The sequence below is a fragment of the Fulmarus glacialis genome, unplaced genomic scaffold (genome assembly GCF_000690835.1).
Source record: "Fulmarus glacialis isolate BGI_N327 unplaced genomic scaffold, ASM69083v1 scaffold6557, whole genome shotgun sequence".
NCBI classification, from domain to species: domain Eukaryota; kingdom Metazoa; phylum Chordata; class Aves; order Procellariiformes; family Procellariidae; genus Fulmarus; species Fulmarus glacialis.
Genome location: NW_009224995.1, coordinates 965 through 73,053, shown reverse-complemented (window position 1 = coordinate 73,053; position 72,089 = coordinate 965). Strand labels below are relative to the sequence as shown.

Genomic DNA, 72,089 nt, shown 5'->3' with positions numbered 1-72,089 from the left:
CAGTACCTCCAGCTTTACTGTCTCAAAGCTTTCCACCTGTAGCTCAGTGTTATTCCATTTACAGTGTTTCATTGGGACTATGGTTTGTCTGTGTCTGTATAAACTGGCAAAACTTATTTTAGTGATAGTGTGGGTTGTAGCACGACATAGTTATTCCACCCCAAACATTAAGGCAGAAGAATAAGGTAAGTGAAAGTATTTCTTTATGTCTTTTTTTGAGTGTCAGTAACGTGATGTTAATGCCATTAGGCTTTCATTTCTGCCTCTGAGCGGCATCGAAACTAGCACGTACCTCACCTACAGTAGAGTTAGGGCAGGGCCTGAGCAGTTTCCTTGTACCTGTGTGTCTAAATCGTAGTATTTGAAAGTCATAGGTAACGTTCTTGGGCAATTAGTGCTTTTAAATTTGCACAGGTAACCTTTGTATTTCCATGTGATCTTCTCAACTCCAGCCCTAAAACTGCATCATATCTATCACTGTATTAGGCGTTCAGGGTTTCTGGTGTGCCTAACACAACACGAAAGATCCCTCATTGCGTATGGATGAGCTAAGGCAGGAGATCTCCAGGCTTCGCAGCTGCTCTCACACGGGTGTGCTGGGGTGAAACGGGCCTTTGTCTTCCAACCAGTCAGTCCATATTCAGAAAAATGACCTCTCTGTGTTCACATCCCTCCTCTCAAGCAGTTTTCTGTTCTTCTGAGACTTTATAGCAGCCTGAGCCTTAATTCAGGCAAGTACTTAAGTAGGTGCTCGAGTGCCGCGTCCCTGGCAGTGTGGTGGTGACGAGGTGGCAGTTGGTGGTCCCGCTCCTGCCAGGCTCTGCCGCCATGGTGGCTGTGCACGTATGTGCTAAAACAAACCACCCCGTCCCTGACATTGAAGTGAAAAACCCTCATGGCTCTGCTAAAAATCCTTAGCAAGTGTGCTAGCAGGGACATTTGTAATGCACGTGAGCAGCTAGATTTTATTATCTGATACTTGGAATCAGCAGGACAAATCCATTGTGGAAATCAAGTTTTCCTTCAGAAAGCCAGTTTCAATGTAAACAAAGCTCTTGCCACCTTCCATGAGAGCAGGGGTAAGCAGGGGAACAGCCTGACTGGATAGAGGTTTTTCTTCATCCCATCGGGGCTGAACAAGGTGAGACGGGAGCTGCAGAGGCTGGGCTGGGCTCCGCGCTCCCCTTCTACCCCCTCGCCCTTGCAGAGCTCTGGACCTGCTTCAGTTCCCCCTCCAAACCACCTACTCTGAAAGCACCAGTGCTGAAACAAACACAAGTATTTTTGGTGTAAAACCAGCACAGGCAAGATCTGAAGAAGAGTGTTTCAGAAAAATAACAGGCTAAAACTATTGATTAGGTACGTGGTTGCTTATACAGTTAGTGATGGCTGTCATACCTTACTCATCCGTGAGGCCGCATACATCGGCTTGTCCTGCTTGCACCAGCAACTGGCTGTATGTTTCATACATAGGGGTAAAATGAACATGTGTTTTTTGGTGGCAGATTAAAGAAAAGACCAGATCCTCGTTGAACTGTCTCTATGCATTGAGAACTTTTAAGTAGGAAAAACACATTCTGGAAATATTTTGCTTGTATAACTGACTCCTGAGAGAGCTATTTATGATTTTTCTACCTGCTCTTGGCACAGGCCTTTTTTCTGTTAGAGGAGGTTTGACAGTTGCATGAGATCACACTTGGATTCGTGCCCTGCGAGCTAAAAACGCAGAGTCACTGCTTGTGAGGACAAGACTTCGCTGGAAAAAATAGAAACGTTGCCCTTGTGTTCATTGCTAATACTGCATCAAAAAGTGGAGCTTCGTCAAGCTTTAGTGTGCCTTAATATTCATACAGTCATTCCTTGCTTTTAAATAGAGCACTGCTTTAAAAAAACCAACAAACCAACAGATTTAGTAATAATCGCTTAATGCCCGAGACGTTCCTTTAAGATTAATAAATGACCGACTGAGATGAGCCGATAGCCTGAATTGGTGCCTCTGGCTGTTTACTGCTGCTGCTCATTAACTCAGAGTTGAAATAATTAATGTTATTATCAAATGACGCTAAACAAATAGACGAATCGCATTTTTTGTGTGTGTTCATTCTCACCGAAGTGGGAGATGGCAGCGCGCGTGCGCCTGGGAGAGGTGACCGTGTCCGCATGATGCGGCACCCCGGGCTGCACCGAAATCTCTTGTGCACAGCCCAGCAGTTCAGGGTGCCGTGGGTACCCATTTCCAGCTTCAGCTTCAAAATGTGGAAGAAATCACAGAAATCCCCCCATCGGTTGTCCAGGACCTGGTGGAATGGAGGAGCCGTTGGCTGGGTGGATGGTGGGATGTCCTGGCCAAGCCGGCATGCCACCGCCGGCGACACCCGGGACAGCTGCGCACAGGGACTCGTACTGCGTTTGAGGTGCCCTAATATATGGCAGGTGTATGTGCGGCTTCATCTGTATGTGTGGCTTTCTAGCAGGCTAGTGCAGAAACATGCTTAAAAGCTGTGGTTAGGCTGTTGCAAAACACAGCATTGATTGTATCCTTTAATTGGCCTCAGAAAGCCTCCTGGCCGCCTCTGTGCAGCCCAGTCCCCTGCTGCTCTGCCTAGGCTGAGGCTTCAAGTCACATACCTGGATCTTAGGGGCATCCACTTCATGTTAGAAACTCAGATGCCGTTAAGAAAATAAAAAGGCCTGTGGATCTGAGTGTACCATCAAACTGCCAAGGTGTGGCAGCTTCCTGCTTGAGCAAGCATTTGTAATTGAGGATGTTTTTTTTTAAAAAGGCAATTAAAATATTTCAAATTGAGAACAAAGTTATGATCAAGTGAAGTGTAACACAGATTCCTGAGTTTTGAAACAAACCCTGCTGTCTTGGGCTGCTTCACTGACACGGTCTAAAGGCAGGTGCCCCATGCCAGCAGTCTCTCTGCTTCATTTTTTTTTTTGCTTCGTGGTTACACAGCCCCAGCTCGTCACCAGCCCCATCTGCTTTTTGAAGCTGTTCTGCAATAGGACGTGGACTGTTACCGCTTTTCTCCCCCAAGTCGTTTATCCTTAGTAGAGCAATCTGTTTTCTCTCCTTTCTCTATGATTTGGCAGGGGTTTGCACTGTGTGAGAGTCCCGCTCTGCTGAGTCCCTGTTTGCTGCAGGCCTGATGGAAAATTCTCCATCAGGTTTTCTGCTTGGCTTACCTTGCTGGGGGCAGCCCATTGCTAGCCCACCTTCCTGGGCTAGCGCAGCTTGGCTGCCGTGCTCTGCCTCATCAGTCATTCTTCACCTGCTCCCTGGTCAAGGGGAAGGTCCCTGTCAAGGTTTGCAGGTCTCCTGTGTTGCCTCTTCTGTGTTTTTTTTGTTGAGTAACAGACTGGATCTCTCTAAAAAGAACTACTGTGTCCTGTTTCAAACCTCTGTTTTGGTGCTTGCTTGCAGCTGAGTGGCTACAGAAAAGTATTTCGCGTCGTCACGTAGGATAATACATCAGGGGGTAGATGATCTGAGATAGCTGTTGTTGATCTGCCTGTTTGTTTTTGTTATCTGTGTTACCTCTTATCTGAGGCTAAATTGACACCTCCCAGAAGACGGTCCAAGGGGGTGATGTTCTTGTTCCAGCTGGGGCTGTGTTTAAGTCCTGTTTTAGGAACTTGGTGTATGAGGACTTGCATTCGATACGGTGGTTTTAGATGTGTTGAAACTTGCTTTAGGCAAGGCTGTTAAATTGCATCCTGGGTAGCCCTCTTTGCCCAAGGAGGATGCCTGCCGTGTCGTTGAGTGATAACACCATACGCTGAGCCTAGAGATGAGATTTGTCACTTGATTTCACTGATCCTTTGATATCCTACTCGCTGTATACTTTTTCTAAAATAGACTCCTAGTTATGCATAGTATTTCTCTGCTATATGTTATTATGTTATTAGTTCAGACTAGTACATCTAAATATACTTATACACATCTTCTATTTACACACGGAAGTACAGCCTGTATTTATACTTCAGCAGTCCTCCCCGATGGATTGCTTGTGTCTTTAGTTTATGTGCATTTTCGTGTTTACTCCCTGTTTTGGCTTTTTGTCCCCAGCCTTTCCTTTTGGCTAATTAGGGACGATTTCTGTAATTTTGCTACCTTGTTCCTGAAGTACTCAGAAGGGCTGTTTTGTTCTTAGAATTGCTTTCAAGCTGACCTAATTCTTGCCAAAATATAAATTTTAGCACTCTTGCTATTTTTTAAGTGTTTGGAGTCAGGATTTCACAATTGGCTGAAGTCCCTGACAGGGGCACTCCTACATTTTCCTCTTGGTGCCTGTTCCCAGCTTCTTCAGTGGCTATAGCGATCGCACAGTCGATGGTAATGGCTTGTTTGCTTTTCGTGAGGTGAAGAGTCAGTCGGATCAGTGTCCTCACAGCCAGCAGCTAGAGCCAGCGCAAGGGAAGTGGCAGGACCCGTGTTGCAGAGGCAGTGCTGTTTTAGACCAGTTGAAGTCAGCTGCACCCTATCCCCAGATTCCCCGAAACGGCACCAGGAGGTAAGCAGGGCCTGCCTGTGCTTAGCTCGGCTACGCTGAGGCTGGGGGCTCAGTAGCTAGTTCAAGGCGTAATGCACGCTGTTACTTAGTGCATTGCATTGCCCACCTGAAGTCACCTATATGCCTATACTCTTCGTAGGGTGCCTGCCTGTCCAGTAATCCGTGTCAAGCCCTTCATGTAAGGGACTTGGATGAACTTGTCTGAGCAATGCAATGCTTTGGGGGTTATAGGATAGTAGATTTGGGGCCAAGCTTATGTCTCAGGAGGCAGGAGCACATGTGAGCTTAAGCTTTTTTGTCTGCTGTATCCTGAGGTGAGTCAAAGCCTCCGAGTGAGTGGTTTGGGTGGGTGTGCGTGGGGGACGGTGTCCGGGACAAACCACACGTGTCTGAGATCACGGGATGAGCAGGGCAGGTTGTGAGCGAGCCTGTTCGCTGCACTGCGTACGGGACCTGGCATAATGAGAGTCCAGGCTGGCTGCAGACTTTACGTGTTACCCAGGATGATCAATACTAGCGCTTTTAGCTGTTATCCCTTTGATTTATACTTTAAGCAAGTTGCACTGATTGATGTTTACCCTTCCCAGAAAGTAAATATGTGTCTGAAGGAAGTGTGAACAATTCTCCTATTTCTGCGCAGACCGTTAGTGTTCTGTCAGCTTTTCCATCGTTGCTCCAGAGTGCTTCCCCCGTCTCTTGTGCTGAATGCAGCCTCCAAAAAACATGTTAACAGGATTTGTTTGTTTGGGGTGTTCTTTTTTTATTTTTGCTTCCTGCTAGCCAGCAGTTCCACAGCAATGGGACATAGTAGGTTCACTCTGTACCTTTCAACAGAGGAGACAGTCCAAGAGATTTATTTGTTTTCAGTCTCTTCCTCTGCGGGACCATTTTCTTCTTCCCAAAAGTTCAGGTTTTTATTTGTTGTTAAATCTGTTCCTCATTTCTCCAACAACCATCTTGCTTGAACCATAAGTGCTGTGTTTAACATAGCTATGGCACTATAATAACTGTCTGCGCTTGCCAGGCGTAAGAAGGGGTTTCTGCAAAGATAACCACTTGGCCTAAGTAGGAGAGAACATGTACCAATAATGCAGATGTTGTGGTTTGCTTATGGGGTAGGATGATCCGCATACATGTGCTGTTCTACCACCAGCTGCAGAAATGACTGCTGGCCCCTTCTGCTAGACTTTCTCCTTACCCAGCTGCTTTGCTTTGTAGTCCTTGGGGTGTGCAAGTCTCAGGAGGCTGCATTTTGTGCCTGAGTGTCCTTAATTTAATGTTTTAGGGCAACTGTTGTTTCCTGGCTTTGCTCACTGTAGCAACTTGACTGAAAAGCATGAATTTTTGTAAATTGCTTATGGATCTTTTCCCTCCCTATATAAAAAAAACCCTATTAAAGTAAACATGCTAGGAGCTGTAATAAGAGGACTCTTATCTCTCAGAAGCTGTGGCCTGATGCTGTAAGTGGAGCTGTCGGTGGGGCTGTCTGGAGAGATGGAGTCAGTTCTCTGGTGAGCAGTTTGATGGTCTGGGATTTGTTGGTGTATATGTTACCCACTTTCCTGAAGAAATTCACACCCTGATGTTTGCTGGGATCACTGGAGAAAGGAACAAGGACAGCTAAAACCAACATGAAGCTGGTGAACAAGAACTCAGTCAGTGGAACCGTACCCAGGGATACGGCCCTTGAGCCAGAGAAACCTGCTGTGCAGCCTGGAAATGTGAAAACTGTCTGGTTGTGTCAGGAGATTGTGCTTCCAGGGATTAATTACTGCTTTTTAATCACTGCTTTTCCCTCCAACTCCTTCTTGCTAATCTTTTGTATTTAGGTTTGCATTGATGGTTAATCAGATTTCAGAGCAGGTGACCCTACAGAGCAGCAGGTGATGTCCATCTGCCAGGTGAGGCTGGGTCTGGCCAAGCTGAAAAGGGCACCGTCAGCTATTTATCTTGGCAGTAGGTAGCCTTGTTGGGTTTGTGTGACAACAGAGGTAAGAAGCTTGAAAACGAAGTCCCTCTCTCTAACAGCCCTTGTCACTGCCTAGGAAAGCAGCAGGCAGGATGCATCTAGTTTGTATCTCCTCCCTCTCCGCCCCAGCCCTGTTTTTGGTAGCAAAGCCAAATGGGGACAGATGATATTTTAAGAGTCAGCAGCCAGGACTCACTTTCTTTCCTGGTTGCTTATCTTTTGCAACTCTTCAAATACATTTATTTTTCAGTAATTTCAATGGAATAATTGTGAAAAATGCAAAGGACAATTTTAGGAATACAAAAACACCTCCCTCTGAAACGATACGTGCCTCAAACCGGGTGTTGCTTCTTAATTGGTGTTAGCAGCCGGAGAAACACCGTGCAGATTCTGCAGGTTCCTCTCCTCTGTTGCAGACTGTTAGTCCTTAGTCTGTTGTATTAATTACTGACCGTATCCTATTACAATGCCAGAATTTTTATTAATCTTCCCGTAAGAGCGCCCTGGTGGGAAGCATGTACGAACCTGAACACGTGCCAGGTGCAGGAGGGCCCTTGCTGGGTTTTGGAGCGTTGCTCTCCTACTCGCTATGGCCCAGTAAGATGCTAGTTCACGCGTTTATTTAAATGATAATTGTGATACTAATAAAACTTCAAAGGAAAAACTGAGATGTAAAAATTTTTATGTTGTGTGGTGGTGTGGGGTTTTTTTTTTGTTTGTTTATGTTGTTGGTTTTTTTTTTTTTTTGTGTCCTTCAATGCTGTCAAACTTATCAAGGAATATATCAAACAAAGGAAAGTAAAAGTAAAGTGGTTTTGTTTAAAATGGTCACGAACAGTTAAACTCTCTCCAGCAAGCAGTGGTAGCAGAACAATCCCTTAATAAATATCAAAAATGAAGTATACATTTATTGACCTTAAAGCTCCAGATAAATCAAGTATACCTTCAAAATTTAAATTGTGTGATTGGGGAGGAATGTGGGAATTCTGAGAAGTGCAAGGACTCAGAACTGTATTTTAAAGGTGAGCGTGTATTTAGTAGAGCGGTGCAATGAATCCATTTTGAAACATATTATTATTTGTTGAGAGAGAACTACCTGGATCTTCACACTTCTCACATAAACAGAGGGAATCAGTCTTTGGCATGTTTGAAAATTTGGTGAAGGATTGGTTACAGTTTTGCTTAATACGGTGTTAATTTAATGTTTAATCTTTCTTCTGACTATATTACTGTTAAGTGAATGGGGTCCGCTAGAGAAACCTGTGCTTTAGATTCCAGCTTGTGCCAGAACGGCTCCTCTTGTGCACACATGTGTGTCTGATCTGGTGTCTGTCCCAGGTGTCTCCTCCAAGTGGGAGACGTGAGAGGAGGGGATTATTTTTCTTTCAAAAGAACTTTTTAGCCTAAGTGTTCAGCTATTGCAGTTATTTATACTGACTGGTGAATAGAAAAGATTGGGTAACGATTTCATTACATGGTATTTTATAGCAGCTGGTATTCAGCTTTATAAATGAACTGTTCTCTTCTGTATGGCAGAAAAAGGTTTTTATAGTTGGCAGGCTGCTTGTAATATTCTAAGGATTATTAAAGTAAGCTGTAGTTGTCATATAATGCACAGTATAATGGCGAGTGGTTTTACAGTAATATGTCTTGGGGGAGGATATTATTTCAAAACGTATATTCACATACGGATGGAGTTTGAGTCTTTTCACCCAGATCAGAATGGCATTCACAGAAAAGGCCCCTGGACCATCATCCCAGCGAGTTCCTTATGAGCAATAAAGTAGAGAGAAGAGAAAACTTCATAAAATTCAGCGGGGATTTTGCAAAAAACCACCAAAAGCTCCATTTTTTTTCCTCACCTCCTGACTTTACATTTATAAACTGAAGTTGTTCTTGTCTAGATTAGTTATTTAGACTTCCTGCTAAGCATCTCACCTTAGAGGTGAGAAAACTGGGAAGCAGCAAGGCTGAAAGATTGTATGGTGACGATGGGCATTGTAATAGGCAGCGATGTTGCAAGGCTGTTAGAGCTGCAGAAAGGCCGGGCTGCGTTTCAGATCCGTTTGAGGGCTGGTGAGCAGTAAAGCGTATGTGGCCCTGATGCAGCTGCATGTGAACCAGCGCAGCTGCTTTCAGACAACACGTTTCAAGAAAGACATTTGCATATCGAAGGGATTTCAAAAAAGAGCTGTGGGAACGGCTGGGGAAATTCAAATTGAACTGTTATATTTGCATTAATTAATTAGGCAGCAACTGCAAGGAGTATAAGCGCTGTACCTACTGGTATTTAAAAAAAAAGTAAAAAAGACTTAGGATAAACATAGCTAGGAAGACGTTTGTCTCCTTTGTTGGACTGAATTAACAGATACGCTGTTGATCTGGTGTTAAAATGCAAATAAATATCCCAGAGTGAGAAACACTGGGAGCATTGGATTAGATGAGGAAGAAAATTTAGAGGTGGAAACCGAGCAAAGGAGTCAATAGTGGAAAGCAGGTGGCTGTAGAGAGGATCTCAGGGACAGCAGTGAAGCTTTAACCTCTGGAACTATTAGTTGTTATGAATTATTCATCTCACCTTTGACCTTCCTGAAAGGATAATTTGTGCATGTTGGTGCAATTATTAAAAACAACAAACAAACAAAAGCCCTGATAACATACTGCTGATACGTGGCGTGAGGGATCTTAAAATAATCTTTATCCAAGGATTAAGAGTTTCTGACCTACCACTGACCTGTTTTCAGAGTGTTACAAATTCATTGCACTTGCAAAAACAAGATGAAAATGCTGTAAACCAAGAGAAAAGCAGATTTACAGCATCATAAGTAACCAAGGTAGGTTGCATTGATGAGAAAACTTCGAACTAAAAATTGTGTTCGATGAAACCTCCTTTTTCTAGGTGAGAGCCCAAAGCCTGCTTGGGAATCTGCATGCAGAAACACAGTGTCTGGGCCTTTTAAGCCATGTGTGAAAATGTTTGTTTTCATTAGAACTGAAAAATGCAGGCGTCCAAATGCCCTCTATGATTTTATTTCCCCCCAAAGGAGGAGGAGCCAGGGTGAGATGGAGACACAAACCCTGCTGTAGTCCTCGAGTCTAAATTAGTGCTGTTAAGGGCTGAATAAACATTAGGAACGAATTATTTCTGTGCACAGAAAGCCAGGGAAACTTGTGCTGACACCACCTACTTCGTGAACAAGAAAGAAGTGTTATCTGCCGGACTGTGGCCATCTGAGATGTTTCATTATTTTATGAAATTCATATGGGAAAAAAAATTGATTAAAGCAAATTTAAGTGCCAGAAACTGATTTTTATTTCATTGCCTGACACTAAAATGTGGTTTTGATTATTTGTTTTGGCCTTTTTTAGGTTTTTTGTATGGAGGAATAGAGTTAACATGAAATCTCATCTTAATTTGAAATGCCTGACATCTTTATCAAATGATAAATAACACGGACTTTGGCTAGAAGTTCAGTATTTCGTAATTTCGTCTGCAAAAACATTTTCCATGGTAGATAAGGGAAAAGTGAGACACCAGAGCAATAAATTCATGCTTGTCTTTGGAGTAAAATAATAATAAATTGGGTAATACAATCTTTTTTATATATATATACACATGTCAAGCGGCCTTTAGCTACAAATGTAAGTTGACTGAAGTCTTGAATCCTCACGTTGTTACCCTTGAATATCCACACTGGAGTGAGCGGGACCTTGCCTTAACGTGGGTTGATAAAAGTAGCCATTCTAAACGGTGAAAGATTTGCAAAGGGGTGATAAACCCGCACAGGCAGGGCTGCACTCCGTCCTTACAGGCGGCTTGAAATTATTGTCAGATGAGCTTAACTTCCAAAAACGCTTCAGAGATTTGGTAGCGGAGAAGCCAGAGGAGGCAGCTGCCATGTGGTGATGGGGTGGCGGCTGCGTGTGGGGCCAGCCTGGGTGCCGGCGGGGCTGCCGGGGGCTGAAGGAGCCCAGCTCGGCTGATGGGTGGTGGTCAGGGTCTAGTTGGGGGAGCACTTCATGCAGTCTACTCCATCTCTTCCTTTGACCCCTCTGCGGATACCGAATGTCACTTCAACAAACTGAGCCAGAGCAACCTGGGCTCTCATACTCTCATGAATAAATAGTTTAATATATTTTTAGAATCATACAGGTATAAACACACCTTTTCTTTTTATCTGTTGGAGGGGAGAGGACTGGTTTGAAAAGGTCATTGTTGGTGTGCCCTATAATGTGACTCTCTGCAGTGTGTGCGGCTGTGTTCTTCCATTTTACTGGTGTGTTTGGATCCAATGGACTGCTAGCTCTGTTTGGGCAGGCTTTTAATAGTAATCGGGAGGCGAGATTAAGGTGCCACCAGACAGCATGTTAAGGAAGTGCACCGGATCATGGGTGTTAGTGGTCACTCTTCTTTATTTACAGTAGTACAATTTATGCATTTTTCACAACAGCTTGGCAGCCACACCAACCCCAATTTTTTTATATTCACAAGCGTGAAGAAGTGAAAGACAGCACCATTTTCACCCAGAGTTACTCATCCGACAAGAGATTGTCTAGTATGTGAAATTGTAGAAGCCCACAGCTGGCAACTATAAATTCCTGCCTTAATTGGTTATGTCAGACCCGTAGCGCAGGGTGGTGGCTCTGCAGGGAGGGAACCTGAGACAGGATGCCAAAAGGAGGAGTGTTTCCATACAGCGCTGGTGGTCAGGAAAGCATTTGTGTATTTGGCATGGGAAGGGGGCCAGGGGGTCCGTCAGGCCCCTCTTCTTCAGGTCTCGGCGGGGAAGATGACACCCACGGGAGAGGGGCACTGCAATAATGCAGAAATGGGTTCCTCGAGTGCACAGTCCCGCGGTGGTCACTCGCAGCAAGCACCTGTAAAAGACCAGAACAAGGGAACGAGGTTTCGTTCTTGTTTGGCCTATTACAGGCTTAAAAGTTGTGTTAGTTTACTGTCCAAAACTTAACCGAAGCAGTCATCAGTTGGATAGTGTGACCGATTTCTCATTTCAGGGTTGTCCAAATGGGACAGTTTTAACTCACAACAGATTCTTTCTTAACTGTAGTTTCCTTTTGCTGTCTAGTTTCTGCTGAGAGGAACAGTTTGCTGTTGTTCTGCTATAGGCATTCACTATCAGTTGTCACTGCTACTTTCAGACATTTTGAGTTTCTTGGATCTTTTTTCCTCCTCCTGTTTTTGCCTTTCCTTGTATTTCTGCATCATCACTTGCAGCCGTGGTTTTGCCAAGGGGAGCTGTATTAAATACAGCAGCCTCCCCTCCTCCTGCCCTTACTAGCATCAGCCTGTGCCCTGCATGTGGTTAGTTAACACTGCTCCTCCTTTTTTCTAAGATGGGGAGGAGGGTGCATCTCTCTCCAAACGCTAAGTGTTCTGTATGTCTTTATGACAAATAAAGGAGCTAGCAGTAATGTCTTCTGCTGTTGATTTAATAATCTGTCCAAAGAAGTATAGCAAAGCCTTGCCAAAAAAAAAAGTTACCGATAGTTTGTGGTGTTAAGTTCTTGAACCATAAAACCAGGACCAGGCCATTCCTCAAGCTGATGTGTTCAGTGCAGAGGGTATGCAGCATTTGCGAGGGGGGAAAAAGGCTTTATTTTGCTGGCACCGCAGGTTGCAGAGCCACTTCATGAATATTGTTGTATCTGACAGGTCATCCCCAGCTTCAGCTGGTGCTTTTCCCTATCCAAACAATGATTAGAGAATACTTTAGGCAATTTAAACCATTAAAAGGCAGCGATCTAGAAGAAATCTGTGATTCTGTGAAATACAGTTTAGAGTAGTCAGGAAATTTAATCAAACTTTCAGAACCACTGGTATTTTGTCTTTTGAACTTCTCATAATTCCTCTGAGTTCTGCTAGGAAATCAGAGGGGGAAATCCTAGTGTCGCTAAATTAAGAGAAGACTGAATTTTACCCCAGCTGAATTGCAAGCAGTAGGCGCTGTGTTAAAAGAATTGCCAGGCAAACCTGCGTTTTTGATTAGCATTTCTCGTAAGCAAGGACTTCTGCTGCTGGGCACCCCTGGCACCGGCCAGCGAGAGGCCACTTTCCCCCAGCCTTCCAGGAGTCTTGTCTGTCTTTCTGCTTGCCGTGCTTCCTAGCAGTGAAAGAAGAATCGCTTTATCAGGTTTTACAAGTGCAGTATTACATGCGTTAAACCCCGTATCTGGACTTTGCCAGGTGTCAGTTGAAGACTGAACACTGCACTAGACCATTGCCGGAGCAGACCAAAAGACAAGGTTGAGGGGAACGCAGCTGTGTTCCTGCTCCCAGAAGTATCTGGAGATGCCCCCAGCGGTCCGTACTCTGTAAGGACACGCACATTTCAGAAAGTGGTTGCTCCATCATAGACGGGGAAAGCCCGCGTCCTCCCCATATCAGAGATGAGAGAGGGGGAGTTTGGCAATGGGAACTTTGTCGGACGCGAGGTGTGCTGCGCTGCATCAGCGCTTCCTGCGGTGCAGCTGCACAGGCTCCTGCAGTCTGCTTGTTTGGCAGCAATGTCCTCTGAAACATCAACTTTTGCATTTTTCAAGCAGATGAATCAATGCTATGGTCTCTCTGATGCACCTGGTTTATTTTCAGAACATGTCTATAAGTTGAATTTTTTTCTGCTGTTTAAGAAGTACCATTAAAGTAGGCCTATTGCAAGAAATCGTCTCCCTATTGACAGTAGATTTATGGCTGTTGGCTGATGCTGTCCTAATAGCATCTCCTTTCAAAATTGATATTTACGTCCCAAAAAGTGCTTTAAAAGCAAGTAAAATAAGTACCATGTTAATATAAATGTTAGTGAAAATATCTGATCTAAAGTTCATTAATATTCAAAAGAAGCTTCTGAGAACATGGCAGAGGAAGGACTGCATACACCTACATGTTGCCTATTTTTTTGTTTGGGTAATACATACTTTAAACATACAGCAGTTGAAGTCCAGCTTGGGAGAACTTGTAAAATCATATTAATGTGTGAAAACAAATGTAAAACTTGGATTACTTAAGCTATTCTTTTTATGGTCCAGGTGACATTTTTTAAACACACAAGAATTAAATCTACAGTTCTGGATTGGAGCTTGTGTGGCCCAGAACAGTTCACATAAAATTCAGTTCACATAAAATTATTACAGAACCAATAAAACCTTCCTCTCTAAAATTCTTAATAGGCACTGTCCTCATCTTTGCAAATAATTCTCTTCCTAAATGTAAAACAACTCCACTTCTTGTTGCAAATACCTGGTTCTTCCTCAGCCATTACGTTGTTCAATTCAGTATTTTAGCAGTTCACCAGGTGCCTGTAAGATTTATTTGCCTGCTGTCATGTGGAGTTTGTTGTACATGTATTTCATGTATGAACTATTCCTGGAGATAAAAAGCTTTTGCAGAAAACCACGAGCAGCTCCTTGCTCAATATACTGGCCTCAATTCTTTATCCCATTCTCAATATAATTATAGCCCCAAAATTGCGAAGTAGGAGTGGGAGATCATACAAACCTTCGTAGGACTACAAGAGGAGAAGTTAAGTATGTTGCCTGTACTGTGCTGCGAAATGCTTGGAAAGCCTCTGTAGTTTTTGTAACTGAAATATTTTAATTTTAGGAGCAGGTCCCTGTTCCTGTTTATCACCCGACGCCTAGCCAGACTCGGCTAGCAACACAGCTGACAGAAGAGGAACAAATCAGAATAGCGCAGAGGATAGGCCTTATTCAGCATCTACCTAAAGGAGTCTATGATCCTGGGAGAGACGGCTCCGAGAAGAAGATCAGAGAGTAAGTTACAGAAACCTAACTGAATTGATGTGGCTGTTGCATTGGTTTATGATACTGCCCTGGGAAACCTGATCTTGTCCTCCTGTTTTTGCCTTATTCGCAGGGACTGTAATTTAATACAGCTTTCTGAAAAAAAATAACCATGCAGGAGGCTCTTTCCTTTATCCTCACCTGTTTTCCTGTTACAGGTGAAACTTACTTTCCCGACCCATGTAATTTATGCCCATACAGGTTTTTTTCCTCTTTCTTGTCTCTTCACAGGGAAATAATTTCGTGTTACGTCCTCACCTTTACGGCTCCCTTTTACCATTTCTAATTTTATGCACTCTGCTGAGCTGCCCCCGCCATGCCTCCGCCATGCCTACGGAAGGCTTCCTGCCCTCGCTAACATTGTAGCCATGGGCACATACTGCAGAGGAAACACAAAAAAAAAATGTAGTGCTTGGTAGAGCCAGCACTGGCAGAGCTAAGAACTCCTCACAGTAGCTGCAAGGACAAAAGTTTGTCACACATCCAGGAGCAGATATTACACTACTTTTCATTTCCAGTGTGGTAACAGCAGCTTAAACATTTTTATGATTTTTTATTTTTCCCCCAGATGTGTCATTTGTATGATGGACTTTGTTTATGGGGACCCTATCCGATTTCTGCCGTGCATGCACATTTACCACCTGGACTGTATAGATGACTGGTTGATGAGATCCTTTACCTGTCCATCCTGCATGGAGCCAGTGGATGCAGCACTGCTTTCATCATATGAGACTAACTGAGCCAGGGTTTCTCCACTGAACCTTCAAGGAGACCATCCACTTTAATGGGTTTGATCCTTTTGTCATTCAGCCCAAAGAGCCAGGAATTAGGAATTAAGATCATGCACAAAGTATACATTTCCTAATAAATAAATAAAAAAATATTCCTGAATGGCTGCAAATATGGAAAAAACATAGTATTTTAGAGACTATAGAAAAGTAGGTTGTTATTTTTAATGTAAAGCCTTGACCCACCATTGTCTTTTAATGTTTGTTCTTACACCCATATATAGGAATTGTGTAAAGTGTTACAGCAACTGTAAATGTTTAAACTGCGTGTATCCAATTTTATTAGCAGCAAGATAAGAGTATTTTTTTCCTAAATAAAGTAACCAGTTTTGTTCTGATTCTTTTCACAAGTCCTGGCATTTGGGTCAAGGCTTTATTGAAATCTACATTTTATAACACTGGCACAAAGAAATAGTTTTGAGCTTGTTTGCACAGTTCTTTTTCTTTTTTTTTCCATTGGAGATGGAATTCATTGCCTTAGGTCTTTTTAATAGTGTATTGTTATTGTTGGGCTGGCTCTATGCTTGAAAACCAGTTTATTTATAACCTGTTAAAAGTGCTATATTTTGTTTGCAGTTAGGAATATGCAGACTTCAAAGTGATCTCCTAGCTTGTAAGCAAACTGAGATGCATTATCCCTTTTCTACAAGTGATGCGAATATGAAGATATGAAACAAGTCCTATAGTGAAATTATGGTTTCATGGTTTTTTTTAACTTGCTTCGGTTTTGATGAAACAACAGTCCTTAAACTTTAATATGTCACCTTTAGCTTGATCAGGTTAAAAGTGGGCCAGATGGACAATAAATAGTTAAGCTACCATGACTGAAAAAAAAGATTTGGAACTAATGTAGTGTTAGTGTTGATCACTTATTCTACTTTTTTCTCCCTAAAAATGGTTGTGTTGGATCATAGCAAATGGATACTGCATCTCCCGTTCTTGTAGTTCTTAGGTTATCAGAAGTTAAGAATAAACATACTGTATCTCAGTCTCCTGTATTAAATGTATCTGTTAAGCCCTGCTGGCTGACACATCAGTCCACCAAACAGGTATGAGAAAAATATATTCTGTTCTGCACGTAAATGCAAAGTTTATATAAACACAGGCTGTCATACTAGCAGTTGAGGGGGAAAACAGTACTGCTATAGCCAGAATGACGCAATTAGCTAATTTCTGTAGCAAACAGTATGTGCTTGTAAAGAGATGGTCTGGCAAAGATTGTAGCTGTAAAGACCTTTTATCCACTTAGCATGGGTTTTTTTTGTTTTGTTTTTGGGTTCTCCCCCCCCCCGCTTAATGTACCCTACTGTGACTTTTATACATTCAACGCAACGCTGATACATTGAGGTCCCGGTCTTGCAAAATGAGATGCAATCTCAAGTTAACCACAACAAATCGGGGAATGTTCTTGTTTTTCATCTGTAGTTTCAGTACTTGATACAACAAGTTATGTTTAAATACTCAAGTACTTTGAAGACTTAGTGTATTTACAATACAGAATAATTTTGCACATTATGGATGATTTTTGAAGGGTTGGTCAGCAAAATGTAGAATCAACATGTTGATTTATTTATTATTCCTGCAGCTGACAGCAACCTGCTCTCTTAGAGAAGAACTCCAAGTAGCAGTCAGAAGGAATTGAAAGCAGTCTACAGTTCTAGGTTCACTCAAATTTATCTGGACACAATTTTTTGCTGAATTCATACATACCTAATTACATGGATCAAAATCTGGGCAGAGAGACCTGAAGTTGTGCAATATCATTGTTCCTTTTCATCATTCCATGTGTGTTCCTTTGTGTCCTCCTTTTTGCCTGTTTGTTTTGGGGTGTTGGTTTTTGATTTTGGGGTTTGGTTTCCCCCTCTCTCTCTCTCTCTTTTTTTTTTTTTTTTAAAAGTAAAACAATGTCCACATTAAGTATTCATTTCTTTATCTTGTTAAAACTGGCAAATGAATAATTTGAAAAAACAGCATTGTCATGTTGGTATTAGTCTTTATTTATTACAAGACTTGATTAAGAAGATTTGAAAGAAATATGAAGTGACGGATTACTGAGCTGAATGCTTTTCTAGGCACTTTGTATAGTTAAACTTTTAACACTGATTATACTCACTGGGCTAAGGGAAAAAAGTACTTTTATTAAAATACTTGTTAAATAGCAAAAAGGTGTGAAGGGCTAAAACTAGAGTTGATTACACAAAAACATTCCAAAAAGTTCAAATTTTAGCTTAAAGACAAACGTGTAAATATAACAAATAAATCAAATGATTTTTCAAGTTTTTAGGTGCAATGCTGTTCTGGATGATTTCTAATGCAAAAAAGTAATTGATCTGAATTTAATGCAAAATAACGTGTAACCTGAATTTTAGCTAGAGTTGTCAAACCAGCTGTGTCTTAATTCCACCATCTGTAAGATGAAGATAATATTTGCCTCCTATCTTAGAGGTGTCTAATAAATTACTTACACTTCAAACACATTAGACAGTCCATTTACAGCACAGCTGTTTCCTAACTGGAGTCTGCTGCAGCTCAGCGAGTGGAAAAGGGCTGGCTCTCCTTCATCTGGACCTGTTCAGCCATAGCCCTTCTTGTGCCAGGGCTGTATGTTTCAGGGTGGACAGACCGATAGTAAAATGTCTGCAAAGCAATTTAAAGAAAGAAAACACTCTTACAGCTACTGTGTGTAAGTAACCAAGTTTGTAGGTGCATCAACAGTCATCAAAAAATGTCCCTTTAAAGCATTTTGTAGGGACTATGCGGTATGATGAAAAGGTTCAGTGCAGCAATGCTGTTTGTGCTTTAGAACCGTATCCAGCAAAACAACCCCAGTACAGACCCAGAAATAGCTGAGTGGATCATCAGGCTCAATCCTCTGCAATTTCAGGCAACAACACAAGAAATGTTGAGTTTGAAAGTCCACACACCCCTAGTCAGGGCCAGAAACCACAGCCTCTCGCAGCGACCTGCGATCCCATTTAAAGACTAAGAGCTGCCACAGAAGTGCCACAGAAACAGAGCAGGTGGGGACCAAGGGCATCGCCAACATCTGCCATGCTTGCACAGCAAAGTGTTAGGTTACATTTGCAGATTATAGTAGGCAATGGATTTTGTCTCATACCACAGAAGAAAAAATTTCCACAAATCCGAGGCAAGAGATGCAATGACAAGTAATGAATGCTCAATTTTATAAGGAACTTTACACTTAAAAATTCTTGCATGCTACTGGAATTACCACTTCAACCGTTTTACATGTAAAGATGATAATCCTTATTACTTGTTTCCAGTTCATTATGTAAATCTGGGAGAGAATCATAAAATTTGTACATAAACAAACAAACAAACAAAAAAAGCCCAGAGAATTTCTTTGTGAGGAGCTAGTGTTGTAGAAGGGCTTTAACCATGTAAGGTTTTAAAAGTTCCTACTGTCTTGCAGCTTCCCAGGGCTGAAAGCAATTATGTGTTTGGAAGGCTGACAGCCCTCTCTTCGCAGTGGTAGGAGTGTACATTTCTAGGCTAAGGGATTATGAAATACCTGAACTTACTTACGGTGCCACAATTTCAAGACTTCGACATTTCCTGTCCTTGTGCAATTGCAGTAAAGGTGAAAATTCTTCTGAGTCAGACTGTCAGTTAAATAAATAACAAGATGGCTGAAACCAAACATACACATCAGTTAAAGCCAGGATTAAAATGGACTTAGAAACAAAGTGGATGTTAGCTGATTACAAATACAGTTTATTACAGACACCACATTTTTATTAAAAACATATATACTAGTTGATAACCTATTAAAAACATGAATAAAGTCTGCTCAGAAGAACACTTCTTGACTTAATATCCAGAACAAGAATGAGCTTCAAGGATTAACTTTTCCTTTTACAGAAGAACACTTCTTGACTTAATATCCAGAGTAAGAATGAGCTTGAAGGATTAACTTTTCCTTTTATATAGCATTTAACTTTGAAGAATGTAATTTATGCTAACCATCCTTTGCAGATTATCTTGTATTTAAACATGTTCTGGGGTAAGAGTTAGGGGCTTTGGAATTCTTGGTATGAAATGCAAAGTTAATGCCTTTTGATAAAAAGAACAGTCCAAACACTCTGCAAAAGCATCTTTTTGATTTAAGCAGAAGAAATAACTGTATTTCCATGCTAGTAACCCATTTATTACAATATCCACTCTGCACAGACACTTAAGTAAAAGCTGCAGAGAGGAATCTCTATAATGAAAAAAAAAGCGTGAAAACGCCTGTACGTGTTTCTAGCAGCACAAAGGTATGTACTTACTCAGCAAGAGGGGACCAACCATACTGCAAACAAAGAAAAAGCCTCCAAACCTTCCCTGTCCTCTCAGTTGGAAACCAAGTAGAAATAACTTCATAAACCTATTTTTTGCAGCACCAACCCCTAGAAAATACTTGTCTTTAGTTTAAATAAGGCATTTCAACAACTCTGCACACAACAGAAGATGCTCAATTCACTGCACGTACACATGGACCCTGGCTGTCCACACCAAGCATTTCCCCTGGACACAAGAGGCCCTGCTCGTGTTCTGTAAAGGCACTTTTGCCAGGGTTCTCACTGCAGACAGACACACTTCCACCTTTTTAGCATCTTTTTCCTACCCTTCTGCCACATTAGAGGTAGCTGCCTGTCTAATCAAGAATTCACACTGGGTAAGCAGATTGAGGGAGACAGACGAGGCAGAAATTCAAGGGGAGAAAGATAACTCCAAAACTCTGTTTTCTGAGCAGGACGAGCCGGCCCAGGTGCTGTCCCACTGAGGCAGGGCTCTGCCATTCCAGATAAAAACGGATGCCCTTGAACTCTCCAGCCTAAAACTGCTTTTTGGCGAGGTTACCTCATGGAAGGGCTCTTGCTAGATTGCCTGTTTGTGATGGATTTCTCCTTAGAAGGCTATAGACTGCACTGTTTCCTTTATGATCCCACAACAAACCATTAGTAAAGGCCATTAACCTCCCTGCATTTTGCTCGGCCACCATCTGAAAAGGTGTCAAAGATTTTGCTTCATATATTTCTTTTTGAAGTGCTGAATTTAGTAGTTGAAACAGTTCTGACAACTTTTCAAAAAGCTTTGGCTACACAGAGCCTGCTACTGGTGTGTATGAGTATACGTACGTATACTTTTTGTGTATACCTATATATACTTTTTTTAATATATGTATGTGTGTGTGTGTGTGTGTGTGCATCACAGATCATACACTTTCATAGAGATGTAGCAAAGGCAGTACATGTGAGCTTCCTGCTGTTCCTTAGGAATACGAAGAATTATTTGCATCCGCAATGAGCCCAGCATCATGGAACGGAAACCTGACCCAAGACCCAGGTATCCACGAGCCGTAAGAATGACGGCCAAAGCAGATACCAAAACTGTAACTACCCCTGCTGGTTGCTTCTAAAAAACCTTTGCAGCTGCCCAACAGAGGCTGCGTAACCTTGGTAGTGATGACAGCAGTACTGGGTACTGTACCCAAATGAAGATGACATTGAACATGATCCATACATTGTATCTTCTAGAGTTAAACAACATTGCTTCTCTCTAGAATGATTTACTGAACTCTGCTAACCGTTGGAGACAAAGTTCCTATTTTGCACCTTCAGACACCTTTACCAAAACGTCAGGAAAAGCACCACATTCACAAACAAAACCCCAGCTCATCCCAGAACCGCACCTGTGACGCTACCAACACCCAGCATGGCCCCTGCGGCTCCAGCACTGCAGACACATCCCATACAGCTCCAGCGCTGAAGTAGTTCTTTCCCTCCACACCCTGCGTGCTGCAGGATAAAAGGAACAGTGAGAGATGAAAACTGTCCAGAATATTGCAGCTTCTACTTATCTCTTTCTTACCACGTTGCTATATTGCTTTTCAGCCACAGACCTGAAACTGTTGTTACAGTACTTGACTAATACAAGCTAAACTTTTTTTTTTCCGTTTATTTTTCTTTTTTGAATTGAAACAGCCCATAAAGACAGCATGCAAGAGGGGGTTGTGACTGCTCTGTTTTGTATTCTTTCTGTAAAATAGTCGAGAGACAAAGCAAGTAGAATTGAACCCAATACATAATTCTAAATAAACATTTTGCCTATGTTTAGACAGAAATGAAAGTAAGTAGGTCCAGAGATTTAAAATACCCAGAAAATAATGGACGCAGCCTAGTCCTAGAAAAACATTGTCGAATTTGGAGCAAACACCATGCAGAATTTTACCACAGTGCAATGCAGATATTTATTAGCTCTGTTGCTGTTCATAAATCTTGGAGACAGGGATTGACTGGGCATGTTTTTGAAAGAAAGTATTTGTAGTTACCTTTCTTTTTTTTTTTTAAACCTGAAGCAAACCTAGATAGCATCTTTAAAAAATATTTTATGATGACAAATCATTCAATTAAAATACTTGCCAATACACGCTTTGCTTATAATCTATCACAAAAAGGTATGTGCAGAACATAATGAGGAAAGGAGCCAGTTCATTTCCAGTCTGTTCAGGTTTTCCGCTCTCGCTCATCAGTGACGTTTCCAACCATTAACTATTTTCCTGTACAGCAGTAAACAACATGACTCACCTCTTTATCTTCTCCTCTTCCTCCCAAAGGGAGAACTGTGTGGAACGCATTGTTTTGGTCATTTCATATACATTTGCTTTGCTGCTGTGTTTTTATGCTTGAGAAGGCAAAGAAATGCATCTCGCAGGCAGAACCGGAGGCCGAGAGCATTGTATTTCAACTCTTGGGAGTGCCTTTTGCATTCTGGGACTGACCTCTAGGAAAGCCTTGTTTCACACAGAGGAGCATTACTTGATGCTTCTGTTGGGCCAGAGGCATGCAAGCTCTCAAAGCTATCATCCCATGATCTTTTAGTAGTCTTGGAGCCAGGCCAACTAAAAATACTAAGGCACTCCACTTAATATAGAATTTAATGCCAAAAACAGTGTGAAATGGGAGGAAATGTTTGATATGATCCTGTTCTATGCTGCTATATTTTATAAAAGGCAAAGTTTCCTCAGGGAAGTTTTGAATGCTGTATCAGTGCAGTGTAAACAACCTGAGGCTAGGCACTGTCAGAATGGGACAGTCTTTAAACTAACCATCCGTGACAGAATGCGTTAATTGTAGATCGTAATAGAACTGCGTATCAGTAATAAATCAAAGCATGTTCCTACGCTACTGGTTTAGTTGAGCAATCGTAAGTGGGTGTTTCCAGATAATAGTCATTGTATCATGTTTGTGACTTCACCAAAATCTCTTCTGATCATCAAGAAAACCTGCGACCAGGTTCAGCTTCAGCCCACTGTTCTTCATCCACCAGGTTATCTCATCTAGTGTTATTTATAGGAGCTGGGTACTGATGTAGTTACACCTCGTTAGACCTCAGTATAAGCTGCTGGCTTTTCAGCCCATATCCTCCCTTTAGTTTAATCAGAGACCATACATACATGGATTCCGCATATCAGATCTAATGACAGAAGTGATGCTCATTTTACTGCTTTTCCCTTCCTGACCACTACCACTTTCAGATGGCATAGCGATATCACATGGGACACCATGGCAATTGCTGCAGACATCCAGGAAACGGAGCATGAATTTCTACCCCTCCTCAGCTACTGGCAGGAAACCACGTATCAGTGCTACTAAAAAAAATACATAGAAGAAGAAATACAGTTTGTAAGTTTTATGCTAAAGGTCCTACCAAGTGCAGAAAACTATTTTCTCTTATGTGAGTTAGTAGTTTGCCTTTGGTTAACATCTCTGGCTTTGCTGAGGACTGCAAAGAGTTGATACCAGCAGTCATTGGCTGAAGCCTAGTACACAGAGTGGGTTTCACTAGCATTGGTCAGCTAATGCAATGTTTGAAAGCAGGAGGAGGTGCTGCTTCAGAAACAAATGAGGGGTTGACTATATCCATCTGAAGTAGTAATTACGTTTCCTGAATCTTAGGCCATGCTGAAAATCCTTGATTTGTGATTCCATTAGAGTATGTGCTGTTTTCTGGTAGGTGAATATACGGAACGCTGAAGCTGTTTGAGAACTTGCACCAGTTGTGCTTGCCCTAATTCATTGTACTTGGGACTCCACACTGATGAAGCAATTCACCATTCTGGAGAGCTGCTTCAGGCAGAATGCAGCAGCTTCCGGAGAAGCAATGGAAAAACAATCCCAGCCTTCCAGCCCCAACTGGCACCACTGAGTTTTTGATCTCTAGCCACAGAAGAGAATCAAAATGAAGTACATTGATGAACAAAGAGTAATGGTGGGCAATTCAAAATGTAACATATTGAAAAACGTATACAGTGACAATGTACCAGACCTTCCATTTATCCTTTAGCAAGCAAGGTGTTATCTTCCTTTAGTGAGTTCAGAATATTTCAGTCTGTAAATCTTTGTCAAAGTCCTCAGCTGACGCTGGAGATCAGGTCCATGATATGGCTGGTGTTTGTGCCCGACCAAAGATGACTATGAAAATCTCAGGATTGTCATCACTGCAAAGAATCAGGGAAGTTGACTGCATATTGCACAGTATGTCCTTTGTGCAACGTATCTAAGATCAGGCGAAACTTGGCTGTGGGTGAACTTTCATAAGCCTTGAGAGACGAATCTACAGTCGGAAGGATTGTTCACTTTCTGCAAAGTACAATTTATGCTAATTTTCATGGCATTGCTTGCTTAAAAGACGCTAAGACTGCCAAAATATTTGAAAAGGACACAACTGGAAGAAGAGGCGTTATATGCGTGAAATAGAACAAGAATCTTTTTTATTCTATACAAAGAATGACTGAATTTTTACACTGAAGTTTTGATGTGCAATATGTAAATAGCATAACTCTTTATACTGAATTTTATCTGAATTGAGAAATTTATCTGAACTGAATTTATCTGAGAAAGTAACTTTAAAAAAAATGCATTCTTCATCTACAATTTTAACTTGGGAAGACTTTTATAAAGGATGTCTATTTTTAAGACAATGCAATTTCTCCGTGTTGAGGAACAGGTGGTTCTGTCTCCTTGCATATTAATTTGCAATTATAAAACAATGCCATTTCCTTAGAGGAGGTTAAAGCAGAGCTATAAACTGTCAATTTTCTCTTCTGCTGGGAACAATCACTTTAGAAAGAATATTCACTATGAGGTACATAGATACAAATCTTCCTGACAAACATCTCCATTGGAGAAAAAGAGCTGTCAGAAGACCTCCCACCTCCACATATCAGAATGGGTCATGGGGAAGAAGCTCTTTCAAAAGGGAGGTAGAAGTGTGCCCCAAAAAACCACAGGCATAGAAACATGGAGCTAGCCTGGAGAACAGTAAATACGAGTCAAATCTGTGTTACATCTGACTTCACCAGTTTTGCAGAAAAACAGCACTTCTATGGCAGACTGCACTGGAAAGCAGAGCTAGCTCTTTGCTCTGTTCTCAAAGCCCCTTACACAGAAATTCCCCCAAAAGATCAATAAAGAGCTCTCCTTTGTGAAAAGCAGCCTTTGTGCCAAGACAGTCTGCTCCAACCCCAGCTCCTTAACACAGGAAACATGGCAATACGATCTCTTTAAAACATGGGCATGTCAAGTTAGGCAAACCTAACAACACTTGTTTTAAGAAGGAATTGACTGTCACAGTAACTCTCTATTGCTGTCCAGCCAGAGCAATATTGCTGTTTCTTAAGGGACCTTCAAGGACTTTTGCTTTAAATATGATATAAACTTCAAACCATGTTCGTTCTGATGAAAAAACTATTTCCTAAGGACCTCCCATTTTTAAACTTGTCAAAGAAGTGATGCAATTTTGTACTGTCATCACCCTGCCCCCACCAAATCCTTGGTAAATCATTCAGCTGCTTCGAGCAGCAGACTTGACATGAAAACCAGACTAAAGTGAAGATAATTGCATATAAGGGAGACCATTTTTTTCACCAGCAAGTTTCTTATAGAAGCAAAAATATGACTAGTAAAAGCTGGTAAAGACAAGCTTTCTATGCACAACTGCAAATGCCCAGGATTCAGAGCTCCTCCCTGCTGCGTTTCTTGTGCACCGAGATTTTCTCACACCATTTCAGCTAAGTAGGTACTTGGAAAAAATGATGCTTCCTTCTCAACTGCTAGCAGTATGAATTCAAATAAACATTTATAGTTAACTGAGATTAAATCTGTGAATCTTTAAAGTTTTGTTGTTTGCTTTTTCAATTGTTCCCCTTTATGTTGTAGCTTCCTTAGTAAATGTTGCGAACGCAAGAAAAAAGGCACACATGATTGAAAAATGAATTACACAGATGTAAGTATTCAAAAAGCCACTGTTGGAAAAACAGTATTTTTCAGGGTTATGGTTGGTTTGAGAGGTTTTTTTGCCATGTTATTACACTAGATTAATGTTTTATGCATCACCTTTAAAATTTTAAACGATTTGGTTTCTCACTGCCTTGAAAGAGAAGGAAAAATAATTCTAAAGTGTCAGTAATTTTCTGGACCAAAGTTTGCAACAAACAGGACATCAAAGAAGAAAAAGTTACGACACTGCCGAGGCTCCAGAGTGCATTCCATTTTCTGGGGCGGATTTGGCTTGGTGCAGGGCAGCTTGAATTCTGAAATGTGTTCTTGTTTCCATGGAGTAATTCTTGTAGTTTTGTCTGAAACAAAAGCAGATCCACTCTGATGAATATATATATTTTAAACATTTTCAAGTTATCCTTATATTATTGTTCTAAGCAAAACAACTGTAGACAGCAAAAAAGCCTGTCTTCACAAGCTCCTTTGTTGCCTACTCTAAAATACAAGGCATGTGTCCTAGGCAAACAATGCAGCTCTTTGTTCTTTATTTGTAGTTCCACTGTCTGGCAATTACCAGAAAAATATAGCTTAATAAGTAATTGAATCTGTTCCACTCAATCAAAATATTGAGTTCACATTAAATATCTATAGCATCCACTTCGTTTACATTCAGAAATTAGATTTTTTTTCCCCTCTGAAAGTATAACTGACAAAATTGAATACAAACATTTTCTTTTTTTCATTTTAATAAGATGGACTCATCTTAATTCAGCAGACACATTTCAAGGAATTAGAAAAAAGACAAAAAAAAAGAAGATGGACTCATCTTAATTCAGCAGACACGTTTCAAGGAAGTAGAGAAAAGACAAAAAAAAAGAAAAAGAAAGAGAGAGAGGCTGTCCTGAACCAGAAGAGGGAAACACCCCATCAACATCTTGTGGTTGTCAACAATGTGTACTGTGTGTAGGAAATAAGGCCAGACAATTTGCTGCCCTAGAAGCTTCGAAAGAGAAAGTGGGCACACACGAGACTCCGTATCAGCTTTCGAGGAGCAATTCACCAGCCCGGGGAAAGACTGGCAGGACTTCCCCCACAAACATCTAGTGGCTGACTCAGCAGAGGCATCTGCCTATAGTCTCCAGTAGCTATGTCACACTCTAAAGAGTTACAGAAATGTTAAAAGAATCTGTATTTTCATGGAAAAGCTTATATAAAAAAAGAAATTTTGCCCCTAGGACGACACAGAAAGTGCAGATCCTACTTAATAGAAATTAACATGTCAGCTCTTGCAGGATGGATACAGAATCCAGATACCAAAGAGGATTAGGCCACGCTAATTTTCTTTTAGAAGATATTTGTCATCTTTACAGAAACATAACGTTAAGTATTAAACAGTCTGTATACCTTAAAAGCATTTCAGTTCAAAATTCGTAATTCAAATCAAGCATGGAAGCATGGTACCTTTGTCTATAGCAGTGGCAGTCGCTTTGTGAAAACAAGGAATTCCACACCCATCCTACACCAGCTTATAATTTTATGTATGCAACACCCAAGAGGCTAAATGAGAAAAGGAGGTGACTGGGTTTGCTACATGCTGATCTGAAACTATTTGGAGTTTTTTCTTTAAGTTAAGTAGATTTTGTCATGCAGATACTGTATTTCTCATCAGTAGGCTGATATTCTTGCTTGTAGCTTACAGTAATACAAATAGAAATAGAAATATTTCCATGCATGACCAAGCCAAAACTGTTTATCATCTCATTCCACTCTTTCTCCCAGAGTGAAACATTCAAGCCAGCAGCAGTATGTGGATTTAGGTCAAGCAAATCAAGCGTCATGCACAAGCCGAGTGCTCATCTGCACTCCTGCCAATTGCAAACATAATTCTGCAGTCCTGAAAGCCACCACGGACAACACGTTCTCCATCTAGTGGCTGCAAAGACATTCAGCATTTTTAGCTGAAAGCTTATAAACCTTGTGCATTTTAATGCAGTGTAACAGCTACAGGTGGAAATGTAAGGACTGCACTTCTTTTTATGACTGACTGAAACAAAGGGGGCTTTTGTGGTGTTTGTGGTTTGTTTTTTTTTTTTTGGCGTATCATTACAGTTTCCATGAGTTGTTTGAGCATAGCAAGTCTGAGTATTAGCTTTCCATACACTGGGTAAGAACAAATTTTTAAGAGCTGCTATCTGCTGGTGCTCTTCTTCAAGCCCTCGAGGGGACCTGTGACCTGAACCACACAGAGCCGTCGGAGGAAAAGTGCAACGGCTGAGCAGCAAGCGACAGAAGTAACAGACGGAATGAGAAGCTCGGAATGATTAATTTCTAGATCTCTTCTTAAGAGAGATTTGAACAAAGGAAATGAGGACAGGAGAAGAGGCATGCTTTGAGGAATGTGAAACCAACTGAAACACTTTCCATTGCGTTTTGCTAATGCAATTTTTGCTGTTCTTAATATCTTCCATGAGTCTACAGAGAACCAGGCTCACAAGCATAGGAGATTAAGAACTGCAATATTTTAATTTTTGTGTTGACAGGCTTTTGGCATAATCTTCGGTAGGCTGATTCACCACTTTGTCTTGCATAGTGGACTGTCTTGGACAAAAGCTCAACACAAAAACTCTACCTGACCTCTCTGAAACTTGGGGCCAGACATCAACTTTGTAGCTGCTAACACCTGCGGCAGTGACTGGTGTGACTCTCTGCACTTGGAAAGATGCAGACATCTGGACTCATTCAGGATCCAGGCAGAGAGGTGAACTACCCTGCTGCAGGATGCTTGATGAGGGCGAGGGTTGTTTGGTTTGGATTCCCTCTCTGCCACCCCCGCAAGAAATTTTGGCCCAGCAGAGTAGTAAAGGCTCGGACAGAAGCAAAAACTGTATTTTGTTAATTTTATAATAAAGAACATACATGATCAAGTCCAACTATCATGATCAAGTCCAACTATTCCTGAAAAACCTACTGTGCTAGAAAAATCAATCACACAAAATAGTAAAAGCAGGCGTTTCAGTTGCCTTTCAGATGCAGATGAAACAATACAAAGATACTAAATGCAACCTGGAGCATTATCTTAAATGTATTTCATCAAGAAAACAGCACCGCTAGCCATCAATTTAAGTAATGCTATTTTAGCTGTAACACAGAGCTTTGATTTAATTTAATATATCTTTTATGAATAAGTAAATAGACTACAAAAATTATTACATTTTGTTACACATGGATTATTTCTTATGGAAGCCTTTTACATTCATATTAGCATCTTAGAATTTTTTTTTTTTGCTCTTGTCAGAATGGATGGGTAAGTCACAGACTGAACGATCAGATAATGTCTACCACTAGAAAGGGCCAAACCAAAACTATGGCATGCATGCTTCCATTGAAAAAATGAAACAATGAGTTTCCATTATATTAATGAAATGTTTCTGCTTCCCGCTAACCAGTAAAATACCATACTGACCCATCAGACATCAGCACAAGCTTTTCACTTGCTTACTTTGCTCTTTCCAGTAGTTTTATTGCTTTTTCTCTTCTATCCTGGTCTAGATACAGTATCGCCAGCTCCAGCAAGGCATTTGGAATTAGATAATGGTCGTATTTTATCTTCTTCTCACTGCATTGGAAAAGAAATAGCCTCAAGATCTTGAAATGATATATTGTTTCCCTCATTTAACAGCTCCAAACACAAATAAATAGGAGATTAGCTAAGATCAGAAGGGGCAATCAATCTCTATTACGACACTTGTCATGTTCTCTATCCAAAGCTACCTTCCAGGTTATTAAATGTGTATTTTGCATAACCATCCTACACAGTATGTTACTTCTCAGGATTACAAAATATTGCCTTTATTATCAGGGAAGTATTAGAATATATAACAATATTATGAGCTCTATCCATGTGAACTAACAAAGAGAGATGCCATTCACTGCATGATGTATGAAAGTTCCAAGTATACCCATGCTGCCACCTGTCTCTGCAGACTGCTTTTGGCTTTTTGGGTGCAGCTTCTTCATGAGTGGTAAGAGGAAGGGCGGGGGGAAGGGAAGTGGTATCTCAAAAATTTTATGCACCTATATAGTCCCCAAAAAAGGACAAAATATCTCAGTAAAAAGTGCAGATTTGCAATTCTTCTTCCATACATGGCTAACAACACTGGCCATTAAAATGGTAATTCCTTGATATCAAAGCAACTGAAATAAATACTAAAGATACTGCAGTCCTCTCCCTTCTGTGCATATCACAGCTGCATCTCCTCTTACTTGAAATGAATAGTTACTGAGAAATTCAAGAGCTCCCCTATATGCCAGGTATGAAAACTTACTTTAAATAGATGTAATTAAAATGGTCTTCTGCTTCTGAGATCTTGCCCAAATGCTTGAGGCATAAGCCCTTTAACAGTTTTATCACGCACTGGTCATCTGCTAGTAATTCTGTAGCTGTAAGATGAAGTAAATGGCACATTTTAGAAAACTCTAGAGCAGCAGGGACTTTCCTACCTGTAGGAAAGCTTTTACATAGGTAGGCGTTAGCACAATCCACTATATGTGGAACACAGGACAGAAGGAAGTAGCTGGTCAATTTAGTTCATTTAATGCAGAGACAAACACGCATCAACCTTTTCATAATTCGATCAAACTTTGCCTAAAAACTGTTGGGCTGTTTTTTCCCTCCCTACTCCCACTGAAAGGCTATTGCACAATCTTATTGTTCTGACACCTAAAAACTGATTTAAAGACTCCACTTTGGAAATATTGAGGTCCAATTTATAGTCTCTTAACCTTATGCCTTTATTGCCCTTTAGTAGGTATAGCTCTTCTCCTTCCTTGACTTCTAGTCACGTGATCTATTCATACGCAAGTGTTTTATCAATTCTCCACCTTTGTTTGGCTAAACAAAAATATGCCAAACTTTGCTACCCGCACCTCACATGCCCCCATCTTCTTACCATACCTTCTTTTCACCTCTTTTGATTCTATACTTCTGAGTGCCCAGAGTCTTACCAGCCTTACCAGTGCCTAGTTCAAAGTCATTACTAACAACAACCTTTCTCCATCAGAAAATTTTTGCATGATACATTTCAAAGAAAACATCTGCTTTTTCACAGCCATTCCATATAGGCAGCTTAGTCTTAAAGCTTACAAGCAAAATCTTCAGCTTGCTTGCTCATTTCCAATTCATGAAATACTAGCTAGTAAGGATTTCTGGAAAATGTGTGATGCTGCGCATCTTGTGCTATCGAATGTCACCCTGTTTCCACTACTCCAATCCTTACCTGGTTCTTCCTCCACCACTCCAGCTGATAGAATGCTGATACGTACTGCATTAAATAGTTGCTCCCCTTTGGACTACGCAGTTGGAGGCTTTGATCCTACAACTGGAGTCACTTCTATTTCTAAGTCCCACAGAGGCCCCTACATACATATGTCACCCAAGCAAATCCTAGGGAAGATGCCCGAAGACTATGCAGCAAACTAACTTACAAGGAACAGGGAAGAGGGCAAAAGTTGATACACAAAGTATGTGCACAGTGAGATGACTCAGGGCCACAGAAGAGGTATTTCATAAGAATAATTAAAAAAAAGCAGATCAGTTGTCTCTTCTGGAGACATGAACACGTTCACATGCGTGTATTTCCTCTACTTATATCCTACAAACTGCCCTGGATTGTATAAGCAAACATTTAGGGACCTATCCTAGACACAATTATGCGTATCAGATTTGCATTTCTAGACGTTACTTCCACTAACAGACTTCCTTTTACATCTTATATGGTATAACGCTGCTAGGAGCACATCCTCAGATTCATAATTTTATGCTGTTATATTCTTACATTATGAATCTAACAGTAATACAGAGAAAATACTTGAAAATACAATAGTTTAGCCCCAAAAACTGTCAGGAAAGCATGACACCTAGAAACAGCAAGTCACTATTTGAAACAGGTAATACTTTAAATTGTTGGCGTGTTTAAAATATATCCCACTTTTCGATTACATGTCCTCATAGTGTTTTATAAACATGAATCAGCTTCTACAAATCCCTGTGAAAAGCCAGCCTTATCCACAGTTTACCAACTAAGAAAAAAACGGGAACAGAGAAATAATTCACTTATTCAAAATAATGTAGCAAAATGGGTGACAAAGAAGGTGAAAGGGTCAAAAGCCTTCTAAGATGTCACCTTCACTGAAAATATTTTTCTGTTCTCTTTTTCAATTAACTAAAAAGGAGGTAGCTTTAGCCGGTCTTTCAAATCTTGTGTAACACAACGTGCACAGGAAGACCAAGGTCCTAGAAAAGACTGCAATGCAGCGATTTAGCCCATATTCCTTTGTCAATAGGGGCTTGATCCTTTTGCAGGAAGGTAGTATAATAATAATAATATCAAATATTTAGTAAGAGAAAACTTTGTGAGAAAAGCTGTGCAGACTGGTTGCACTCCATAGGAGCTGGGAAAGATTGGCAAGAAACAAACATCAATTCAACTTTCTCATGGATGGCTAATTAATGGACTGACAGAAGATGGGGTAGCAGAGCCTGTTCCAGTTCAATATTGTCCCCTATCTTATGCTCATTCATAGGGCAAAGGAAGCGCACCCCTGGTGTCCCAGCTTTCTATAGCATACTGTTGACACACAAATACAATTCAGCCCAAGGTCACATCATAAATTGACAGCACTTTTAAAACAGAAGACCAACTTGTCTCCTTCTATTTATCCTTCAAAACTGAAATACAGTATCTGAGGATAACAAAGCTTCATGATCCAAGTAATCAAGTCAATGCATATGCTGATTTTGATCTAGCAAAATAAACAGTCCTTTAATACTTGTCATAAACTATTCCTAATACACATCTGTGGATGGAAAATCACTTGCTACTACTGTAAGTATTGCTATATTAAAAAGGAATATTATTCCTATCTGCATAAACAGTTTATGGTTTCATTATCTATGTTCCTCCTATGATCAGATTAACTTTACAAATGAGTGTCTCTCTTTATTCACAGATGATATCTTTAGGTATTGCACTGTGAAATACCTGTTTAAACCATATCACTGATTACCTGAACTTCTTGCCAATGCTTCTTCTGCTTCAATTAAAGTCTCTAACATGCCTTCTGTTAAGTTGGGACATTTTCCAATTACAGCATAGCCATTCCAGATATACATCATTTCCTAGGGTCAGGGAGAAATGACAGCATCATTAATTACAGTACTAGATAAATGCAGTTATCAAATACTTTAGTTTATCTCTGTATGATGAAAAAGTTACAGATTCCTTAAATAAAAAGTCAGTTTGTCAAAACGTATTTTCATTGCAACTGAAAACTTGTTACATTGGTTTTCAGAACAAATTAGCCCTGGAAGACAACTAAAGAGCCATTTACTACACACAATGCAAGGAGGTTTGCTTGAACAGAATGAAACACAATCTCACTTTTAGATGAAGGCAAGTACCAACAAAACAGACAGACTTAAAACATACATGCCACATGGCTAACTGTCCCTTGATTAAGGTCTCCTCTTTGTTTTTCAGTTCTATCCTAGCCAGGGCAGTAGTAACTATAAATAACTACAATGTATTGCTACCACAGAAAAATATGAAATCTCAGGACAACAAAACAAAACCAAACCAAACCCAAAAACCCTAACATTTAAGTCAGGCTTCAAACAAACCAACCGAATTTTAGAGCTGAACTGTAAACCCCTTGAACTCCTCAGGTTTGTTTGATGTTCCCATAGAAAGTAAATTCCTTCTTATTCAACTGTTCTTAAGAGTAAATTTTATTAAAAAGTATTGGTTTAATTCCTATTTGTTACTGGGGTTCTCTCTTAGAGTATATCACCAGACCAAATGAGCCCATTGCCACTAGCAATCACAAAGTTAAAGATATTATATTATAGAAATATTAGAGAGACTTACGATGGGTCCTCATGACAAGTTATTTATTCTATTTTTTTATATGACCTAGTCTGTATTTGATAATTTAAAGCTTTTTGATAAAATTTCTGTATAGAATAACAGAGTTCTGGAACTATAATACAAAAAGCTGTAAGGCTAGAATAGCTGAAACAGTATGTTAACCCCCGACACTGTTGTTTTCACCATCTGGTCTCTGTTGATTGGAAAACCTGTGCTGAACTTACTGTATGTAGTGCAGATTTGTTAACATGGTTTTGACACAGAAGTACTCAAACTACATTTATTCTAGGCTAAATCTCTGAGCTAAGACTTGCTTGAGGACTCGCTCCTCTCAGCAAGTCCCTTCACAGTGAAAAGAAAAATCCTAGAGATGAGATTCTGCACCCAATGCCACATTCTCAGAGTGCTTTTAACTGTTCAGCTGCGGCATCTGCTGCCTCAGAAATGCAACTGCAGCAGAAACAAAGGACACAGTGCCCGGCCACTCCAAGGAGAGCCCTTAGTACAGAAACCTGTTCTGCTAAAATCCCATTAGAATAGCCCAGCCAAACCCCAGGTGCGTACATTTCTTACCCTCTATAATCTCTGAAACCTGAAAGGCAAATCAAAGTAACCTAATTATTTCTCTCATTTCAGTCTTATGACTTAGTGGAAAGTGGCCTCTAGTGAATACCCAGGCTATACTGTAAAAACTCTATTTCTTCAAGAAGCACTGTGTCACATACCCAGCTGGTGGGCTGAGAAACGACTACTCTCTGGTGTCTCCAAGGGGCTCTCCTTGTTCAGGCATTTTCTTAAAGAGTATTTACTAATTATCCATCTGCTTCTCGAACACAACAGCTCAAAGCACTGCAAATGTTAACACCACTGCACTTGGCAAATCTGTGGAGTCAAAATCCTTTTATGTTCTTTTACGTGTTCTTTGCAGACAGATTTTTGTAAGTGTACCACGAGCAAGGCAATGGGTGCCTTATGCAGCTGTTCTCATCTGGCCACAGGGAACTGGCCAGCATTACAGGCCAAAAAAAAAAAAAAAAAAAAAAAAAATCAACAGTATGCAATGGTTTTCTGGAGTGGCTAAAGAATTTGGCTGTTTCATGCCAGCACCCGTGAGTTGCTCTGGAGAGCACCAAATTGCAAACATTCAGGGGCACATTAAATAGATGCTTACATGCAGTCTCCGATTCTTGCATTGTTTCCTTGATTTTCTTTTCCCCCCTAACTTGTACCTTAAAGTTTTCCTTTGGTAGTCTCAGTAAATGACACATGACAGAAGAGACCTAGGGCAAAGTTCCTCAAAAGGGAATCAAAAGAAAGCTGTTAGGAGCATGCTAGTCTATAGCTGGAATAATGAGTTACACATGCAACACATTTACGTGTCACAAACAACTGGCTTAGTTCCCTGTGGCTGGTGCATGCCCCAGTTTTACAGCATTCCTCGCATTCATTTGGCTTTGCTTTGGGAACATTCCAGTCTCCTGCAGAGGTTTTACCTTAGAAACATGGAAAGATACTATTCTAATTATCTCATTTTTATTTCCATAAATTAAAAAAATGGTAATAAGGGTGTGTGTGTGTATTTCTAACTTACCAAAGGTGGAACAGGCAAAGGAATGGGGTTTGAAGAAAGATATCGTCGAGCTTTCCGAATTGCAAACTTTTCTGTAGGCAGTGATTTCCCTGCAATTTTCAGTTTCAAACTGGGAACAATCCTGGAAGTTTAAAGGCAAATGTAAGGAAATTTTCCTCTGTAAACCTCTGGAAAAAACCATTCAAACTTAAAAAAAAAAAATCAAACCAAAGAACTTAAAAAAGCTGTTACACACTGAGATATTGCTACCTCTAGGGAAGCTGAGCAATACATATTCACAAAAGCTGTCTTTATGCAGGGCACGTTATCTCTAGGCTTCCACTTTAATCAAGCAGGAGGAAGAGGGACTCTTCCCCACCCAAAGAATAAACTAGATGATGCACCTAACTTATAAAGGGCCCATCTCTCTTCACAGTCTAAGAAAGAGGCAAGCTAGCTTTTGTCAGTGTCCCTCCCATTGTCCCAAAGACCAAACTGATTCACTTTGTAATGGATCCCATATCCAGTGAAATCTGCTTGTAATGATTATGAAAGATACGGAAGACCTGAAAAGTATCAATATATTGTAAGCACATAAAAAAGTGATATTTAGATTTTCTAGAAAAATTGTAAAAAACAAAGTAATCAATTTTCTTTGCCTAGCGAAGTTTAGGCATTTTTGAGTTTAAACATTACAATTAGGTTAATTGACTGTGTTAATAATGCATATATTCACTTGCACATTTAACTACTTCATATTCCTCTCAGACTCAAAACCCAAGAATCAAGTTGTACTGATGTTGTGTCCGCTAAGGAGGCACACGTCTTGTAGCATAATCCATTGAAGGCTTTCAGACCTTACATGCCATTTTGATTAAAGAAAAATACTGAAAAAGAATGTGAATATTACATGCAACAGCAGCAGCCACTGTATGGCTGATAGACCTAATATCCTGTCTTTAAAGTATTTCCAGGCCAGTAGAAATCTGCTGTCTGAACTCAGGGTCCACTTTAGTCTAAGGGAATGTTTCATTCTGCAATTTCTTACCAATCCAATGTTACTTGCACAGATTCTCCAAACTGCACAATGAATTTTTGTCTCTCTTCCCCCAACACCGTGCCGTGAAAAGATAGGAAACTCTTGTAACTGGGAGTTAGCAAGTTTTACCTAAATAATTCAACTTCGCTGTCTCCAAAAGGACTGCAGTCATCTGGTCCAAACATACTGAGATAAGCAGCTTTCATGTAAATATAAGTAGCCTGCAAATGCAATCAAGAATATCTGTACAGAAAAATGAATTTACAGCATCACCATTATTGACATAAAGCACAAAATAGCAACAAAGAGGAAGAATTTGCTGCTTTTGCTCACAGACAGATGTAATCTTACAACATTTTAAGCAGGAGGTAAGTATTTTAGAAAGTGGAGTATAGAATTTTTTTTTATCATGTTTGTCTCTGTTTATTTCATATCACTTTATAGTTTATGTCCACGTTCCAAGAACAAATGTCATGTTTATGTAAAGTGAATTTTTATTACTCTCAAGAATAAATGCTAGGAAACTCATGAAAAGGTCATGCTCAGAGAAAAAAAAATACTACTATATAGTCTATGTGTCCAATCACAACTTGGTAGCATACCTCAAATATTAGGTTCTAGAGAACATGAAAAAGTTTTTGAAGGGTTTCATGATTTCAGAGTATGAAAAGTACTGATTTCATAGGGATTCCTGAGCAATCATACATTCAGCAACCAAGGAAAGCAAAGCAGCAGAGAATGTTACAACTCTTACAACAGTAGAGAATAACAGTTGGTGAGTTCTTGAGTACTGCTTTAAGGAATCTACAGTAACCGTTAAGTTTCAGGAGTTTTCTAGAGTATTTTAAGCTGTGCATATATGTGACCATCTTTCATTTAGCTCATGTAGTTACTAGTTTGCGACTATCTCGCTGCACTGTAGATTACATATTAATAGGAAGCATCTTCTCTGCTTCTCTAAGGCCCCTGCAATATAATATAAAACTCTACACACAGTATAAAAGGATACACGTTAATATTCATCCTACAGCATTTCAGGATATTGAAGCTTTTAGCCAGGTGATGCACCCCTGGCTGTGGGAGTTCTGTGGGAGCTATTCAGACTAACGCACCTGGCTGAACGCGTTGCTGGAATCCCCAGGGGCACAGGGGGGCCATACCGCAGTTTTCACCCGAGTGGGAGCACTGAGAGAGTTGCTCTCACCTGGCTGCTTGGACCGTATGTCGGTTTTGGTTCCACTTGGCCAATACATACAATGTGTAGTAGAAAAAACAGAGAGAGATACCCTCCCCACACACATAGTCTGATCACATTAAGAAGAGACAAACCTCCAATTAACCACACACCTGCCCCAGCCAGACTTAATCCCTTCTGACAGACTCCCCTGGGGCTCAGGGGAAGATGAAGGGAGGAAAGCTACCAGGGTTCTGGATGGAAGAGCTTCTCCCTTTCAGACACACAGGGCAAGGCGCCTCTTCTAATTATATTTATTATCCTGGAGGCACCACCATGGCTAGCCTCACTCATCACCAAAAGAGCTTATATCCATAATGTAATGAAAGAAATGGCAACTTGCGCCATTAATTGCAATGTGTTCATGACACAACCAGTCAATACACAGCAGAACATCTGTAACAATCTGTTCTTCATCTACGTCAGGCCCAAAAGATTTCTGTTTGCCCACAATCTGTTCAGATTTGAATGTCTGCAATTCACATTGTTCTATAAGAGCCACAGCAGACCAGGTTTTGTTTTACAATCTTCATCTTCAAAGCTACAAAAGCTTCAAAGCTACAAAAAGTCAACTCAATCTGATTGAAAGTTAATAGATACTACAGGGCCTTCTGCCCTCCTGTTCCAGTTAACTTACCTTTGACCAAGTGTTTTCTTTGCTTAGCAGGTCTGCATAGAAGAAAGCCATCTTCCACTGGCGCTTGTAGGTGAAGCACCACATGAGTTCCCAGTAACACATGTGATGAAACTGCTTCCAGTATTGCTGAGCCTCGCAACATTCTTCATATCTATTAACTGCCTGAACACAGAGATTTCCAAACACTGCCTTAATCGTGTGTAAATGCACATACACCAGTGCTGTAATAGACACTGGGACTCCATGATCTGCCAGCATGGCTCCTGCAACTTCCAAATTATTAACAGCCCGGTATTCCCCAAAATCACGTCTGTTGGCTTCACACAAGAGATCCTTGGCTCCACAGTCATCCTGGCGTTAGCAAGTTTACCCCTGCCACAGAGCTCCCCATAATTGGAAGTTATATTAAGTCCTAAGCATAGGCAAAATGAATGTTTGTGTCTAGGGAAATTAGAAAACGAAAGTCAAAGGACAGATGCTCAGCTGACATTTATTGTTGCAGCTCCCAAGGTTTCAAGGGAGCTACCGCACTGCACACCAGCTGATACTCTGTCTCAGAGTATTTTGGACACACATTCTTCACTTGCCTAATTCTTTCAAGTCTTGTATGACTCTCTACTCAGACTGAAGGCAAAGGATTACCACTGGATGTTATTAAAAGCACAACTTGCTTCAGGATAGGAAAGACAATGAGAAAACTGTGTCATTAATACTGGTGGACTAGATTATCACCAGAAATTGAGAAGGGTAGCAAAACAAGCTGGTCAAAGCTAGTCAAAATAGTTTTCAAAATGATGAATTTTATGTAATTCGTAAACTATAAATTACATATAGGCCAAAGCCACAGGAAGCATTAGCCAAAAAGGAAACATTGTTCCTGGAGGAGTTTTTCCTAAAGCTTTCGAGACTTACTTTCCCAAGAGCAAAAAGACTACTTACCGCATCAATATTACCCTTTAGTGTTTCTATCCTGCCTGCAAAAAACAGGAATATGGCTCCCTGTAATAAATAATAATAAAAATACAAGTATTCTATAACAGTTTTCAAGCTGACCATGCAGTCTAAATTTGGCAAGAAAACATTGAATGATCATACCAAACTAAATTATGACTCATTTTACCTTTGGATAGCGAGCCAAGTAAGGCTTAAGTAGTCTTTCTGCCTCCTCAACATTTCCCTTTCCTGTCCCTAGAATGCATAAAAATGCAAGTGATAAAAATATTAAGAAAAGAAAAAAGAAAAAAAAAAAGAAGAGAAAAAAGAACAGGAATGCAAAGTACGATTAGCCATCCTCATCTGGCCAATATGTAAGCTCCACTCTCTGATAAGTAAGGCATAAATACACGTTGGTGTTGCACTAAGCCAGCAAGCAGGAAGAGCTGAACAACATTGTGCTTACTGACTTGAAAACTCACTTATGCGCAGCCCAACACATTTTGTAGAATGCTTTAGCAGGAGATAACAGGGAAGTGTATCTCAGCGGGAAGCTATCACCTCCCAAAAAAGTCAGGGATGACATATAAACGTGAACAAAGTATTCAGGAATTCATCACTTACAGACATTATTTTAACCTCCCAAATAATGCACCTGACTACTGAAGACAGATCTAGTTCTCACAACTTCCTTTGCCGTCCCCATCGTCTCCCTTCTTATGTGTTAAGCAAACCTCCATCGTGAAGATTAAGACACTCTCTTCAGTTATGAGCACTATTGTAAAATCACCCACAAATGAGGTATATTTAATCTGATCATGAACAAACAGTTCACCAACAAATAGGTGATGGAATCATCTTTTTCCCCTCTGTGTCCCACAAGAACTAATCAAATCCAAGAGTTATTATAAACAATCTTACCTAACACAAAGGTCATGAAAGTATGATAGCAAAGCAACAGCATGGTACACAGCACCGACCTAAAGCTGTATGATGATGCTCCTTCTTGAAGCTGCAGCAGACCATGCTCCTGTGCAAACAGAGGTGAGGAGGACAAAGTATTGGAAAAGAACAAACTACTTGCTAGTTTGTTAACTTCTGCAGTGTCATCTACAGATTGCTCACTCACCAAATTCCCAAAATGTACTGACATACATTGCTTACATAGCAATCAAAGATAAAAACACACATATGAAATTATCTAACAGTTTTTCATGGAGTTACTGCTTAGCCTGGAAAACATCTGATGACAGAGCAGCAACTTGGGATTTATTACATGGTTAACATAAGAGAATGTTAGACAACTTATCACCATCATCCAAGTACTGCTAAACAGCATTCCAGAAACAAAAACCAAAGTTTTGAAATGCAAGGCAAATAACACATATTGCCATTGTACAGTGTATCCATGTTTGTTGTTATTCACTGCATAAGCAAATTAAAGATGTCAAGAAAAAAAATCTGCAACTAGCAGGGCAAAGGATAACAGGGCAAAAGGATGTTTTTAAGTATGTTAAGAACAAAAGGAGCTTTGCAATTATGTTGGCCCACTACCACCAGTGGAAAAATATGATGAAAAGAAAAATATTTCTGTTCCCTTTGGGAAGAACTAAAGCAATCAAGTATAACGCTGTGTTCATATTCAATGCGAGCATGATGGATAACCAGCTATAAGGATTCAAGCTCCTGAGGCAACAGCATTTAGCAGCCCATTCTAGGATGATTCCATTATATCAACAGCAAGACTATAAATATACAAACATATTAAACATGAGATCTGCCTACTAGTAAATATGCACAGTAAGGTGTCCACTGTGTGCTGGGGAAAATTCTGTTTAAAATTTACACTTATGACTGCATTGGAAAGTTACTGGAACATGATGTATGTGACTATAAGGACAACCTTTCAAACCAGCTACACTATAAATAGGGACCCTGAGGGATGTCTATCGGAGCTACTGCGAAAGGTATCAGAGAAAGCACTCAGAGCATGATCTCAACACAGATTTTCATCCTTTGTGTGTCCTTGTCAACAGATGGGTGTTACCCTACCTCACTTCTACCACCTACTGTGTAAACCCTGAAGCCTGTAATCATATTCTAATTTTCATCATACGTGTACTTTTTCACTTAACTAGTGTGGTTAATTTTGTTTTCACATAAATACAGTTATTTTGTGTTTTTAAAAATATTTTATTACATTAATTACTACTATAAGGAAAGGTACCATTAACACACGTATTTGCAGGTCAATTAGTATAACATCTAGCCTGGACAAAATAATGAAAATATTCACTTGCATGTCACTTCAGAAGCAATTAAAAGATAGTAAAATCATTACTGAAAATCAATGACTTAATGGAAACCAAGCACTCAGCAAAATAAAGCCAACTTCATTTTCTGCTGAGAGCAAAAGTTTGATTGATACAGAGAAGTAACAAAATATGATATATTCAGCTTCTTTAAGCTGCCCAGATGAAAACCACAAATATTTGGATTTAAAAAAAAAGTAGCACTGCAGCACTGCAAGGTAGAAGTAAGACAAAACATTCTGTGGAATGAATTTTGGCAGAAAAAAATTCCAAAGTAGATTTCCAAAGTACGTTTTTTTGAATTGAAAAATCTTCAGGCTGGATATTTCACTGAGCCTTTACTGACATCAGTACTAGGCCTTACAGTGTTTGACATTTTCCATATAACATAAAAACACACATAAAATGGCTGCTGATCACATTTGTGATTAGCACTAAGAATGATACAGGAACAAATTATATCAGTCATATAGAATAATTTAAGCATTTGTCAAGTTGATTTCACTTACGTACTTCAGTCCCAAAAATGTATTTTAATCCAGCCAAACACAAAGTTATCATCTGTACGGACAAGGAACGCAATCCACACCCACCCTATGTGGGACTGCATCCTGGAAAGCAGTAACTGTGAAGTAACTGGATTAAGAACATTGCGCATTCCTCAGAAGAGGGCTGCAAATCTGGCATACTTGAGCCTAAATTCTTAAACTGAGTAGTTGCACAGGTATGGGAAGCTCACCGAGCAAGTTAGTTCACTCTGTGATATGTCCATAATCCTATTTTGTCCAGTACAGGTATTAAAGAATGCTTACTTTTCACTCTGCCACTTGAATACCCCAAACTTTCTATATTAAAGTAACAATATAATCAGTAGACACAGGCTGAAAAAAAGAAATCTAGAAGTAGTTGTTAGTATTACAAAGCTTGCTTGTAGAAAAGGCTGCAACAAAGCTGCTTCTCAAAAAAACTCTTGCAAACTGCTTCTGTTATGATGAGATCCCCAGGAAAGTGGGATGATGAAGGGTGTCACTGGGAAACGTTTTAGATACCACATTCAGTCAGCCAGCCCTCCTAGGCTCCCTCTGTGCCTGGCAGAGACAGAGGTACTCCTCCAAGGAACAACTCAGCACAGAAGCATAGGTCAGACATTATGAATCGCCTTTTCAAGCACCTATTCTTTCTCCACAAGGAGCCTACAGAGATTAGCCAGCAAACCTCATCAGCTAAGTGAGGTGTCATGAGTTGGGCAATACTATTACACCCACGTAATCCTCACTGGGGATCAAGCTGTGGATGTCAGAATCAAATCACAAGCAGCTACTACTTGAGCCTAAGAAGTAACTCCGTAAACAAACTACACTCACTCTGCCAGTCACTAAGTCAATATATGATATTTAATTGTTAGGACACACCTTCTAACCATAAATAACCCATTAATATCTCCCACACCTATGCCACAGGTAATATGAGCAATCCCAGAACACCAGGAATGAGCTTCCAAACAAAGTCTATTATAGGGCATATTGCTACAATATAAAACAGATGTCAAGGCAGTAAGCGCTCGTGATTTCTCCAAAATACTTAAATGACATTAACACATTTAGTTTTCGTTTCCACACAAAACGTAAATTACTCTGGAGGGCATAAGGTATAATGCAGAGCAGGGAGCAATGACATTTCTTAGAGACAACTGTGATCCAATATGACGACCCTCACCCTTCTGTGCAAGTTGCTTGTAACATCCCGCAATCTCTTAATTCCCGAGACTGTCACTACATCATGTCAGTATCTCATTGATTTGATCCTTGTTCCAAGACATCCAACTCTCTCTCATTCAGGACTCCCCACATGAGCAGTGGGGATTCCCACAGTGAATGCAGGACAAACAAGGACAATGCTCAAAACCATTATCGGACAACACTGAGACTGGTTCATATTTATTTCAGCTGTCACTGATTAAAATCCATCTCATCAACACAAATTCCTGAAACGAAAGCTCTTGAATGATATTTTAAATCACTCTCTTTTAATTAGGGATCTTGACAATGAAAGCAAAGCAAGGTCATCGTTCATGTCCCATGACCTGATCACATTACTGCAGACTTAGCAAGGAGGACGGATACTACTAACAGCTTTTATGAACAACTGACTAATTAAACTGGTAGATAGGGCATTTAAATGTATTCCATGAAATAATTTTAGATTTAACCCTCATTTAAAATTTGCAGAAGAGACCAAAATGCAAATCAAAAAAATGCTTAGTGGGAAATGAATTCAATTTATTACAAATTGAGACATCAAAAACATTCTTCAGCTCAGCTGCTTTGGGAAAAATGTCCTCCCATATCAAAAAGTATAATTTGAAAGAAATTGTTTGTATCTGAAAGTTTTCCTGCCTTCCCCTGAAATCATGCTGTCAGCTGACCCTCTGACAAATTGCACTTAACATATGGTGGACTCACGTCAAACCTTTCTACAGTTCAGCAGCACAGTATTTGTAATTGTCTATAAAATAAGAACAAGAGTAAATACTAGCCTGAGACCTTACAGAGGGTTCAGTAAGAAAGGTTCAGTGCTTATATGAGAGCTAGTGCAAGGACTCTTCTGATCTCGCACCAGAAGTTAGTTATCATTAAACACAAAAAGTCCAGATGGGACACATACTCCAACTACGGCCCAGGGAGTGAGGAAGGCATGCCTCTCCAGCACAGCGTACCTGACGGTGTGCAAGACATACCTCTGCCCACAAAAAATTTCTCACGAAATTGGGCAAAACTGCATTGGACCTCAATGCTCAAATGCAGGGCCTATGCCATTAAATACAAGTAAGCCCGTATTTTGACTAATGATACAGGGGAAAGGAGCTTGAACAGTGAGAAGGGCACAACTGGCACATCTTGGAGTGGAAGGGAACAAATGTTCCCTCAGGCTACTTTTACACTTTCTTGATCTTATCCTACCTATTATTTTGAGACTCCAGACTGCTGTTAAGTTGATCGCGTTGTCCACAGTGCCCACAAATGGCTTAGGAAGTAATGCTGCTTTGGGCATGTCCTCATTTACTATCAGACATGACATGTCTGAGAGACGAGAAGAGTCCCTAGGGCCAAATCTGCTGGCTTCAAGGCAGATTAGTATTGTGGAAGATATCGCAATGCAATTTTATATCCAGTTTTAATAAACACATGACCCACACCAAAAGCAAGCTGTCCTCCAGTGCACTGTAGCTCTCTCAGGTAAACTGTAAACAGCTCAAGGCATTAACCACGGCTCTTTTGTCTTTTGCACAGTCTGATGCTCACCATGAGCATTTAATGGAATGTATTCAAAACTTTCTTCCGGATGGGATGTAGCACATGACACACAAACTTTCCCTCTCCTCCTCTGTCACTGTTTCTTTCACCTTCCAGATTCTTGTCTGTACTGCAGGGGACAGCTTCCTCTTGCAAGCTTTGGAAAACCACCACTGGAAAGGATTGCGAATGCAATTGCAATTTTGCTTTTGGTTTTAGGTGTCTGACTCACAAATGTTAAATGCAGAAAGACTTTTTTAGGATGTTAAAACAAATGACCGTCAATGAACTTTGATCAACATGTTTAAAATACTCTTTTTTTATGGTGTGCAGACAACAGCTTTTTGCTTAAATTTACGGTTATCTAGGTCATGCTTCAGGTGAGTTATTAAAAAACTGGAACAGGAGCTGACTCATCAACACAAATATCAGCCTACTCATAGCCATACAAGAAATCCCAGGGCCAAAAGAAAAAAACAGAAATTCAATTAGAGGGACAATTTTCATCTGCAGTAATAAGATGAGTGTTCAGCAAAGTATTCTCAGAACTCTGCTGGTAGGTGAATTGCTCTTACATTTCTAGGAGAATATTTTGCTTTAGATGCTCTTTGTTGTCATAACTGACAGGTAGAACTATTTGATTTTTGCCTCTACTGCTTGTGAAAGAGCTCCTGGTCAGCTCCTGGAAATTTCCAAGTTCTAATCCTTGCTCTGCCAAAAGCTCCTTGCTTTTAAACAAGACATTTTATTTTCAGATCTAAGATCCTTCCTGCAAACTAATAAAATGGTGATGACACTCATCCACCTGTCGTGTAAGGTTGCAGCTCTGATTAAGGAAACATTTTTTCTCCTTGAAACTTGTTTTGTAAATAGAAAGCATTACAAAAGAGTTAAGTTTTAACTTGTTTATACAGCTTTTGTTGTGTTTGCAGGACATCAAACATTTACCTTACCCAGCATTTATGAAATAAATGTGACTAGTGGTTTAGGCTAAACGGACCATGTTTTCTTAATCCAGGAACCCAACTTTGAGTGAATCTCATGTTCTGCTGGTTGAATGAGAGACAAGGGCAGGTACAAGGTATCAAGGCCAAGATATTCCCATCAATTTAGTATCCTACTGTGAAACAACAAATCCACAAAAAACTAACACAGCACTTTCTGTGCATCTGCCCTGCAGAATAACTCAGGTTCATGCGAGTTTACTGGTGCTTCATTACTAAACTTCTGTCCTTAAACTGCATGCACAAACAACACAGGTCAGACTGGTTACTCTCTAGGCAAAAAAGCACTTACTCTTTTAGGTAAAGAGAATTTAAGTGCCACACTCAAGTTATCAGTTGCTCTTAAAGACACAGAGAAAAGAAATCAGAAATGAAATTGAATTTTTTTTTTCCCAACTGGATGTCATGCAGGAACCTGTCAGGGACATTCAGATACCATGACAGTAACTATCAAGTAAGCTAATATATTAAAGGCTAAGAATACACTTTTGGCTACGGATTTCTAAGCACAAGCATACATCAAAAAGACCAGCAACTAAAAACCTAAATATGTTAACATAATTGCATTAGCCATTGTCTTTATCATATTTCACAACTGTATCATCATTGAACAATAGTATCACAATCTTTGAAGTGTAATAGTTCAGACAAAAACATAAAGGAAAACTGAGCTGCACGAAAGCATCAGTGCCAACAGCGTGCGTGTGATATCAGAGTGTTTCAGAGGGTTACAGCTAATGTGAGGAAGAGAGAAACTCCCGTCTCCATTTTTTAATTTAAGAGTGAGGGGGATGTACCAATAATATTTAGTTCACATTTACCTTGTTTCCAGAAAATCCAACAAACTCCAGTAATCTCAGAATCCGTGCAGGAAACATGGACAATGTCTATAGAAAGAAATGCAACAGTTTTGCAGTAATAGACTTTGTGCCTCTCAGCTACCAGCTGCCTCCTACAACTTTTCCAAACACAAGAAATAATCACTAAAATTACTAAAAACATCTTTATATGTTTATGGCTAAATGTATACACCTGCTGTATTTTACATATGATTTAAACAGAAATATCTGTTTAATACAGGGACCCTGTGTCTCCAGGATTCCCTGCATAGAAATATGTTTACATAGCACATGCTTAGTAACTCTAGCACTTCTTGGATGTTTCAGAAATACTGGGTGCATAGTACATATTTGTTCTTTGTGCAGTAAATCTAACAGTTGGGCATGTGCTAGACTCAAAGTAATGCAAGCAAGGGGAAGCACCAGGCACTTTCTGCAGCCCATCATCTGAACAACCATGTCACCCCTCACCATCTCTGGGTCAACACCTCTGACATACCAGGAACCATCCTGCACTATTTGACTACCTGCTTTCTGACCAGAACACAAGTAACAACAGCCAACAGTGGCCCGAACAGCACCCAAGGCCCCATTCACGCACCCTGCCCCACCAACTGCCCTGCTAACAGCCAATTCCCTGGTTGAAGTCCCTGGTTGCTTCCCAAGTGCCATTTAAATAGTAAATAGAAGTCAACAAGCACAAGAAACTGCTGCTTTTGTGCAAGGCTTCTCCTGGCCCCCAGCCCAGTGGGTCCCTTCTCACGAGACTGTAACATCTTCCCCTCCAAATGCCTCCCCAGCATCGGTCACCTGGCTAATGAACACCCTTACTGGAAGCTGGGCACAGGCACTCAGCTATATTCTCAAATAACATGCCCTTAGCCCATGTCAGATGAGATAATTTCTCAGTTAACAATTTCCCCATGAGGATGAGCAAGTGGGTCTGCACACACTGAGCAGTATTATCCACGTTGTGGGTAGTAGTCTCTTAATTTCTAAAGGGCATTAGTATCCGATGTTCTTAGACCAGAGACTAGGATCCTGCAAGTGTCAGCGCGCATACCTAATTTTAACCGTATGATTAGTAACACTGATGTCAGTGGAACTTCTCAGATATTTAAGTTAAGAACATTTTCAGGAGGTTGTAGGACTTCAGCTCAAGAGAAGAACTGTTGGTACATACCAGATTAAATGCTCCAACTCCAAGTTTTACACCTCCCTCAAAATGAAGATGGTTCTCTCCTTTGACATAATGCGGAGACTGTATGAGACTGTCCAGCTCCCTGAAAATGCACAAGATTCTGTTACATTGTCAGCAAATAAAATGATTAATTACAATTCAATAAGCAAGCAACCCAATTACCTTGAACTACATAGTACAAAAAAGGTCAATTTGTCATCTCACCCAGGTGAACACCACCTACAACATTTTGTTGGATTTATCAACAAATCATTTCTGTCACATTACTATCAATTCAAAAATATGGAGTCATGGAGATGAATTCCTGTCAAATAGACGTAGACAGTTTGCAACCACATTTCTGCCTGAAAATGTTTCCAGAATGTCTGTTGGGAGCAACACCAACCTTTACTACTGCAAAAAGAGATGATGGGGCAGTGCAGGAGAGTTACATTTTAATTAGCAAATTTAAGTTAGCAAATTTGATTTGAGTTTCACTAATCCCTGGATTAGATATTCCTTTTTCGTGCATGTTCATTCAAAAGAACATTTTGTTATATATAGGAACAGACAATTGTAAGAAATATTTTAAAATGGGCAGGTATATCAGAAATTACTTTTCACTTGTTTTTCTAACTTTCATAGACCTCAACTTTGTAGTGTTCTTTATTTCCCTGTGTAATCCAGCTGGATTTGAACCTGTTTTGTGTCCAAGCTTTCTATAGCTATGTGTTTTTCACACTATTGTTTTAGTTTATTTTGTTAATTACTGGGAGAAGAAAAACACTGTTTTAATGGCAGCCACACATCTGTGTTCAGGCTGTCATGTGCTGGTTGCTGCCAACAGATATAGGACTACTCATTGTAATTGCAGTCTTTACAATGGACATGCATTTAGAGTCGCCCTCAACCCACACAAATATGGACACTGTCATCTCTCTCCCTTTCAGTATACTTCTGGAGAATATGGGCTGGATGCTGTTTTGTGTCTGCTAGACACGTGACTTTTTGTGGCTGTTCTGAGTCCAAAATTAAAGTTCTAAAATAAAACAAAAATATGATGCATATTTAGCTTTCACTTTTTAAAATTATTCATATAAGTCTGTACTACCGTGAACGTTTCCTGATACTTTTTATTCACTGACAATAAGCAAATGTTTCATTCTGAATTGTTGTTTTATTTCATTCCATCTTTTTTACAGTGCATGGTAACCTTTCCTCCCTGAAAGAGAGTTTTAAAAATTGTATCTTTGCAACATTTACTCCTCCTGTCTTTTCAGAGTTGCTGTTGTTGCGATTATCAAGCAGTACTGCTGACAGCAGGGAAAGAAAAGATAGCTTTTTATATCAGAAACTATGTTGTAAAAAATATTGATAATCAAAGCAAATAAAGTCTCATTTCCATATTTCATTGTTTTCTCTGTAACCTGTTGCACCACGCTCTCAGCAAAACTGCAATTATTTCTTCCCACATCAAAGGTACAGTACAAAAATCGTAACTGCCAATCTCACAAACAAACTTTCCCTTTGTTAAAATACATGTTTTAGTAATATGCAAGTTGTTATTAGCATTCTTTTGAAGACGACCACCTAAGAGCTACTAGATTTATAACACTTTGTTTTTACATAAACTAGAGCTGATCTTAATTTATTGAGGCACAACTGAGTATGCTTCCCATGGTGTACATTTTAATGTAATTTTTAGAATTTACTACTGCACTTCAAAACCTTTTGCATGCATTGAAAGTAGCTCTCCACAACTTCCTGGATGAAAAGAAATCTGCTTAAGCAGATGTTTTTGGCTTATAGACACTAAGTAATGTGCATATTGTGAGTTCACATAAGCATCCTTGCTTATCATTTTCAATGGCATGCACCTTCTCTTTAGAGTAGAACAACTGCCGTACTTAACCAGATTGCAAGTCCAGCTAACCAAATATTTCACTCAGACAGTGGCATATGCTTGGAAAAGCATCCTCCAGGAATTGACTGCTCAGGGACTTCATGATGCGGAGAGACTGCATCTGTTCTACTATGCTAACTAGCCCCTGTAAACCTATTTCCTGTAAATTTGTTTAATCTTTGTTTGAAGCCATTTATACTTTCCATTGCAAGCTCTTCGGTTTATTGTCTCTTAATTTTGTTTTAGTTTCATGCATTTATTATGGAGTTACTTGTGCTTCAGCTACTGGTTTTGAATGTTCCAAAAAGCTGCAGCTAGAAGTATAAAGAAATGCCATTTCATATGCCTAATGACTGTGAGACCTCCAAATTATGCTAAGCAGACACAATGAGCACTACAACATTTAGAACAGTTATTTTTTGACATAATTTCAAGGATATAGTATTTGAAGTAGGCAAACCTTGGGAGTTAACAGGGTTAGGGTCCACTATCTTTACAATCCAAATCAACCATAATATCAATATCCTTTGTTATGCAAAGGAGGAATTTGTGTGAGCTGAGAAAAGCTATAGACAGGAGGCCCATAATAAACACTGCAGTAAATACAACAGTAATTAATTTGTGAATAGGACAATTCAACAGGCAGCACTTTTTACCGAAAGGGTACGCTTAATCATATCATCACTCTGACTTACCTGTATGTTTGGTAACTGTTTCGGACTTTGATGCCTCCTTTTATGAAGCTAACCATATTCTCATCCTGTTAGAAAGGAAACACATTAGCAATATGAATTTATAAGCATTATAAAGAGCTTTTGTCTTCTTGAGATGAACATGTGCCTTGAACATAACCATTGTGACACAGACAATATAAGTCTCCGAGAAACAATACATGGATTTAGGATTTCCTTTCTGTATTAAACTGTCTTTACCTCAAACCATGAGTTTTCTCACTTTTACTTTTCCAATTCTCTCCCCCATCCCACTAGGGGGGAGTCAGTGAGCGGCTGTGTGGTGCTTAGTTGCTGGCTGGCATTAAACCACAACAATATTTTTACTGTGTTCAGACATACACACTTTATTTTGATGCCTTCTGTGATTAGTTTAGCCCCTGTAACCTTTGAACCATCTGAATTTGCATTAATGAACACAGTGACTAAGCTAATGAGTGGCACCTAAGGTACATGCATTCGTGGCTGTTTCAAAAAATAGCTTTCTCTCATTTGTCCTTCAGCACAGTTAAGATCTGAACATTTCCTGGCTCAGCACCAGATACAAATAACCGCTTGTCCTCAGGAGTCTACAGAATATAGTTTCACATCCTAAAAAGGGAGCAGGGTAAGTAAAGTTACACAGGATATGCTCTTTCTGGTCTGAATATTCAAGTACCTATGAGACCCATACTAGTATGGTAACATGTTACATTACAAGCTATAATGAACTGAGAACTTACAGCGAAGTGTATCTGGGGAACCATTAGTTTACAGTTGTATCCCAAAGAGAGAACTCTCTAGTCTCGTTAACTTTCTGGTGGCAGTTTCTTGCCTCACTCATCGTAGGTAATCTGTCATTCTGGTTTGTTTTGATATTTGCTATTACTTTGGGATAGGAAGACTACATGTGTTTTGGCAGATGATTTTTCTGTGATGATATTTTAAGAGGCTACATGAAGCATTGTGGAGAAAATAGCATAGATTAGATGAACATTTGGTTGTTTTACTGTTATTGTTAAGGAAACAGGGCCCAAATGTGCTCATCAATATGTAAATAAAGAGACAGAAACTGCCTCAAAGAGCTTTCCATCCTCCTGGAAGATAACTCAATCCAGTCAAAGTTACAGTTCAACTTCTTCCAGAATTTGCTTTCTATGAACTAGTATAGGAAGCCTAATGGCCTGAACTGAAGGGCAGGGGCTTACTCCTGCAGCCTGCAACACCACCGCTAGCCTGTGTCCTTTACAGTCATCCTTAAGCAAGAGTGATAACTGAAGACAGAAACTATGCACCATAATGAACATGTAATTCCTGATGATATATCCCCAGAAACTTGAATCCCAATCACATGCAAACAAAATAACCACAGAAAAATGTGATCCTGTTTTTCTTTGTTCTGTAGCAGAAGTCAGTTTTTAATCAGCAACTGGGGGGGGTTACAGCATACCTAACCATAGGTAAAGGTTCAGTTATATTTTCCTTTGAATGGAAAATGGAAAGAGGAAAGAAGATGGTTTTAAAATGTTTAAATTCAGAATACTCACGATACCAACAACAGAGATAACCAATGTGAGAATAGTCCAGCCCTTGAAAAATCCTGAGACTAATTTTTATGTGTTTTCAACTGGATTTGGTCATTTACATTAAGCATCAAAACTAACCCACTTTAATAGTTGTTGGAACGAAGTGCCTTTGTTTAATTTTTAAAACCAGTTCATGTGTTCATGAAAAATTAAACACAGGATAGAAGAGGAAGCAAATAGACAGACATTCTTTATGCAGAAGAGGACAAGAAATTATTTTCTTGCTCTCAAATCTCTCATGTATCTATAAACATTTTTAAAAACAGCTACCTGTGAAAATAGTGCTTAAAACCAAGAGACACTGCATTAAACCACTCCTTTCTCACAGGCACAATGGAGAAGTTCTGAAAAGCCTTGCTTCCATAGCTTCTGATATCACCCAAACTGTCCCCAGCGCTAGAGGCTACTCATCCTAAAGAATCCCAAAGGAATATGGAAATAGGTAGCTATACCTTGTCCATTTCAAAGTCCATCATCTTACCATAAAGTCACCATCATCAGCACTCTAAAAACCTTCAGAAGAAGCTACTCTGACTACTGGTTTTGCTATGAAGCAATAGTTTCTACCAGAGGGGCATGGCAGATTGCTGAAAAAGGTTATACGGTTCATAAACTGTCATAAGCAACATAAATCAGAACTCATCTGGCAACTCCCAAACACTGTAAAATCACCACCTGCATTTCATTCTCTACCAACATCTCTGCGCCAAGAAGCAGAAGCCCATTGTGAATGTGACTTTTATTATCCCCTCTGCATAGGTGAAGAGGCCTGCTATCATATAGCAAGCCAAATCAAGAAGAAAAATCAGTTATTTCAACTATGATTAACAATTTAAATTGCAAGCTGGAGCCCAAATAAGTATTGCTAATGTTGATCCATCAAACAAATCAAGCTTCATTAGTACAGACAGATAAAATTCAAAGAACAGGGAGAGCTCCCCTTCTTTTAAAGACAGGCAGCACCGTTTAGCAAAAAGCATGCGTGGAGCCTAATAGCTATGCAGACCATAATAGCTGTTCAAGAACAAACAAGTGAGAAAGCAGTCTTGGGAAAGCAAACACCAGCCTGACTGAAACAAAAATCTCGCTTGCATTCCAGCATAGCACAGCTTCAATGACCATCAATACTTTTTTTTTTTTTTTTTTTTAATCTGATATCCCAACACACAGTATTTGAAAATTGGTGCTTACTGCGGTTACATTTCACACATCCAAAAGGGACCAGAGAAGGGCGTCATAGGGGACTCAGTGTTATGTGTATTGAGATAGGCATTTTTGGATAAACATGAGGCATAACAAAACATTCTACTATCTCATCAGCAGGTAGTCCAGATAAAATCCAGATTTAATCCAGATGAAAGAGTCTTTAACCATTAGGTCAAACTAGGGTCTTCTACCATTTCAGTAATTTTAAGAAAAGAAACCTGTATGGTGTGTACTTTTTTTCCTCCCAAAGAGCCACGCGGGAATCCATACCTGGAGGAACGTGAGTGCTGCTCTCTGAAGTAAACATTCAGCATAGCAAATTTCTGCATGGATTTCCTCTAGTGTCATATGGAGGAGGGAAGAAAACAAATCAATCAGACAAAAAGTAATGAAAAAACACTTAGCCCATTAATATAGGAATAAGATCACAAAGCTCAAACTGAGAAAAATCTTTTCCAAATTTGCTGCAGTGTTTCAGTTCTAGACTACGGAAGCAACTTCGAACAGTAACGACACACACTTACAGAAACTTTGCAGGAATTTCTCTGGTGCTTTCCAGGAATTCCTGGATCTAGAACACTTTCCAGGCATTTCCCTACTTCTTTCTAGGTATCTCGTTACCCAGTAAATTTTGAAAATGCTGAATCAGCAACCAACAAAAAAAGTTAGTGATTTTAGATGTGGTGACATAGCAATTGCAAAAACAATTGATCCAGAAATTTTGGAAATGCCAAATCAGAGATTTTGCCAGTGAAGTCACAACCTACAAAAACACATTGGGTGAACAATGCTACGCAATTCAAATTGCAGCAAAAAAAAGACAAAAATATTATGCATTCAGAGAAAATGTTACCTTCAGTAAAGTGTTCAAGGCTTTGTCTATGCACAAGGTTGTTGATAGAATCAGCTACTGTTGATTTCTTCCTAAATCTGCACAAAAATCAGTTTGGTCATTCTGAACATGAAGCATCAACAACAGAGAACGGTATCTTTCAGCTGGCCACCCATACAGTCAGTAACATATCTCTAGTGCTCACCAACCCTCTGTTATTTTACCACATACACAAACTTCAGCATATTCCATACAGAACTTAGTCAACACGGTCTCCTGGGATCCGCCTTTTACCCTTCATGTAAAGGAAGGGGATAAGGGGGCTTTTTGATTTTTGATTTATTTTGTGTGTGTGTGTGTGTGTGTGTGTGTGCACGTGCCCATGTGTGTACAGAAGTGGGAGCACAGTTGACTCAAAGACAGATAGCTACAGTACAACCATCACCAAATGGGAAGATTCTGCAGTGTCTGTAAATGGTAAATAACTTCCAGACACAGCAGAACCGGGCTACAGATAGGTCAAACATCTAATTGACAAGAAAAATGAGATACTGCAGTAAACTGAAGTTTTCAAGACTAGACTGGTGAAAACCCTAAGTTATGTGGTCTGACCTCATAACTGACCCTCCTTTGAGCAGGAGGCTGGACTAGATGACCTCTTGATGTCCCTTCCAACCTCAGTTTTCCTATAATTTCTATGAAATTACATTCCTTTTTTAACCTGTATGTCTTTCAAAACTTTCCCATGAAGGGACTATTTATTGACTGAATTGCTCCACACTTACTTTTGACAGGTGGCTTGAGCTTCCTTCATCGTGTTTCCTGCATTCAATATGTCCTGAGGATCAAATGTCATCATAGCTTGCATTTCCAATATGGTGGCATAAGTCAGTGCATGATACATACTATCTTTAGTTCTGCAAGAAAACACAAGATACACAAGATGATTTGATTATATTATTACTTTTAAAAAAACAAATACAAATCCAATTCCAGAAACTCATCAGTCTGATGGGAACCACGTCTAAATAAAGTAGAAATCAAACACAAAGGATATGCAAAATAATCAAGAAACACTAATACACTGAGATTTGAACAGGAAATCATGTCTAGAGCTCCAGTTTCAATAACTGTGCTAAGATGTTCCAATTCTGAGCCAAGGGTAGGTATTTAACATACATAACAAAGCACAGGAATTAACCACATGGCTAACCATTCACATGGCTGACCACAGAATCATGCGGTTTTTTTAATGTGTCACTACAACACATGAAACAAATCCAGATATTCTTCTTCTATTTTGGGACAGTTACTCAGGACAGACTCAAGGAGACAAGTAACACAATACTATAACCACGGCCAAAGTAGAATCTTCTTCAAACAGAGCTTCCCACCAGAAGCATTCCAGTTTACACCAAACACTACAGCTTTTTCCTCCTCTCCCTTTCTGTCAACCTTCCACCACAATTTGTTCAACTTAAATATTCTTCTGCAGGATTTCGGATGGTGCCTCTTTTGCAGAAAGCCAAAAACTTTGGCATTAGTGCAAGGAAAACAATTAACTCCTACCTGCAGCCATTGCCAGCATCTTTCCTCTGGCAGGAAGAAGGGTTTATATACTGCACACATTTACAGCATTCAGCCAGTACCTATGTATGGTATAATCCTCTGCAAATAAATCAAAACATCTTCAGGCCTAGAGGTCCAATAAAGATGACTTGGGAAATATGTTGACGGGCAAGCTCAGATGAATTCCTGCCACAGAAACTCTCTGTCAACCTTGCTAATCCACCCCTGACAAACAGCATGACTTAGACAAATACTGCAAAAGAGCAACAATTGCTATTTCAATTGTTTACACTTTTAGAATGGATCAGGTAGTTCTATATGGCAGAGAATATTCAAAAATACTTGCAGTCAAACAAGGATATCCTTTCAATAAAATCTCCACCCTCAGTACACCTATTCTCAATACGTGTACTTCAGGTGTTTGTTTCTCAAAACGAGCCTCTTCATGTTCTTCTTCTATCAAGGAGAAAGTGGTGTGCCAGCAATGTGCCATTGCCGCAAATAGGGCTAATGGTATCTTGGGATGCATTAGGAGTGTTGCTGCCAGCAGGTCGAGGGAGGTGATCCTTCCCCTCTGCTCAGCACTGGTGAGGCCACACCTGGAGTACTGTGTCCAGTTCTGGGCTCCTCAGTACACGGACATACTCGAGAAAGTCCAATGAAGAGCGATGAGGATGATTAAGGGACTAGAACATCTCTGCTATGAGGAAAGGCTGAGAGAGCTGGGACTGTTCTGCCTGGAGAAGAGAAAGCTCAGGGGGTTCCTATAATGTATAGAAATACCTGAGGGGGACGAAGCCAGGCTCTTTTCATTGGTGCCTAGTGACAGGACCAGAGGCAACAGGCACAAACTGAAACACAGGAGGCTCTGTCTGAACATCAGGAAACAGTTTTTTACTATCAGGGTGACGAAGCACTGCCACAGGTTGTCCAGAGGGCTTGTAGAGTCTGTATTGTTGGAGATATTCAAAAGCTGTCTGGACACGGCCCTGGGCAACCACGTCTAGGTGGTCCTGCTTGAGCAGGTGACCTCCAGAAGTCCCTTCCAACCTCAACCACTCTGATTCAGTGGTTTTGTTTTAAGGGGAAAAGCCAAACTTTAAAGACACCCCCATCAATTTCTCCCCTGGAAATACACTTGTCTCCCCAGGTTTTGATACCTGGATTGAATTGAAAGATGAAATTAAGGATAATTTAAGACAATCTACATTAATCAATGATCTAATAACTCACTGCGGTGACCTGGTTCCCTTTAAGTCTTCTAATACCTTATTATGCAATAATTCTTTTGCTTGATGGAATATATCACTCTTAAGTATCCTCAGGAGTCCCTGATGTTTGGTTAGTGTTTTCCAGAGCCAAAAAATAACCTTGCCTACACCTAAGGTAACCCCCTTTCAATGACATTATGCAATAAAATCACCAAAGAAAAATCCAAGCGATGATATGATCCTAATTTTCTTTGTATATATAGTTTTTGCGACCTAGGGATTCAAATAATACCTAGCGCTGGCACAGACGCCATTACACAGATATCTGGTGCTTCCCTTGCCAACCTTCACAATGACAACAAAGGGCTACTTCTTCCAATACATACGGCAGAGAGCAGGCCAGCTGTACTGAAGAAATTTGCAGTGTACATCTTTAAACCCCACTGCAGTCTGTGTTTTGTGACTGTCCTTAATTCCTAGCTGCTCTCACATCGTGATTACCTAAAAAGCTGCTCTAACCAACCTCTAAACCAACCTAGTATAAAAGCCATTTTGGGAAATCACCTATTGCCAAAGTACTATGAGCCCCAGACTATGCTAACATCCATCTCATCTCCAACATGAGTAAGAAGAACAGACAGATAATGGAGAAATGAGTTTAAAATCCAGTGGAGTCAGGACAGCTCTGTCTTGGCCTCCTGCATCACAACTGATAATGCCAAGTAGAAAAAAAATGAACATACTAGAAAATGTCAGCCTGATGAAGTGTTTCTGTTCATCTGATTAATCATCAGCCTCAGTGGGTGCAGAGAAACATACTTCATCTCATATTTATTAAAATAAAGCCCTTCCAAAGGTTCAAATTCAAAGCATAGGGAAGGCACCAGAATAGTCCCCTTCCAAAATTTTAGAAATTTGCTTTCAAAATCAAAGCAGATAAATATTAAATTCACTGCCCTAAAAGGAAAATCGGTACTTTTCATGTACACATGGTGAAGAGGGATTTCCCTCTCCAGTAATTTGCTTCTGATACCAAATGACTCCTCCCCTAATCAATGGTTTCATCTATTTTGCTTCTAATATTTAAAGGATATAATAATTAATGTTTATCATTAGTCCACTGGTATTTATCAACACTCAAATTTACTCTTTTTTTTTCAGTGGCTGGGAGGTGGGTAGAAATGCAACCAAATGTAACAGTTATTTAAGCTATTTATACTAACCATACAATTAAAGTTGCCAGTTACATCCAAGGCCTGCATTTTACATGGATGAATCCCGAATGAAACTTGATAGCTTTTTTTTTTTCTTCTTTTGATTCCTCAGCAGCACTTTCCCCAGGACATTGTTGGAGTTAACAAGCCTTTATGACATAAATACAACTAATATTCTGATTAATGTCTTATCCCAGTAGTTGGTATCACATGGCTGAATAAGGGGATTATAAGTAATATCTTTAGGCACTTATGGAGTTATGCCACATGCCTGTTCTCCAACTACGGCGCAATCATTATCATCTTGTAGCATTGCCCTTTCTTAAGAACTGTTGGAGAACACTTTCCTTCCTGCTTGAAAACACGTACCTAAGTGAGGATGGTGACAGCTCTTCCCTCCAGCTGAAGTATGAAAATCAAAAAGCTTGGCTTGTTTTGACCTCAGAATTAACCCAGGGGCTAGTATTTTTTGTGGAAAACACAGTGCCCAAAATCTTTTTGTGGATCCTTTTACAATAATCCAGCAGGCAGGACATGTATCACCAGCTTACAGAAACCCCAGGTTCAAGTCCATGCCCTGATTTATATCAAGATGCTTTTAAAACAAATCCAACAGCACAGAATGAGAAAGACCCTCCACAGACCAGCCAACAGTCCGTTCATCCAGGTGTACCCAAGAGTGAGAGATCAAGGCCCAAATCAAAACTGCATCAGGAGAATGCGGTCACACGGGGCCCGAACGCTTTCCTCATCTTTGATCAGAAGTTCCACCCAGTGTCCAAACAACCCGCTAGACTTACTGCGTGGGCTTCTGTAGAAACTCTCTGTTTTGATGAATCGACATTTTCCAATAAAAACCTATTTCCTACGAAAACTCCCCACTAGCATTAAGTTTACAACTAGGAAGGACCATTCTCATCAGCCACCAGCCTGGCTCCCTAGTTACCACAAGCCGCCAGAATGGTCTAAGTCTGGTCTAAGCCAGAAAGCTGCGGTTTGAGAGTGCCACTGAGCCTTTTTGATCTAAGTCATCCTCCAACATTTGGAATCTAGTAAGTTCTTTCAGCTGAGAGGTGAAACCAACAATTAAGTCATGTTTTGGCAGCAATGTATTTATTTACAAATACTACAAAAGTTGTGTTCTTCTGGACTCCAGGCATAAAAAGATAAAAAAACCCTAGAAATAATGACCTTCATGTTCTTGAAATTCTTTACCATAAATAGCTGACTCAAGCTTTCTGCAGAGCTGTACACCATCTTTATCCAAACACTGTCTAGAGCTTCACTCTACCTCCATGTGCTTCTCCTTACCCTTTCACTGCTCTCAGTTTGACAATCACACACCTTCTTTGTCAGATCAGTTCCCAGAGAAAGCTCCTCCACTCCACTGAACAACCTCATGTTTGCTTTTGTTCTACAAGGGCAAGAACATTTCACCACACCATGAAGACAGCCATCACAAAAGGCTTCCATTCCTTAGTAACCTCTTTAAACTTTTTAAAGATGAGAATATACAAGATAACATTTATTATTGTAAATTGGATTTATATTAAAAATTCCAGTGATAGTAAATAGGTACCACAGAACTACACTATTCCAATAAGAGTTTCACAAGTAAGTAGCGGAGCAGTAACACAATCTCTTCACACCTACCTGAGATACTCCCACATCAAAGGATTGAACTTACCTTTCAAACACAGTCATTCTAGAATGAACATTCCACCAAACACCACCAAGTGCTTTTTGGAGACTGTTTTCAGAACAAAGTCAACTGCCCAGAATGAATCATTCTCATATTGTTCTTATAATACTGCAAGCAGCAACACAGATGTGTTGCAGCTCATCCAATGATCCAGATTACTCTGTGTCATGAATTTGTCTTTATTATTTACCATTCTCCCAAGTGATTTGACATCAGCAAACTATCAGGTGATTATGTCATGCTTTCCTTTGGGACAATTCTTAAAGTATTAAACACTTGTCTTGGGGAAGGAAAGGGGACATCTCACCAGAATCACCCCTTTAATTTATCTGTTTGCAATTACACGAGGACTAAAATCTTTTAATATCGATTTACCATATGTATCCCGGGGTTGAGGAGGAAAATGAGATTTTTTCCCCACTTCAGTGACTAAACAGTTTCAGTGTCACAGTTAACAGGTTACATATTGAAAATCACTGCTGCATTTGATGACTGAATTTAAGGAATTTCTTAAGAGTTCTTAGATTTAGTGTGAATACTCCATATAAAAGATTAATTTAATTAAACTTACTGCAGAAACCACAAGATAATTGGGGCCCACTACTGTACAATGTTTGTTAATGATAATAAAGAAAACTGACTCTAAAACTTAAAAGGTAGCTGAGGAAACAAGAAAAGTTATGTAACATGAAGCAAAAATGCCAGATGAATTTTTTTTATGAAACGAGATCTCTTCTTTATGATGAATTTGCTTTTCTAACAGGAAAAAAAGAGCTTTACCTCAACACAAGTCTAGACACCATCCTCAGATATTTATTTTTAAGCTGCTCAGAAAGATCTTGTGATTTTAACTCTCATAGATTGCCAAATCTGCTCTCAGTTACACATGGTAAAAATCGGTTGAAAATACACTTATTGTGGAAGCTAAATGTGAGTAATTTAGTGAATCTGCAATAATGTAATACAGAGCAAAGTATGTCCTACAACATAGGTGGTAAAGCTGCAAAACCTATGATACGAAATTCTTTACAAGCATGTAAAAATGGGAAAGTATTTCTTTAAACAAAGATAGTATGTTTATGGACTGCGAAAACCAATTTCAAATCTCAGCACGCTAAAAGGCATTAGTGAGGAACTGATGACTCCTAAAGAAAATACTCAGTATTACCACATGTGCCCACTTTACAGCTCTTGTCATTCCCTAAAGAGATGGAGTGTGTCCATAATGGATATCATCTGTGGGGAAATGTAGCATCCTGTTTCTGCATTACACTTGCAAAGATCATAAGTCTGTATTTCCCTCACTGCCAAAGGCAACAGGAATAAGGGCCTCCTTATAACAACAGGCTGACATGAAAAATCAGTTTCAAAATGGTTTTGCAGTGTGGAATACAGTCAGGTACAAAAACAGAGTATCAGCTCATGAAATATATTCTGCAGGGCCCAACAAAAGCTGAATGAAAACCATATGCACTAGAAGAAAAATGGATTTACAGAAAAGAAACCCCCACAGCCTCATTAGCTTTTGCAATGTTTTGGAAACCCCCTTCAATAAAATATCTCCCTATTTTATGCTAAGCACTAAGTAAGCATTTCCAGATGGGCACAGGGGCTTTACTGTCAGAATTTAATGAAAACACAGTTTATTCTTCTTACCATTTTTATGGTATCTTCTGATGATATATAAACACAAAACGACACCGCTGTGAATAAACCCAGTATTATTAATATACATCTCAGCCTACAATTTATCATGACTGTCTTTCACTCTGTCTTTTACAGAGTGTACTTATATGGTTAAGCTACGGATTCTTAAGCATCGAAGACTGAAGCTGATACCTCAGCAAAGTATTCACTATATGTGCAGTATTCACTATAGTTACCCCAATGCATATCAAACACACGCTACTGCATTACCTATGAATTTTACTTGTTTAATATTCCAGTGGCCTGAAAGAAGGCATGATGTAATTTGCTGATGGCTTAAAAATAAATGGAACGAATTGGAGGAAAAAAATGTGAATTAACCACAGACTTCAACAAGCCAAGAGGACAGGTAACTTCAGGACAAGGTATGAAAAATCACAGACATGGTAAAGACACAACAATTTTTAGAAGCTATTTTATGACCTCACCACTTGCAGCTGGACCACTGATTACATGCTGGGCTACAATGTAATTAGGAAACTGAGTGCATGACCACAACACTGAATTGCAAAATAAGCTGTGAGAAAGTTTATGCAAGTGGTTATTAAAAAACAAACAAAAAAAGAAATCATACCTAAAGTAATGTGTCCCAAACCTGGCAATTCGTGGTCAGTTGCTCATTTAGACTCAAAACTATAAATTCTCAAATTCTTACAGTATGCAGAAAAATATGCGAAAGGAGGAAAAAAAAAAAGTGACAGAAGTTGGTTTTTATTCTTCCAGGAGCAAGAATCTCACATACTGTACTACAGCTGAAGGATTACTTCTTTGGACACCAGTTCTGTACTTTTTGTAATTACCTTTGATGAATCTTGTTACTTACTTGCCCAAGTATAAAGCACTTATTCTGTCTTCCCCAAAACTTAAGTTAACTTACCACCCCCTTCTGAATGAGAACCATGCAGTCTTATCAACTATTAACAGAGTACTAGCTGTCTAGTCAATTCTCCTGAGAGATGGTGAAGCAAAGAAAAATAAACAGAGGAAAACTAGTAAAAGTAATCAACTTACTTTGCTTGTAAAGAAGCCAAAGCATCCGAGAACTTGTTGTTAAGAAATAAATCCAGAGCTGCCATACACTCATGCAATGCCATGTTGAGATCTGATGTAGGTGACCTGCCAGGAGAGAAAAAACTCAGCTCATCTGTTCTCCTTCTACCGGTGCATTACTGCTACATTTGAACGCCTCATCTTCAGTCTAGCCTTATTCCCATGTATAATCTGCTATTCCATTTCTAGTGATTGCAAAAAATGAAAATGTCTTCCATTATGTTTGTGGGGTTTTTTTTAAACTATGTTCTTACTCTGTGACATGTGGAAAGCAATTCAAGTTTTGTACTTTCTGAAAACAAGATAAACTGCATGTGCTGTAAATAAGAGTCTGGACATGCAGAATTTACCGTGTGGGAGCATGGCACTTTGATAATCTCAGGTATCAGGAACACAGAAGCACTGGGGGACAACACACATCTGACTGTGTGTAAGGCTGTCGGAGACTACAGGCTAGTGACATTATGATCATGTTGTCACTTTAAGGACGAGACATTGCCAAACTGCATCAGATTATTATATCAACTGCTGCTGGAACATCCGCTTTAGTTCAGCTCATGTTCAGTATGGTTCCTGACCAGTAGACCACTACAGGTAGGTTAAAAATTCACATTGTGCATGCTCCTAGGAACATCACTGTCCCTAAGAAGTGCTACTGCACTCGAACAAAAAAAACTGCTGCTGCATCTCAAAGTCAGAAGATTATCTCAGTGGCTTACTCTGGCTGTACTTTTCTCCTTTACAACATTTACATGTCAGCCTGACCTGTCACAAGGGTTCTCAGCTGGTCTTTGGGTTACTGGCAACAGGATAATACAGACCAGCTGAATAAGTTTGGCCCAAGTTCATCACCACCAGAACTGCTGGACAAAAAAAATCCACAGAAGAAACAGTAAGGCCTTGCACTAACAAAGTTAAGGTAACCTGGCCAATGTTAGGACAATTGAAACATCTGCACCTAATGATCAAAGAGCTATAATGCACTAGTATTTTGTATACAAGTCTGTACAAAAAAGCTCCCCTAACAAAATACAAACAAATCCTCATCATGTTCCTGACTCTGAACAGCTGTAACTGATGTGTTCTGTCTTGTGACTTAGAAACTACGTTACTTCCTTAAAAAATGGCACAACACATAGCCTGCTGAAAGGAAAAACAGAAAGCAAAGTCCTGGTATCATCTTAAAGAAAAGACAGGGGAGCACAGAACAAACAAATAGCATCAGTAATAACCACCGACTGCAGCAGTGGTTTGGTTATGTTTTTAAGAATAATGACTGCAAAGAAAAAAAGACCGTAATTACATATATGAAAAACAGAATTAGAAATTTGAGAGAAACATTATATGACACTGTTCATAGCGGCTGTTGTCATCACACTTCAAATACACTTCAAATCCTTCTGCACCCAAGAGACTCTCCAAGTGCTTTGCAAACATTGATTAACCAAACCTTGGCATCCGTCTCATACAATATGCAATATCATGTCTGCCTAAATATTCTGAGCCTTACTTACTGTAATAATAAAAACTTTGCCAATTATTGTTTACATGTATTACAATTCTTACCTGCTTTTTTAAAATCTGTGTCCCTGAACCAAATAGCATATTTAACACTATATAAAACATATTCTCATCTGGTTTAAAATATTTAGACTAGTAACATTTTACCTGGGTTTTTTGTTTGTTTGTTTCTTGTCATGCAGGAGAATTACCCCATTCAATACAAATAAACCTTTTCAAAATATTTCTTTGAAACAGAAAGATGACAAAGAAAAAAACACTGTTGAAGCTCAAAGCACAAATAAGATATATTAATTACTTAGCACTTTTTCTGGAATAAGAATTATTAACACAGTGCCATCCCCAGCAGCAGCAAAAATACAAGTTGCACACTTCCCTCATGCTCCAAGGAAACCTGACATTTGATGTAGTTCCCAAGTGAAGGGCTTAAGACCTGAACAAAATACACACCTTACATAAATGCTACAAATCATCATCTGTTGCTGTTAACAATAGAGAAGAAATATTTTAAACTAGAGAGTGCTAAGTATTTTAGCAAACTGATTAGTCATGCTTTAGTGGGCTGCAGATTCTCTCCTGCTTTCAACAGCAAGATCAGAACCGCCTCTAAGCCAAATGGAAAATGCTGTGCGCTGCTACTTACCTTTCTGTTAAATCTCTTGTGTTTTCTGACATAGTAATTTGTATGCCCACTCAGCATTTGGGCACGAACATCTAGCAGCAGCAGCAGCACTCGGTGCTACTTAACCAGCTCTGAGCGACAGTCACACTGCGAGCGCAGGGTAGGGCAGCGTCTGCCTGCGATACCGTACTCTCTGATTGGTCATTATGGATGATATGATGAGACTTACGAGCATCGCTAGTTCGCTTAAAACATACTACAAATGAGCGATTTGGAAGCCGGTCCATGACACATGAACTTCATGTATCACTGGATACTTACTACTAATGTAGAAGTGCTGGCAGCTGCCAGCATATCTTTGATCTACAGACCTGTCTGGGATTAGTGGCAGCATCAGCTACCTTTCATTCAGTACAAACCAGGCAGAAGTCAAATACCCCTGTAATTACAGATCTGAAACAACAAAAATTACTGTGTGCAGCAGTGGACCACATCGGAAACCTACGAACCAGAACGGAGAGTCAAATGAGGCCAGCTGAAATGAGGCGTTAATTGCTGCAAATGTGAGAAACAGGCGAGAGAGACAAGTACTTCTCCCCAGCAAGGATTCTCCACGAAACAGGCTTCAATCCACCAGCCAAACTGCTGCTTGTTGTTGGTTCCTATAACTTTGGGAGGTAGTGAGACTTGACACGTTCTTTGTAAAAATCTCTCTTTAATGTCACGCGAAATGGGGTGGGCTGGCATAAACAATTTAATCAGTGGAGTGAGCTCATCTGGCCGATTTTGCCCAAAATAAAATAGCGTACGCTCCCAAACTGCTTTGCTAGCACATCAGCAGTACTGGTCCTGTACATAAGAAGGGCAGCTACAAGCAGCAAAAGCAGTCATCTCTCTCATTACGACAGCTGGACTGTAGAAGTTGATCAGCATGATCTACTCAGAAGAAGTAGTTTCTCCAAGAGCATCTAATATTAAAAATTATATATGTCTTTTCTCCTATACATGGTCTTATTTGTCAGATTACACAAAGCAGTACTGATAATGAAGACATCAACTACTGAAGGAAGACCCAAAAATGATAAACAAGCGAAGGATAATTTCAGGAAGATACTCTGAAGACATTAACATAGCTGATTAAATCTCTTGCTGTTTCTAATGACATCCCGTACAGGAAAAGCCTGTGCTGCATTTGGTATAAAAATTATCGTAATAGATCCACAGGCTGCCCCGTTAATGACTCCATTACATGTTCCTAGCAGCACTATGTACCTGGGCCACAGCAGGAGATAAAAGACGTTACCGGCTTTTTTTTCCCCAGTTGGGAATAACTACTACTTACAACTTAAAATTAAACAGGGTGCTTCCATGGCAGGATCATGAGCTACTCTGAAAAGATTATTCATCATTTTCACTAGCTGTTTATACAATTTCTAATTGATACTGTATTTCTCCAAACGGTCTTTAAAGTTCCGTATGATGAAGGCTCTGGCTGTTTCTGCCAAGTTCTTCAAGACTCGAGTTGGCAGATTTTCATTTGAATACCACTTCTCTGGTAACAATTACATGCTCAGACAACCTTCAGCATGCAACCTCTCTTCCCTCACATATATCAATGTTTTCTTTTAACTAAAGAAAACAAATCCAAAAAATTAAGATCTGAAATATTTCCAAATTTAGGCCATTTCCCCCTTGGTTTCAGAAGCTTCTTTCTTTTTTTGCTTTTTGGTCGCAGGTCTTGTAAAGACAGTCATATGGTTCTCATTGTGGTTTTATTATTCACGAAATCATCGTTCTCTGCTCTGGGAACCATGTCTGGGGGTGCTTCACAAATCATAATTATAGTGTATCCTCTGACTTAAGGTAAGACCTGATCTCCTTATCCTCTGCATCCCCATTGTCTCAAGTCGGAAGCACAATTACTTGGGACATCCTAGGCAATGCCCTCTTTACTTAAGCATCAAATCCTTTGCCAACAGCAATATTGAACAAAATAAATAAAAAGAACTAAGCAAAATTAAATTTCTGAGTATTAATGAAAAGTAAAGCACTTTCGAAAGTAAAGAATCATGACATTTTCCATGGTCAAAAGTGGGGGGGAGGGAAGGCTTTTTTGAGCATGGGAGTTACCATATTTCTGCATAAATCTTATTTCACTGTGTGCACGATGTTGACTGATTTCTTACTATAAGTCTGCAGCACATATGCTTCATGACTTGTCACTGGGTTTTATGGATTTCATTAATAAAAAGGATCTTAAACCTGATATTCTGCAAAATGCTGAACTACTGACTCACTTTACCTCAGTAATTATCAGAACTTTGCAAAAAAAGGTAAGTCTGAAGTTTGTGCCTTTATAGTAATGCTTTTAATAGTAATTCAAGAGCTCCTTCAGTATTTAGAAACACTGCAAGCAAGTTAAATCATTCATCTCCCAAAATACAGATGCATTCTCTGCCAAATCTACATTATCTGCATAAGTCAGTTGAGGTAGCGTGCACGGGTAACTCAATTTGGAGGAAGAGAATAAAACACAGAGTCAAGCACAATTGAGCTAAACCAGTACTTGATGAGAAACCACCACAGAGAAGACCAAGTGCTGATGACTCAGTAGTTGACTCTCTTCTCTCCATTATCAGGAGACTTGGAGCGGGGAGCAGTGGAAGCACACCCGGTTTTCCCAAATATATCCCAAACACGTGAAGCAAGTAAGATGCAAGATCAAAGAAAAGCATCTAATGGAAAGATTATATTCTCATCCCAAAGAAATTTCACAGCAAAATCTCTGTAATCATACTAGGGACCTTCTATCTCAGGGGCCTGAACAGCACTAGTGCAATTGGGCTCAATGATGACTGATACTGCCTTCATCTTACTCAAACATCAACAAAGCTACTCTAGTGAATACCAGCCTAGGTTCTGGTTTGATTGCTGCAATAATTCTACCTACACTGCACAGCTGGCTTCTGCTCCTGCTGCCCCACTGAAACATTTCTTCTGCTACACAACAGAAACTGTTCGGCACAGCTTACTGCATGGAAGGCAAGGAGAACATGGCTGTTCACCTGAAGGGTTACAATTTCAGCTCAAAACTTGCCTCTTAAGTAATTTTGAAGTATTTCCTCTTGATTTTATATTTAACAATTTGGACAATATGGTGTTTTGGCCTCCTTTACTCACTTTATATCAAGGGCTCTCTGTGTAACATACAGTTTCAATTTTTACATGACAATGCTAATCTTATGCTATTAAAAGGCAGCACAAACACTCACAGCGCTGGCAGAAAGGACTGGGTTGCACCAACACATATTTTTGCAGCTCTTTTAAGGTACCTGCATCAATAGTGAATATACCTGGCAGTACACGTTACTACTATGATAGTGGAGAGCTCAGTATGTCCAGAGAAACAACAATTAGCATTACATTCTCCCTGTCTTTACAAAAAGATTTAGAGAGGGTTGTTTCTAGCCACGTATCAGAAAAAGGTAATGAATTCTTAAAAAACTTCTTTATAGAGTATGAAATGGAACTGAAAAGAGATTAGTCTCACATGCCCAAAGGAGCTTCATTTTTTCCAAAAAGGAAGGAGTAGTAAAACCATATTGCTCCCTACAAACACTGTGCCACTCGGGCTACCAAAGCTTCATCGGTGCTAACACTTCAGCTATTCACAGACGTGAGGAGCATCCCAAAGCACATTTCAAAGGTCTGCATTTCAGTTCTTAACAAAAAAACCACCTAAGACACCTCCAACATACGAACGCAGCCTGGCCTGCTGATAGGCAGGCCACCATGTGTGGTAAGTACTGTCACTGACAGCAGGGTGCTCTCCCCATTGCATGTTTTCAAAATTATCATCACTGAATATAGAAATTCTTGCCATGACACCACTTTCTGTTCTCATAATGCTGGATAATCACAGAGACGTTAGGAGATACCAGGATACATCTAGGATTACTTTCTTTAGCCTTTTTAAGTTTGCCAGGTCATTCCTAAATGGATGACTACTACTTTGGTAAATAGATGACTGCTTTGAGCAACACCGCATTACAAATGTTCTGAGCCTGAGACTGAAAAAATCTCTACATTCAAAGAAAACAAAAAGTACACCACTTGGGAAGAATTATTTTCCTCTTTTGCAAACATTTCCAAAACCACATGAGATCAGAAATAATCTCAGATGAACAGCTCTCATTACCATGACAAGGAGAACCAGTAAGCAGTTCTCACAATAATTTGTTACTATTCAGTTTTCAGACAATACAGAAATTTCTTCGTAATTCGAAAGCAAATAAGTTAATGCAGGAAAATTAATTCTACTGTATCCTTTCCTGTTCTATGTGCCAAGCTAGTAATACCTCAGCATTTATCTTTTTGTGTTCTTGAACATGCTTCTGGCCTGTGACTAAGACTCCTCGGTGCTGCAGAAATGCCATTACTTCTAACAACAAAGCAATTGGAAAGGTTTCAATATTCATGTTTTCCAAATATTCTACATAGAGACACAATAGTGATGCAATTCTGGAATTCAGGAGATCTTAGTCAGTATTTCAAGTTGTACACGGAGTATGACACAGTTTATTTTTGAGGTTAACTCAGCTCTCAAACCATGAAGTTGTTGATGCCTCAGCAATGTCAAAGGTCTTTTGTTAAAAAGCTACTCAATCTTTCAGCCCTTCTATTTCAGCGAAGGCTCACAAAACAGAGATGTGGCAAAGCAGTCAAGTGAGCAGAACAAAGTCCAGGGAATCCGTAGACTTGTGTTCTGCCCTTGGTTCCACTGCTGTTTAACTTGCACAAAGCAGGATCTAGGTTGCATTACACTCACAGTTCTCATCCTGTTTTTGATGAGAAATATAAACAGGCAAACAATGCAATAAATTCATTTAGATAGGTTTGTTCAGACAAATAAAAAGTATTGCTGGCATTTTTGCAGTTCCCTTTCCCTGTTGTACTGCCGTGACTGCTCACAGAGGGCTAAATGCACCACTGTGGGTGATTATTCCCAGTTAGTAGAACTGCTGGCATCAAAGGGAATGAAAAAAAAAAAAAAAGATATATATATACACAATACAGTCTGGCAAATTATAAATTATCAACCCAAGCATCCTGGAACTGCAATAACCTATTGGAATGTATACAGAAAAAATTAGCTCACACAGGGTCAAAATTAAAAGAAAACAAATATATCCAGCATTAAAGAAATGTACAGGAACGCTGCAATTAAGAGTAAATTTTCATCATAAATCAGTCTTAGCAAGTTTTAAGAGCTCTTCTTTTTCAATTCAAATGCTCTACAATCTTTGTCACTTTGAAAGACAAATGTGATTCATATTATGCCTTTTTGTTTTTTAAGAGTCTTAAGGTCTTTAGACAACCTTACAATACTTATTTGCTCTTTTCTAAAAGTCCTCTAACTTCTCACAGTTTTACTGCCTCTGGTCAACGTACACTTCTCAGAGTTACTCTCTATTTTTAGAGGTCTAATCCTGTTCATATTAAAACTAATGAGAAATCAACAAGCGCTACATTAGACCATTGCCTTGCAACGGTGTTGAACGCACTTAGGTACCCAGCAAACTAACAAAAAAAGCATTAAGCAAAATGCAAGCTCACGTCTGCCATGTTTATGGTAAGAAGCCAGACAAAATCTGTGACTTTTTTTTTGTAAGGACTGCAAGATCAAGGTAGAGGTCTGTATTATTTCTGAAATAAGATTCAGTGGGAATTTACAGAGGGATGTTATGCAATTTTCCCTTGTGGTTGGATTCTCCATTGCCCAGCAATAATAAAGACTGATTGGTAGATTACAAAGTAGTTACCTATGCATCTTACTTCAGCGTTTTGTAAAGTCTGGTTTGTACTTTTTTATGCTGACTTACACTTCACTTCTTTCAAACTTCAGTGTGGTGACAAACATGGAAGGGATGAAATACACATTTTGGCCCAAAAGGCATTTTCCTGCAGTACTTAATCTGAGCTGAAATGTTTCTTGGTTTGGTTTTTGGTTTTGTTTGGTTTGCGGGTTTTTTGCATTAAATCTATGCAAAACATTTTCAAAGTAAATTACCCTGTAATATGTTTTATTGCAACTTAAAAGAAAAAAAAAATCATGCTTTTGTTTCAATTCCATTGCTGAACAGTACTTTAGGGTCTCATAAAAATAAAAATAGGAATGACACAAAATACTTTAACAAATAGAGGATTGTTGCTTTGCCTTTATTCATTGCTTTACATGAAATTTCAGATTATGTTTCCCTGAGAGCTTCCAACAAACTGACTTTATATTTCAGAAGTCATCTGCAAAGCTTACTTCACAGTACCTTGACCAATAACAATGACACTTTCTCTCCAGTTAAATAAAAATTCAAGCATGGCACTTCAATACGCCTTTATAACTCTCTTGAACCTGCCTATTGAATCAATACTCAAGAACAGAAAAAAAGTACTAGTAGCAAGTTTTCTTGGCACTCGGTATTTTTAAAGCCATTTTGAAGAGTTATTCTTAGGTACAATGGCTTCAAGCAGCAGACAGTTATTATTCTCTCCATTTCAGAGTACAAAACCAACTAAGCAAGCTACTTGAGGATAAAAAACCAAAAAAAAGCAAGGCTGATTTTGAACTCCGAATCAGAGCAGTCTGGGATCTTTCTGGGGAAAACCCTTTCTGACAGGAAACACGGATTGGTCAAAATTAAAAACTTTCATGCAGACGTAGTGAGAAGATTTCATCAGCTCAGGATGACAATTTTAGTTAGACCCAAAGAGAAAGAAAGATAAAATTACATGCAAGTTCAGTATTGCATTCTCTTTGATTTGCATTCGAGAGTCAAGCCATTAAGTCAACTATATCGGAATGACCATCCTGACATTCAGACTCTCTTCTTGATAGTTGTTTTTTCCACAGAAGACGACTAAAAGTTTTATTATCAAAGAGAAGACAAAAGCTGAAATCTACAAAATAGGAGGTAATTTTCCATCACCCCTACTCAAAAAATCTGGCATTTATTTTTTAGTTCCAACCAGTCCACTAGACCATCGTGTTCTCCAACTATGAGCTAAAAATGTCAATCTATTCCCAAAATATATCTGGAACCTAAGAAATCACAAGTTCAGCCCTGCAAAAACATCGTCTAGGAGCTTCATCAGGGCTTTAAAGGAGCATTTTAAGTAAAATGTGAACTACAAATAGGGAAATAGTAATATTTTTTCAAAAAATTAGCAAAAATCCTGATATATATGTTTTCAACATTTTGTAGTACAGTAACCGAAACATCTGCAGTACTTTATACCCCGGTGCAATGTCACTCTGGAACGTGACAGCTGGTTCCAGCAGATGGAGCTACAGAAAGGCAATGAGGACCCAGCACCAAGTTCCCCAGCAGCTTCAGTAACACAGTTTGACTTTTAGGACAACCTGCCCAATCTAGCAAAATTCGGCAAGCTCCTTCCTGCTTCTGAACATTTTTGCAAACATTCTTCTGTATGTTCAAAACTTTCTAAAGTGCAATGCAGTCACAATTGCAATCTCTCAGCCTTTGCTGCTACTATTATCAATGCAAACACAAGACCTGGAAGTCATTTAATGATGTCATTTAAAATCATTATTGCTTTACATATGGCCCACCTTCCCACCCTAGAGAGTAAAAGAAAAAAATAAAATAAATAAAAAAAAATTGTTGGTCCATTAAAGACTTATTGAGAGAGATCATGGCAACAAAATTGTATAAAGCTATTATAAATACTATACACGTGTCATTCTGGATCATCAGCAGGGCTAACAGACTCTGTATTTTTTAATCCTACAGGACTTTGCCGCTTTAAGTGCCACCAGACCACCTTCCTCCACTCTCTGTAATAACTCTAATGTTAATATAGATGCCACAAAAAACCGAGCACTGTTGTGTAGCTT

At 39.6% G+C, this 72,089-nt stretch overlaps 2 protein-coding genes across 2 annotated transcripts; one reads left to right on the top strand and one right to left on the bottom strand.

Moving 5' to 3' along the window:
- The first annotated feature begins 2,163 nt into the window (after positions 1-2,163).
- On the top strand, positions 2,164-16,085 carry RNF11 (ring finger protein 11). The gene is made up of 3 exons (XM_009582320.1): positions 2,164-2,400; positions 14,108-14,277; positions 14,876-16,085. The coding sequence occupies exons 1-3, from the start codon at positions 2,164-2,166 to the stop codon at positions 15,045-15,047; spliced, it is 579 nt and encodes a 192-aa protein (XP_009580615.1). The 3' UTR covers positions 15,048-16,085.
- A 9,531-nt stretch (positions 16,086-25,616) lies between these two features.
- TTC39A (tetratricopeptide repeat domain 39A) lies at positions 25,617-62,096 on the bottom strand. Its single transcript, XM_009582319.1, has 17 exons — positions 61,996-62,096; positions 54,367-54,498; positions 53,603-53,679; positions 53,020-53,087; positions 49,943-50,007; positions 47,348-47,447; positions 46,147-46,212; positions 39,638-39,746; positions 38,904-38,971; positions 38,723-38,782; positions 37,784-37,945; positions 36,042-36,133; positions 34,895-35,015; positions 32,444-32,555; positions 29,704-29,818; positions 28,878-28,994; positions 25,617-25,737 (listed from the first exon to the last, which is right to left on the bottom strand). Exons 1-17 carry the CDS (start codon positions 62,076-62,078, stop codon positions 25,617-25,619), a joined length of 1,668 nt encoding a protein of 555 aa, XP_009580614.1. The 5' UTR covers positions 62,079-62,096.
- Between the last annotated feature and the right edge of the window lie 9,993 nt (positions 62,097-72,089).

Bases quoted from the DNA above. Each gene is read 5' to 3' on its own strand.
- TTC39A (XM_009582319.1), bottom strand. From the start codon at position 62,078: ATGGCATTGCATGAGTGTATGGCAGCTCTGGATTTATTTCTTAACAAC. The intron at 38,972-39,637 runs GTAAGATTGTTT...TATGCATTCTAG, and splicing joins TTTCATGACCTTTGTGTTAG to GGACAGGAAAGGGAAATGTT. The intron at 37,946-38,722 runs GTAAGTAGTCTT...CTCTGTGTTCAG, and splicing joins TAAAGGGTAATATTGATGCG to GCAGTTAATAGATATGAAGA.
- RNF11 (XM_009582320.1), top strand. From the start codon at position 2,164: ATGCGGCACCCCGGGCTGCACCGAAATCTCTTGTGCACAGCCCAGCAG. The intron at 2,401-14,107 runs GTACTGCGTTTG...TTTTAATTTTAG, and splicing joins ACAGCTGCGCACAGGGACTC to GAGCAGGTCCCTGTTCCTGT. The intron at 14,278-14,875 runs GTAAGTTACAGA...TTTTTCCCCCAG, and splicing joins TCCGAGAAGAAGATCAGAGA to ATGTGTCATTTGTATGATGG.